Genomic DNA, 72,089 nt, shown 5'->3' with positions numbered 1-72,089 from the left:
TTCAAACACTTTCAGATTGGAAGAAAAGCCACCAAGTACATACCCCATTATGCTTACTCTCCATAACCTCAAGCATGGGTTTAGCTTCATTTAGCCTCCTCAAATCTGTGTGCCTCAGAAGAAAAGAAAGGGCCAAACTCTTGGTTAAATAATGCCAAGTTATTTTTGTTGTTGTTGTTTTTACAGCCCATCACAAGGCCTTAACTGTCCCAGGCTCATCCTACAGTGTCATACATTCATCCTACAGTGGCTCACAGAACAGCCTAGCAATGACGTTATTTAGTTTAACAATCTTATTCTGAAAATAAATGATGTTTTTACTAAGCAGGTAAGACGCATGAGGTGCTTGGCAAAATAGATGGTTTTAAGACTTCCCAGGTTAAAGCATTTTTTTAAAAAAATTTATGACTAACAACATTAGGTTTTCTCTAAAAGGTTTTCTTTTGTCAAGGGGAACTTCTGAAGGTGGGAGATGTGCCCTAACTGCTCTGACAAGAACAGATGAGCTGTGGCTATTTCCACAGATCCAGTGTGCATTTCATGTTTTTTCCACCCAACAAAGCCAGAGGGAACACATGATTTCAGTAACTTGTGGTATAATGCATTGTGGGTTATCCTTTCTTAATCTTTAGGGATACAAGCCCTAAATTCTCTACTTTGAATTGAGCAAACGCAGCACCACTAAATTTAGAAAACAAAACAAAACAAAAAAGCCCCAAACCAAATTAACCAAATAACCAAAGGAAATCTGTGAGGTTTCTTGTTTGTTTTATTTTGTTTTGTTTTTAAAAAGAAATTGAGGTTTCTGGATCATATTCAAATTATTGAACTAACAAATCTTTAATTGGGGGCAATAGGTTTGGTTTTTATCCATTTGGTATTCATGTTTGCCTAAAATGTATCTACCAAAGAGCAGCACATTTACAAAATGCAGTAAATTTGTGGTTTCTTTTGTCTGTTGATGCTGTGGACTGTCCCTGTCCTGGCCATATTAACACTGATGTGGAATCTAATTAGAACCATGTTGTGATTCTTCGGTCAAATCAGGACTGTCTCATCAGGGTAAGAAGGTCGGCGGTGTTGATAAGGGGTGGGGAAACTGGCTGGAAAGCTTCTTTTCTTTGCCTTGGTACTGTAAGGACTAAAACTGACCTGTAAGCTGCCCTTGCCCAAGGACAGATAACTTCCTGGAATACTAGGGGTTGTTGTTCATGTACTATAACAAGTCATGTGTTTTCCCTTCAGTAACCAAATTTGGTTGCCCCACCTGCACAGGATGAGCTTCATCACAGGTAGGTAGGAGGTACATAGGCTGGAAGTATGTCAGGAATGAATTCTTGTGCCCAATTGGACAAAGGTGGGAAGTACCATAGCCTTGTGGGGTTTGCTTTCATGAGCACCTAACTAACCTAATTCAGCAGCCAGTCTCTGGGAATCCCAAATATGGACCTGGCCAGTGTCCATCTTCCTGGCTAGTATTAAGTAAAGTTTGCTTTTATTAGACAATCATGGATTTGGTCTTTCTATTCATAAATTTTCAGTTTAACTGTACTATTCCAAGAGGATTCCAAGCCTCCATGATTCTCTATGGTCTTTTGTCTCTCTCCTTTATCTCCCTAAATCATTGTCAATGTGAAGACATTCATATGTATTTCTGAGTGAATACAGTGCCTCAAATTACAATATTTTATTGAATTGTTTTAGCATTGAAAAATAGCTTTAGAAAACCTTAGTATGACAGGCAAATAGCCAGGTAAGAGAAAATTTAACTAGTGTCAACTAGACTTTACATATGTGTTGACAGAGAAAGAAGAGAAACAAGAGAAATCTTGGGTGTGTTGAGAGATAGAATATGAAGGCTAAAAATTTGGGAAATTTTGTGTCACATGTAAATCATTTCTTGAGCCCCATTCAGAGTCCCATTTCAAGTCCATAGTTTCGTTTTGTCTCCTATTCCTCTTGAATATTTTCTCATATTTATATTTAACATATTTAACATATTTATGTTAAACATCTATTGTTATGAGATGCTCCATTGATGTTCTTATAGCGGCTGTCTTTAGAAACATCTAAAGTTTACAAGAACATGTCCTGAATTAATTAATTTTATCAATGGACTGTTAGAAATAAAACAAGCAGAGTGAACCCTGAACCTGGAGAGACAGGTGTTGAATTACAAGCAGATTCACACAGAAGTGTAGCCACTTTTATGGACATGGCCAAGGAATCTTACAGTGGTTGGTAGCATTAGCCTCAGTGTGGATCAAGCTTCTGAACAGCAGTCACATGTACCATAGCATCAACCCTATAGAAACATACAGTCTGTCAAAACCACCTCAGGCCCTGGGTTTCAGAGAGAGGCTACTCAGCATACCATCTGTTCCATCTTATGTTTATGTAATATTTAACATCTAGGGCATTTTGTTTACAGATAGGCAAAGAACAGGCAATGCGAGAGGAAAATTGGTTGGAGGAAAAAGGATAGAAATTGAAAGCATTAGGATCCTTGTAAATAGTATTTTTGTTTTATTATTATGAGGCCCCTTTTCTTTGACTCTATTTATAAGGATAGCTGGTGTTCAGTGGGTGTGGTGGTTCATGTTTGTGGATCCCAAAAGTTGGAAGACAAAAGCATGAGGATCGGAAATTCAAGGTCATTTTCAGCTAGGTATCAAGTTTGAGGTAATCTGAGTTACATGAGACTTTGCCTCAGAAAACAGAACTAAACTAAACTACATTCACTCTAGTAGATAGTATTCTTAAGAATGGTATCTTTGGATCTAACAGTAGTGCCTATAAAGCAGACTTTAAAGCCATGCTCTTTTAAGTTGCTACATTACCTAAAATATAAATAACAAATAATCTACTTTGAAGTCAAGTTCTGTTTTCCAAATGCCCCCAGAGAATAAAAAAATTTCTTAAAGTCATACATAGAGAAAAAAATGATATTTTTAGATCTTAAATCCCATCGTGTTTGGTGGTGTACTGCTCATTCATCTTCTTATAAAGGAACTTGGCTCTAGGAACAAACAAGGGTCTCTGAGGTGGACAAGACAATTTGAGACTCCTGGTAAACCTGAAAGATACCACCATCACCACCACCACCACCACCACCACCACCACCACCACAGGTCAACCTGCTATCAACACAAAAACACAACTCTCACCTCAAAGAGGGTAAGAGATAGTTTATTCTACTGTCAAAATTGTATAACCATGGCCCAGGATTAGGCTTAGTTTACCTCGCATCTATGTTCCAACGTGGATGCAGTTTCATGAACTTTTAAAAAAAATGCAGAAAGCCATAAATCAAGGTGCTTTTCAAATACATTGGTGGAAATTCGAAGTAGGCACTTACAAGCAAGCAGAGGAATCTCAGCTGTAGGCCTAAAATGCTATCTGAAGACTCCTAGACCTTTGGTTTTGTTATGTTAATACATTACAGAAAGTTTTTATCCGTGAGTCACGGTCAGCACAGAGGTGAGCAAGGAATGTCTATTTAGAAGGCTAAAGACAACCCAAGATAAATTGTAATCAGGCTCTGGACCTGCAACATTTCAGCATCCTATGGCCATTGAAGTTCCAATCAGTCAATCAGACTTTCAGGTTTCAGGTTGAAGATATAACTGCTTTCTGGAAACTTTCACATTGACAACCCAAGTTAGGAACAAGACCCAGCAGAGAAAGTAATAGATATTATCACCGACAGAGTTCCCTGGAGAGCATGGCTGAGGAGGTCTTCCTAGTTTGAGCCCCACTAGTCATGACAAGTCTGTGAGTACTGGCCCACCGGGTTTCCTCTGCAGGCTTCTCAGGGCGATCACACATGGCACCAGGAAGTCAGAGTTCTAGAATGTTCAGAGATCTGTTCATCCCTCACAGAAGTTGCTCTTGCTCTCAACAATTCATGCTCTTATAATCCCTCCTCTTTCTTGACAATTGGACTCCTGGAGCTCCACCTGGGGTCTGGCCAAGAATCTCTGCATCTGCTTCCATCAGTTATTGGATGAGAGTTCTAGCACGACAGTTAGGGTGTTTGGCCATCTGATCACCAGACTAGGTCAGTTCAGGCTTTCTCTCTACCATTGCCAGTAGTCTACAGTGGAGGTATCATTGTGGATTTCTGGGGACCTCTCTAGCACTTTGCTTCTTCCTATTTTCATGTGGTGAGACCAAGATTGGAAAAGCACAGGGACAAATAGCCAAACTAATGGAAACACATGAACTATGAACCAAAAGCTGTGGAGCCCCCAACTGGATCAGGCCCTCTGGATAAGTGAGACAATTGAATAGCTTGAGCTGTTTGGGAGGCACCCAGGCAGTGGGACCTGGACCTGTCCTTAGTGCATGAGCTGGCTGTTTGGAACCTAAGGCATATGCAGGGACACTTTGCTCAGCCTGGAAGGAGGGGACTGGACCTGCCTGTACTGAATCCACCAGGTTGAGCTGAATCCCCAGGGGAGTCTTTGCCCTGGAGGAGATGGGAATGGGGGGGTGCTGGGGGGGAAGGTGGGGTTGGGGGCGGCAGGGGAACCCATGGCTGATGTGTAAAATTAAATTAAATAATAAAAAAAGAAGTTGCTCTTGTGCCTGCTCTGCTCCTGTGTTTGGAACTATGTTCTTACTTTCCCTGCAGAATGGAGTGCATCATCACAGCGTTCTTCAGCTCCGGTGTTCCTGGCATTCTTTCTCTATTTCTTCCCCTGCTTTGCAAGGCTCCATGCCATACTGATCACAGGCAGCCTTTGAACATTTTTTTTTTTCCCCTTGAAAACTTTAGCAAATATTTACCTTTTCTGTTTCCAGCCTTTAAGATAGATGCGACACAGATTTCCTTGTGATAAAGTTGATGCTGAGAGCACGAAAAGGCTAAGCACAAATGTAACCATCCACCATTTTTCTTTCCCTTTCTCTTAATGTTTATTTCAAATAGAGGTAGTGGCCTTAGTGATATAACAGCAATATTGTCTGTAATAATTTGCAAATGCAAAAATGGAAATATATAACTTAACATACTTTAGATCAATATATGAAATGAAAAAAACCTTAATTCTCTTAATTTTCTTAATTATTAATTTTCAGGAGAAAAGAAATACATTTAAATTTAAGTAGAAAACATGAAGTGTACAAAGGCTTTAGTAACATTGCATTTGTTAAAAAAACAACAACAACAACAAAAAACCAAGCAGAATATGTTCACTCATAGATTGAACCTAGAAACTTCTGTTTCCTTAGCATAGTGGTTCTCAACCTTCCTAATGATGCGGCCCTTTAATACAATTCCACATGTTGTGGTGACCCCCGGCCGTAAAATTATTTCATTGCTACTTCACAACTGGGATTTTGCTACTGTGATGAGTCGTAATATAAATATCTGTTACACAGGCTATCTGACATGCGGCCCCTGTGAATGGGTCATTTGACTCCCAAATGGGTCGAGACTCACAGGTTGAGAATCACTTCCCTAAAGGCAGCAGTAGTTGAATAGAAGAGACTCACAGGTTGAGAATCACTTCCCTAAAGGCAGCAGTAGTTGAATAGAACGCCTTTGGTGAGTGGGCTACTGAGATAACTTCCCCCCCTAGCTGGAACTGATTTCTTCTCTGCAGTCGCTTGTTCCCTTTTGCCCCAGCTCACTGTGAACTATGATATGCATTTCTGCTTTCTTCTTAAATACTTCAGGAGCTGCCTTAGTCTACCGCTGGCTTGACCGCATTCTTCAGAGAAAAAGACGTTTTCGAGCAAGATGCATACCAGATGTAGAGCATGACAATCCCGTCTAGCCTCTCATCACAAGTGACATTTTTAGCCACAGGTCGTGCTCACTAAATTGGTGATGTGCCACGGTCTGACAGCATTCCTGGCATTCTACACCGCCCTGGCAGTTATGGTCTCACAGATACTTCTAGCTCCAACTTTTGGACCTAGAAGAGGAATTGTAATGTTCTGCAAAACAGCACGTCCGTGGATGATGTGGAAGTAGGAAAAAAAAAATAAAATGAAAATATGGGCCTATAATTTGGTGAAATAAAATGACAAAACTTGACTTGTGAGTGAAGAATTATCTCAAAGGTATACTTTGAAGCTCTCAGTAGCTTTGTAATATGCCCCTTTAATTATTTTCAATCCATTGGTCTTTGAAAACCTCACCTTTCAATTACCCCCACTTTCAATTACATGCAGAACTTACCTGAAGAAAACAGGCGTGCAGCCTGGTTTGTGGGGCAGTTTTATCCAAATCCTTTGGAAAAGAAATGTGTTTTCTGTACATAATTTTTAAAAAAAAAAAATTTTTTTTTTTTTTGAGATAGGATCTCATGTAGCCCAGGCTGGGCTCAGACTCACTACATAGCTAAGGATGACCTTGAATTTCTGTTCCTCCTTCCTCTACCTCCTGGGGCCTATAGTACAAGTGTGTGCACCACCACCTGTTTTAGGTGGTGCTAAGGATCAACCCCAAGGCCATACTAGGCAAGTACTCTACTAGCTACATTCCAGCTCTCTATGAATTCATTTTTAAGATCCAGGTCAATGCTTGTCTTAGAGCTTGTCTTGGTGCTGTGATAAAATTTCATGACCAAAATCAACTTGGGGAAGAAAGGGTTTATTTCCTCTTACAGCTTACAGTTCGTTATCCAGGGAAGTCAGAGCAGGAACTGAGGACTTAGGAACCTGGAGTCAGTAACTGATACAGAGACCGTGGAGAAATGCTGCTTACTGGCTTGTTCACCACGGCTTGCTTGACCTACTTTTTTATAGCATCCAGGACCACCTGCCCAGGGGTGGTGCTACACTCAGTGAGATGGCACTCCCATACCAATCATCAGTCAAACAAATGCTCCACAGGCTTGCCCACAGGCTAACTCTGGACATTTTCTCAGTTGAAGGTACCTCTTCCAAAATGACTATGGCTGTGTCAAGCTGATATAAAACTAGCCAGCACATTTGAACACTTTTGAGTGGGTTACTCTGGATTCTTCATCTCCAATGGAAACCTCACTGTAATATAAATGACAGCTTGGTTGATCTTCCCTCAACAAAGCTACACAGTTGGCTGGCATACTGGTTTTTCTGCGCTGTAGAGAAAACCTCTTAGAATTCAGGTTTGACAAGAATTTGCACTCTGATTGCTTGTTGTGTTGTTGACCACAATCTAAAACTGCCTACTACTCAGAAGTGAACACTAAGGGCTCAATGCTAAAAAAAAGTTGTAATGAATGGATTATTTTTCCCAGAACAATGATATTTTCTGATACCTTCTTCAGAAATTTTATTCTACTTCATCTCCAAAAGAACTTTGATTGTTTCTTCTGTGTCCTGCTCAGTTTGAGTCTATTAGACACAGCATTGCAGATCTGAATAGCTCGATGCTTTACTGTGTTAATCAACTGTATCATCAGCATACTCGGAAAGGTGAGAATAAATGGTCTCTAAGGGACACTCTCCTCCAAGGCCTTCTCAGGCACCAATACCTATTGTTATTCAAAGCAGATCACATTTTCACATGCAAATTAAGAGTTTTTACTTTTAAAAGTGGGAGAAACAGGAAATCCAATGAGAGAAATGATATTCTTGCAGAATACTTAATTAATATTGTTATTGGTGATTACTAGTGAAATGCTTTAACCCTTGAATCTCTGTCAGATGAAATGAAGAGTTTATAGAAATGTTGAGCTAATCAGATGGCTCAGTGGGTAAAGTTACCTCTTGCCAAGCCCGATGATGAGGATTAAATCCCCAGGACCTAGAGGTAGAAGAGAATCTATTCCCACAAATTGTTCTCTCACCTCCCCATGCCCTTGTGAATACATACACAGAGTAAGTAATTAAAATTTGTCTTAATTATAGAAATTCTTTATTAGGAGAAGCGTGATGTCCCCATGTGGTCATTATGTGTGTTGTTTGCTTACCTTCACCAATTTTTTTTCTCTATCAGGCCAAGAGAAAGGATGGGTAACTTGCTGTATCTACTTCAAAATGACTTATGATGTTGTGGTACACAAATATTCATAGCAGCCTTATTTATAAGAGTTAAAAGTGGAAACAACCAAAAGCTCAACAATCAATAAATAATAAATACACATTTAGATATATTCATACAGGGGAACATCTATCAGCCATAAAAAGGAATGCAGTATTGACATATGCCCAAAGATTCATTGTGCAAAGTGAAAGAAGCCAGGAACAAAGGCTACAGGTTGCATGAATCTCTTTACATAAACAGATGTATGTACATCCAGAATAGACACTTCATACAGTGAAAAAATGTTACCTACCGCCTGTCAAGGGTGCAGGGCTCTGTTTTAGGGTACTGAAAATGTTCTAAAAATAATTGTGGTGATGGTTCACACTTGTGAGTAAGCTTTGAACCACTGAATTTAAAGGATGGGTTTCATAATGTGTAAGTGACACCTCAGTACAGCTATCATTACAACAAATATATCTGAGAAAATCAGCACAGAATGTCCCGTTACTTATGCTAAAGCAGATCAAACCATTCCTCATAAGCACTGGGTCTCGATGAAAGGAGTGCATTTGTTGTCCTTCAGAAGCATGCAGGGCTGAAGTAAGGAGACAAGGACAGGCAAGCGCGTTACAGTAGAAGCAGACTCCTGGTCAAGAGAATAGAATCTCTGGCCTGGGTAAGACCTCATGTTGCAACTGGGCTGGTTCAATTTCCAGGGACCGCCCCCGGAAAGGTGGGCTCACCTTAAGCCATGCTAAAGAGATAGGTGCAATAATTAGTTCTTCGATGGCATGCTGTCCTTTTCTTCCCAGGATCCTCGGCCTTACAGTTTACACAGGCATGAAAGGCCCTTGAGTCAGCCCGCTTTTCAAAGTTACCGAGAAAAGGATAACTTGGCTTTTTCTATCTATCTTCCAAGCATGCCACTTTGGGCTTTCCTTCAACATTTCAGGATTCCTTACTCTTTCTCTGAAGCCCCTCGCCCTGCCATGTGGCTGTCTGTCAGCCTTGTGTTGTCAGCCAAATGGCAGAGCTTGGCCCTTCTCTCCTGCATTGCCCTCCTCCAAGCAGCAGCTGAGCTTTTGCCTCTCGGTTTTCCTGTTAAGTTATCAGAAAGTTGCCCTGTGCTTCCATTTGAGTCCGTTCTTAAATTATTTTCTTAATGAGACTGAGAATCCCAAGAGGGGACCTCAGTTTCCTCTTACCAGCTGGTATGCCTGAGTTTGAATTGTGGCATGAGCTCTTATTGAGTCATGGGGTTGGGGAAAAATTACTTTGTGGCAGAGGTTCCCTGGTTCCTAAACAGATGATAATTGCGGTGCTGTATAACAGGGGTGATGTGATGCTTAAAGCTTTGACAAGTCCTGGTATAAAATAAAGCAGAGTAAGTGATGTATAAATATTTGGCATAAATGTTATTACATGGGTTAGCAAATCGAAAGCATAACTTTCTGGTGTTGACTGAACTCCAACTCCAAATTAGTGAGCAGTCAGTCAACCACTAAAGGAGGAAAAATTTTAATGTAGAAAATGGATGTGTAAGAAAGAGTTTTTAGGAGAATAACCAAACAGCGGAAGAAAGGGTTTGCACTTGCCTCCTTCCCAAGTCATGTCTGTATAACTGATTTGACACGCTTGGGGAAAGAGACAGATGCCTGCCTTTACCTTTGCAGACTTAAGGAGTTGTCAGCTACTAGCTTCACTCTTCAGATGCTAAGGTTGTTAGCATGAGGTGATTGCACTTTTCTGTCCTGAGTTGCAAGACGTACATTTCTTGTGATCGAAGAATGGAAAGGACGACTGAAGGATTGCTAGCCAGAACCAGAAGTGTGAGGCGGTGATGGGAAGAGTGGTGAGCAGAGGATCACCTTGAGGATCAGGGCCTCAATGAAAGGGATCTTAGGGAAAATTCCATGGATGATTAGTGAGATGACTGGCGTTTGGGGCTTAGCAAGGACAGCCAATCAGGATTTCCAGATGGTGCAACTAGCTGGCTGGTGATGGCTGGCACTACACCCTCTTCTGGGAAAGGTCTGTTTGCTTCCGGAGGATCCAGATTAAGGCTTGGGCCATTGGCATTGGCTAATGTATCTTGAGGTTTCTCACCTTGACCTCAGGAACCAACCAATAGTTAATATGATTAGCATTTCCTCTTCAAAGATAAGGGAATATTTTTTTATTTTTTCTATTTTCTTTCTTTCTTTCTTTCTTTCTTTCTTTCTTTCTTTCTTTCTTTCTTTCTTTCTTTCTTTTTTTTTGTTTGTTGGTTGTTTGTTTTTTAAGACTGGGTTTCTCTGTGTAGCCCTGGCTGTCCTGGAACTCACTCTGTAGACCAGGTTGGCCTTGTACTTAGAGATCCACCTGCCTCTGTCTCCCAAATGCTGGGATTAAATGTATGTGCCACCACTGCCAGCCTTTTCCCCCCAGAAATCTATAAATATCTCTTTTCTAGATTAAAATAATCTGGTGGATTTAGTATTGGATATAAGTGCCAACTCTATGGATTCATGTTCTCATTTTCACATATCCACAGATATGTTTCACTTTCAGAATAGTAAATCCAAAGGGCCTGAGAACCAGCTGTTATTGCTTCTTAGTGATTGTTTTGTGGATTTCAAGGTATTCAAGAGATCATTGTTATCATTTTTTTTTTCTAATTTGACTGTCACAGTTAACTGTTTACAGTATAACAATCCCAAACCCCATGTTAGAATTAACTCTAGGCTACTGGCTTTCTTCTCTGTCACTATAAGATAAATCAAAGATAAAATAAGTCCCTTAAATAGTGAGAAGAAAGAGGTAACAAAATGTGTATGTCTATTTAGAGTAAGAGCATGCTAGAGCCTATCTGTAATCTTATTTTGTCAAAGGGTTTCAGATTATTGCAGAGCACTCCTATAACCCCAGCTCTCAAGAAGGTGAGGCAGGTGGATCAGGTAGTCAAGTGCAGCCTTAGCTATACAATCAGTCATGGATCATCCTGGGCTACTTGAGATCCTATCATACACACACACATACACACACACACACACACACACACACCACCACCACCACCACCACCACCAACAACAACAACAACAACAATAACACTAAATGAAGACAGAGAAAGGAAGGAAGGAAGGAAAGAAAGAAAAAGAAAAAGAGAAGCAGTGTAGGAAGGTTTGGGGTTTAGCTGACATTAGGTGTAGGGAAACATGTCTTGGTGTTGCGTGAACCACCAAATGCTTTGTGACTGTTTGGAAACTTGGATAATGTTAAGGAATTGTATAAACAGAGTGTTCTGTATTTGATTTCAGCTACATCTAAGTGGTACATGGTGTTTCCAAGTGTGTAAAAACAACTACTTAGTATTACTTAGCATTCTGAAGCAGAATGGCATAGATAGAACATTAACTGGGATGCATAGTGAACTATCATTGGACTTCATTTGTGGACTTTAATTTCTTTGTGTCTTCTCTTCATGTAGGTATGGAACTTTAGGAAGGGCTGAAACTTTAGGGAGAAGGGTGAGTGACTTAGTTGGTTGAGTTTCATTCTACCAAGATACTAAATGGGGGTGGGGGTTTGTAATATGACCCCTTAGGAAGGTACATTAAGTCTTGAGTGCAACATAATTTTAATACTTAGGCACATTAGTTCTATTATTATGGCTTTTGAAGAAGTGATAGAAATAGACAGGCCTTCCTCTAGTCTTCTTAGATTCCTTTATGATAACTTGTGCTTCCAATTTCTCAGTTAAAAAAAAAAAACACCTCAAAATCATAAGATTTTTTATGAAATTTCAGTAAGATGGAAAGAATTGACTAAGGATAAATGAAAGCTTATTAGTTTGTTTACAAGGATGATTCTCTTCTGTATATATGTGTGTGGTGTTTTATGTGTTCCTGTAGGCATGTGTGTGCAGGTACAATGTGGAGGCCAGAGGTCAATGTCAGCTACCTTTCTCAATTGCTTTTCACTTTATTTTTGAGACAAAGTCTCTCACTAAATCTAGAGCTCACTGACTAGCCTAGACTGGCTGGCCAATGAACTTCAGGGACCTTCCTATCTCTCTACCACAGAACTGGGGTTACAGACAAGGCTGCTGAGCTGGCTCTTTATGTGGCACAAGGGTCGGAACTCAGGTCCTTATGCCTGCACAGCAGGCACTTGCCAACTTAGCAATTACCTCAGCCTTACCAGGGTGATTCTCTAGTCTCCCTTGGGCAGCAGCAGGAGGACCACCTGAAAGCGTCTTAGAAATACAAACCCTCACACCCCAACTCAACCCACCCTTCGGAAAGCCTAAAAGGGGTGCTGCTCAGTCTTGATCTGTCTTCTGAGGTCCTCCAGAGGATCCTGATTCATGCCATGGGTTGAGAGCCACTCCCTTAACACTGCGCTGGCTAATAGGAGGGAAGCTTTTTATTGAAACACTGAGACCTTCCTAAAGTGGAACTCAAAGAAGTTAGTAGGTCTGTATACCATCTTAAGCGGAGGCCATGCTATGTGTCCTTGAGGGACATGAACAATATCAACTCACCTCAGACAGGGAGCTGATAGCAGACTGAAGTATGGCTATCACTAAATTCATATTTAGTGAGCCAATAAGTTTTATTGGATTATTACGGTAATATGGGTGAGTGGTCACTCACAGGAGCAGAAATGACTCAAGACAGCTGCATCACCAAATCCCACCCCAGCATGGGTGACAGTTCACAAAGCTAGGAACCTGGAGCACACGGCACTGCCAGCAATGTGGGAGGGTGTCCTTACCGGCAGTTTAGCTGGTCCGTGTTTCTTTTAGGCAGCGGGGCTTTTCAGGGAACAGGCTTCTGCTGCCATGTGTGCCTCTTGCGACAAGCTCTGCTGCACAGATCACGGGGTGAAAACACTGAAAGTGTGAATCAAACTAACTCCTACTTTTAAGTTATCTCAGGTATTTGTGACTGTGACAGAAAGCAAACGTGTCTGCACTCTACTAGTTATCTTCATATCAGCTCTGCTTATAAAAACACAATTTTCCTCTCCTTTTGGTTTTAATTGATAAAATTGATAAATAAAAACCGTGTATTGGACTTTTTTCTTTATGGCTGTGCTGGTAATAGCACTAGGGATTGAACCTAAGCCCTTCTACGTGTTAAATGTATGCTCTACTGTGAGCTGTATCCTCATATGCAACACTTAAATCTTTAAAAATTTTATTGTATGTGTGCAGGTGCTCTGCCTGCATGTATGTCTGGACACCACCTGTGTGCCTGGTTCCCACATAGGCTGGAAGAGGGCATCTGATCCCCTAGGGCTGGGGTTACCAACAGTTGTGGGAATTGAATCAGGATCCTCTGGAAAAGCAGCCACTGCCCTTAACCATTGAGCCACCACTCCAGCCCTTACAACACACTTCTTAGAGGAAAGATATGGCTAGTCTTATGCACACAAAGCTAGGGTAAGCTTAAAGTTTTTTTCTAGGTACATGAAAAGTTGTTTGCATTAATTAACATTAATTTTGAAAATCACTTAACATTACCTAAATTATTGACAAAACATGACATTGCAACTTGGAAGACAACTAGGAAATTGCCTGGCTCCACGAGGTTGTGGAAGACACTGATGCAGCATCACAGATGTCCAGGTGACCTCACCCTTTGAAGACACACAATGAATATGTCTAGGAGAGTCCTCAGAGAGTCTGGAATCTGATCTCCATAGAATTTTTTTTAAAGCAGTGTGTTAGTACATCAACAATTTGCATGTGCCACATTGACAATTTTTTTTTCTTCAAAACCAAATATATTCCTTAAAACTTTGACTTGTGTTCTTAGTTCTACACTATGAGTTTCAATGCCCATCAGCTATCAAAACAACAACATCAATGAAGCCCACACTCAATTCTCCATGCCCCTTTTTATGCAAACACATGTAGTTAGATCTTGGGCTGATGATTTGGCTTAGGAATGAAGGGGCTTGCTGGGGAGCTGGACAACCTCAGTTTGATCTCTAAGTTCCGTAAGGGAGTACTGACTTCTGTAAGTTGTCCTCGGCTCTCCACATATATGCCATGACATGTTTGAACACACAGGCATGCACACACACACACACACACACACACACACACACACACACGCTTAAATTTTTTGTTTGTTTTTTTTGAGACAGGGTTTCTCTGTGTAGCTTTGTGCCTTTCCTGGAAGTCACTCTGTAGACCAGGCTGGCCTCAAACTCACAGAGATCTGCCTGCATCATCCGGCCACACTTAAAAATTTAAAAATATTTCAGAAGGTGTGAGGAAATGTCTATAGCAAGGAACTATTTTGTTTACAGTCCTAATACAGTCTTAATTTTAGATTGTGTGTGTGCATGCGTGTTCGTGTGTGTGTGTGTGTGTGTGTGTGTGTGTATGTGTGTGTGTGTATGCACGTGCGTAAATGCAGTGCCCCCAGAGGCTAGAAAAACAATTAGATCCCTTGAAGCTGGAGTTAAACACCATTGATGTGGACGCTATGAAACAAATTTGGATCCTCTGGAAGAATAGCAAATGTTCTTAACTGATGAGCCTTCTCTCTAGACCACCAGATTTATACAAAGATTACTGACAGTTAAATAATGCTTAAATAAGGCCATATAAAATAAACTGTAATTGAAACAGATGATTTAGACCCTGTTTTCTCTGGGATATCAGATTTCAGCATTTTTGAATTTTTCTGAATTTTGGGCTTGTTGAAGGTATTTATTTAGGGGATACAGCTCACCTGTTAGTAGAAAATGCTCGTGGTATGGAACTTGTGTTTTCTTTATGACCACACAAACTCTTTTTTTTTTTTTTTTTCAGAATTAACACTTTCTTCTCAAGTTGTTTATCTCTTTAAGACATTTACATTTCAATATTTACAACATTGCATACCAAATTCCATCTGCCATTTCCCTACTGCCTACTTCAAGAGAAGTAGAAGATAGATTGATTATCTGTTGTGTGATACTTTGATTGCATTCTGAAAATAAAGTTTGTTTTGAATCAAAGGGCAGAGCTAGCTACTAGGTGACCAAAATTAATCATAGAGGTTTGGGAGAACTGAGGAAGTAGTAAGGTGGGGCTTAGAGAGCATCTCAAACCTGTTTTTGGAGGAAGGAATAAAAGAGATAGGAAGTCACTGGTGTCTGCTTCTCTGATCTTTCAGGTTCTTACCCTGATATCTGACTCCTGATTTTTTATTGATAAAGAATAATTAGATAAATGCATCACCTGGCGTCCAACTCAGGGCACAAGATAGATGCTTGCCCCTGGCTGTGCAGCCACCACCATTGGCCACACCCACAGCCAACAGAGTCAGCTGGATTTTCCTCCCTTGCCCCAAGCCCTCTGAGCAGTGCTGGGATTTTCCTGTTGCAGCCTTTCTACAACAGCTCCAGCTGCCATCCAAATTCCACAGGCCCCAAACGCCACAGGCAGGGGGGGGGGGGGGGGAGGGGGGGGTGGGGCTGCCTCCAGCTCTGTGCTCTCACTTCCTGCCTGCCACTTGTGCTTCTTCCACACATTCCCCATGTCGCTTCTCAGACAGCTGGCTCCAGGTCTCCTTTTCCCCTAGGTGGAGGGCTTCCACGCCCCTTCAGGCTGCTGCCACTAGGTCAGCTGCCCCAACACCTGCTCAGACTTCAATTGTTGTTGCAACCACTACACACTCTCAGCTCACAGCTACATATGAGCAGCTGCCTCAGCCAGCTTGTACCATCTATGTTCTCTGCCCAACTGTGCTGCACAGTGACAGCCAGCGTCACGCTCTACTGTCATCATCAGTAGATGTGTTGAGATAACTGGGAATTCTTAAAGGGGGAATTATTTAAAAAAACAAACAAAAAAATAAACAACACAAGGAGAGGAGAGAGGTTTCCCCTCCATGTTAAAAATAGGAAACATTATGGTGCACAGTTAGGTCTCTCTATAATTCCACAATGGATGGTTTGAAAATGGAACAATTAAATGTTTGGGATTGACATAATGTCAATTATCATTTTGATAATTCTTGTTTTATCCCTAAAAAAGATGTTTGATATCAATGCCAAATGTGGAAATTTGACTGATAAGATAAAATCCTTAGAAAGATATACTAATGGAACTAAGAAAAATATTCACATGCAGACAGAGGAGTTTAGAACAGAAGTTTACCACACCATTCAATTATGAAACTGAAGAGGAGCAGTCCAAAGTTATTAGAAAACCAACTTTAATCTATCAGTTACTGTTCAAGAATGGCCACCAGATGATAGGTATCCCCAAGGCTATTCAGAAGTTAACTGGGATCCTATAGAAATGTTAGATTTGAAGAAATTTAAGAAAGCAATAGTTTCATATGGTATGCATTCACCTTTTGTGAGGCAGATATTAAGTTCATGGTCCACTTGGAACAGAATTATTCCATAAGACTGGAAAGATTTAGTTACAGCTGTACTGGAAGCTGGTCCTCAGTTACAGTGGTGGTCCTCAGAACCTGGTAGAGAGACAAAGCTAGAGCCATCAAACAGTAAGGTAGGGTTAGGTTATGAAATTTCCCAAGATTGAATCTTTGGTGAGGTCTATTATGTTGCCATGGAAAGACAGGTTAAATTTGACAATTACACCTTGCCCCTATACCATATGACAGCTTTGAATGCTTGGGACTAGTTTGAAGAATCAGGAAAGAGGACTGAGCCATTTATTAAAATTATACAAGGCACTAAAGAAGCCTTCACTGATTTTTTTTTTCTTTTTTACAAATATAGACTTCAGCTGTAAATAGAATATCAGATGCAGAAGATAGATGAATATTAATTGAATCTTTGGCTTTTGAAAATGCTAGTTCAGAAGCTGGGTGGTAGTGGCATATGCCTTTAATCCCAGCACTTGGGAGGCAGAGGCAGTCAGATCTCTGTGAGTTCAAGGTCTGCCTGGCCTACAAAGGGAGTTCAGGACAGCCAGGAATACACAGAGAAAACCTGTCTTGAAAAAAATAAAAACAACAACAAAAACAAAAATCAAATGGCACTGTAGTTGAGGGTTTGATAGACACAGGGGCAGATGTAACAATACTTGCAACAAAATCCTGGCATCCAAATTGGCCTCTCCATGAGGTAAACGTTCAGCTTATAGGGATTGGAACTTTATCTCAGGTAAAACAAAGCACAAGATGGGTCAAATGTATAGGGCCAGAAGGACAGAGAGGAAAATTAAAGCCATATATGGCTAACACAGCAATGAATTTATGGGGATGTGATTTGTTAGAGCAATGGAATACCCAGATTAACATTCCTCCAACCTCACAAACAAACCATAAACTAACGTATGTTTCTGGGAAAAATATTAAGAGGTATTATAAAGAACAGTGACTGTTAAGGATGTACATAAACAGGGCACAAGCTGCTGATCTTTCAAAGGTACCAACAGCCCTACCTTTAAAATGGTTAACTAACAAACCTGTTTGGGTGTAACAATGGCCTTTGACATCAGAAAAATTACAGGCCTTAAAACAGTTGTTACAAGCTGCTTAACATATTAAAGAATTGACCAGTCCTTGAACTCTTCTATATTTGTTATTAAAAAGAAATCTGGAAAATGGAGAATAGTAACAGATCTAAGAGCTCTTAATAAGGTGATTAAGCCAATGGGCTCTTTAGAGCCTGGAATTCTGTTGCCTTCTTTATTATCTAAAGGATGGTCTATTATAGTGATTGATTTAAAAGACTGCTTTTTACTATACCTTTGCAAGAACAGGATAGAGAAAAATTTGCCTTCACAGTGCCTATTCATAATAATTCCCAGTCTGTTAAGAGATATCAGTGGAAAATTCTTCCCCAAGGAATGTTAAACAGCCTTATCTTATGTCAATATTTTATATAAGTCATTAGTAATAATCTGTAATTAGTTTCCTCAATCTACAATTAATTTACTATTATATGGATGATATCTTACTAACTGATTCAGATACAAATACTTTAGAGAAAATGTTTGAAAAAGTAAAGAAAAAATTGCCTTGTTGGGGATTACAAATTGCTCCTGAAAAAATACAAAGAAGAGATTCTAGTAATTATCTAGGATATAAGATATAATTATCTAGGATATAAAAGAGGTTTACAAAAAAAGTTCAACCACAGAAAGTACAAATTGGGAAAGATCAATTATGAACTCTTAATGATTTTCAAAAACTGATGGAAGATAGTAACCGGCTATGGTCCACAATTGGATTGACAACTCAAGAATTACATAATGTATTTCAAACATTACAAGATGATAAGGACTTAAATAGTTCAAGAAAATTATCAGGTGAGGCTGAGAGAGAATTGGCTTTGATAAAAAAGAAATTACAGGATGCACATATGGATTGTTTGGATCCATAGCTTGATTATATTCTGGTTATTTTACCTTCCATGAATTCTCCTACTGGAATTCTATTGCTGATAGAAGATAATATCTTCGAATGGATATTTTTACCACATAAACAGAGTAAAAAATTAAAGACCTATGTAGAAAAGGTTTCTGAATTGATCCTGAAAGGAAAATTAAGATTTTGTCAATTGACAGGAATAGATCCAGCAGAAATTGTGATACCTTTTACTGATGCTGGAATTTCCTCATCATGGACTGAAAATGAACATTGGCAAAGACTTGCAGTAATTTTTTGGGGAGAGGTTGGTAACAAATATCCCAAAAGCAAAAGACTTCATTTTATAAAGAGAACTAATTAGGTCCTTCCTCACATGGTATGGGGAACACCAATTTCTGGCACCCCTACATTATATACTGATGCAAACAAATCAGGAAAGGCAGATTGTAAGTCAGAAAATTTAACTAAAGTGACTCAAAGCCCTTATGATTCTGTTCAAAAGTCAGAATTATATGCTATTCTCATGGTATTAATAGATTTTTCAGAACCTCTTAATATAGTTACTGACTCTCAATATACAGAAAGAGTAATTTTACATATTGAAACTGCTGAACTTATTCCAGATGATTCAGAATTCACTTTGTTATTTATTCAATTATGAGAAATAATCAGAAATAGAAATTATCCCTTGTATATAACACATATCAGATCCCAGAAAGATCTACCAGACACTCTAGCACAAGGTAATGATAAAATTGATCAACTATTGGTAGGAAATGTGCTAAAAGCAGCAGAATTTCATAAGAAGCACCGTGTTGATAGTAAGGGTTTGAAAAAAGATTTTTATATCACTTGACAACAAGCCAAGGAAATTATAAGAAAATGTCCTACTTGTTCTTTGTATAACCAAACTCTACTACCTGTAGGAAGTAACCCAAAGGGTACTCAAAGAAATGAAATTTGTCAAATGTATGTGTTTCACTTTCCAGAGTTTGGAAAATTAAAATATGTATACCACACCATACATACATACATATTCAGGATTTCAATGGGCAACTGCTTTGAGTTCTGAAAAGGCTGAATCTGTAATTACATGTTTATTAGAAGTTATGGCCATCATGGGGATACCTGTACAAATTAAGACTGACAATGCTCCAGTTTAGTGGGTAGCTGTTCCAGCTTTGACCTTGAAACACTGCCCCCAGTGTGGCAGCAAGTAACTGCCAAACCTGCCTATGACCTGGCCTTGGATGTGGCCAAGAGGAGACCACTTAAAACCCAAATGCATACGTGTTCACTCTCTTAGCTCCTCATGGTCTTGGAGGCTGGATTTGCAGACCAAGTCAGAGTTCCCAGAGAACTATGCTGGACTGTAACTCATCTGTCCTGGATCCTGTAATCGACCCTTTATTGGTTATAAGTTATCTCTGAAATAAACCTCTTTTAATTACCAGATAAACTATGTGGAACTGCCTTATTAATTATAGCAATGCTCCAGCATATGTCTTTAGTAAAATGAAAAAGCGTTTTGCATATTATAACATAAAGCTTATTATATGTATACCACTCAGTCCTACAGGGCAAGCAGTTGTAGAAAGACCTAATCACACTCTAAAAGATATGCTTAATAAATAGAAAGAAGTAATAAAGACCCTAGAGATAGATTACACAATGCTCTATTAACTTTAAATTTTTTAAATGCTAACGAGAAAGAAACAACAGCTGTGGAGAGACATTGGATAATAGAAAAAATGCTGAATTAAATTAGCCTGTATACTTTAAAGATGTATTGACTTCAGACTAGAAACCAGGATATGTGTAACATTGAGGAAGAGGTTTTGCTTTGTTTCCACAGAAGAAGAAAAGCTATGGATACCATCAAAATTGATAAAGATTAGATTCAAGAGGGAGAGACCTCTTGATTATAGCATTATCAGCATTACCATTCAATCTAAACTAACATATAAGACTAACTAATATAAATGCCTTTCATTTGATCAGATATAACCTACCAAAAAGGAAGCTCCCCAAAGTTAGGGTTTAGGGCAGGGTTTTATTTTTGTCTTTCAGGAGAATGAAGAAATCCAACTAAGAATCTGAAGAAAATTGGACAAATGAGACATCTGAAAAAAAAAAAAAGGACAAATCATCCAGAGAAAATGTCACAAGAAAAAGAGTAAATTGGCTTAATGGTATAGCACATTTTCAATAGGATAAAATTTCATAAATCTTCCCAAGTGTTTGTTTCTGCTGTTCTCTACAGACATATAAAGCAAATGGGTTTTTTTTGTTTGTTTGTTTTGGTTTTTTGTAGTGCCAGTTAAAGCTGGCTTTGGAGTTGGAGCATGGCTCTTTTCCTATCTAAACCCAAGCATGTTTGTTAAAGGAAAAACCCAAAGCTTCTTTCTCATATCAGAAGAGCCACCTGATATAGGACAGAAGAAAAACCAAAAATAAGAGACTATTCTATTGCCACTAATCTCATAATCCTTTATTTTGACTCTTCAAAACTTTTCCTAAGGTATAAATATTATCTCAAAATTAATAATATATATATATATATATATATATATATATATATATATATATAAAAGCTTTCTGTTGTGATATTAATGGTCACATAGAGTACTAATTCTAGAAAAAAAGCTTATTCTAGATTCTTGTACATAATTTTGGGTTTGAATATCAGGTTACGAGGAATTAAATTTTTGTACTCTGGATGTACTTAACAAATTGTGGTCCTCTCCAAGATCTGCTGCATATGACATTTAAAATGTTTAAGTTTTCTGCAGTGTCTCATGATCATTTCTAACAATGATCTTTGAAGTCCTCAAGAGGATGATGGGGCCCCATAACAATAATTCCACCTGCATTGTGGTAATTCCACTGAGCTGACAGACACCGCCTAAAGATCAGCTTTGGACTACAAACTGCTCAGCACAAGTTCAAGATGGCTGACTGAGTTGGTCCAGCCTCATGCACTACAATAGCCAGGACTTCAGAGAAGCCCTACACTTTCCCATTACACAAGGACTGGCAACAAATGATACAGCTAGCTCGCCCAGGACTCGACCATTATTTCAATTTTATCAGGGTCTCCTAGAGATGCAATCATATCTCCAGTCTGGAGAATGCAATACCCACATTCCCAAGAGGTGGGGTGGATGGTGTTTGGTAATTCAGTGGGTTATGGACCTTTGTCATTGTTTAGGGAAGTTTGGTTACAAGCTATTATTGAGAATAGTCAGGGAAAAGGCTGAACATAGGAGATTAGATTCAGGGATCTCGTTTTGAAAAGAAAAAAGGGGGATATAGAAATGATGAGAAAAAAGCATGGATTATTAAATCTACCTTTTTAAAAAAAGCAACACTAGTCCAATATTTTACATTGATATGGATTTTGTATATTGATACAAATTTGAGGTTATTTTTGCTATATTGTATATATGTTTCTACTTTTGTTTAAAATATTTTTGTATATTGATACAAATTTGTGGTTATTTTTGTTACATACATTTTTTACTCTTGTTTAAGGTATTGTACTTATGCAGTTCATTTAACAATGTAATGTAAATTTCTAGCCCTTGAACGTTATTATTACAAACTATTTAAGATAATAAAGAAATGCAGGCTAGTAGTTAGTCACCTATTACAAATTTGTAGTCATGCTAAGTATGTTTTCAAGGTTAAACAGACATATTTTAGATTGACAGGTGGTCTTCAAACACTTCAGAGATCTATAGAATATGGCACTTAAAATGTTTTATAATATAATGTCATAAAAAATATGACAATCAGACATGTCTGCTCCTGGCAATACTAATCTACTAAAGAGAAGATGATGGGCATCAAAGAACCTCCATATGGAGTTTGCTCTCTTTGTGGCAAAAGTTAGGCACTGGCTAAGAAATCGCCCTTGCCTTGACTGCTGACAGAGTGCTGTTCAGGTTGGACAAGCATGACACAAAAGAAAGCATCTGCTGAAATTTGCCAAGACTAAATTCTGCTTCACAGAAATGTCTGTCAGATGTTCTAGGCCTGCAGGACAAAGATGGACGCCCCAACATTTCAGAGGAATCTTAGGTGACTATTCAGGTTGCCAGCTGTTTCTGTAATTTCTTAGTTTTGGAAGTTGTTTGCTCTGCACTTCCTGTTTACTCAGGTAATATTATATCCTTCTCAGGTCTCTGATGGACCTGAAGAGTAGATAGTTATAGTTTTCCTTGTTACCAAATTCAGAAAAGAAATTCACAAAAGAGGTATAAAGTGTATAAAGTTGAGAGACATAGAGAGATAGTTTTGGATCAGAGTAATGCAAATTAGGATGGAAAGTGAATTAGGTACAATACTTTGGGCTCACCAAGATAGGATAGATAATGGAGTATTTTCTCTGAACTTGCCAAATGCAAATGTACTGGACATTTGTTAATGTAATTCTTATATTTTTATATTCATAATATTTATTATACTTTATATATATATATATATATATATAGTTTTACTATGTTAGAGTTAAAAGCTTCCTTTTATATTTAGACAAAAAGGGGAAACGTGATATTTTGATTTCATTCTGACAATAAAGTTTGTTTGAATCAGAGGGTGGAGCTAGCCACTAGCTGACAAAAATTAACCATAGAGGTTTTGGAGGACTGAGGAAGTGGTAAGGTGGGGCTTAGAGAGGATCTTGACCCTTTTTTGGAGGAAAGAATGGAAGAGGTAGGTAGAAAGTCACTGGCATCTGCTCCATTGCTTCTCCGATCTTTCCTGATAGCTGACTCCTGATTTTCTATTGATAAGGGATAATTAGAAAAATGTATCAATTATCTTCTTTTGAAAATTGTATATGCCATTTAGGAACGTAGAAAGAAAAAAAAGCAATGTACTGGCAGGTGCTGAAGAATAGTTTGTACCCATGAAGAATGTTTAAGAGAAACAATAGAGGGGCTGGAGAGATGGCTCAGTGCTTGGGAGTGATGTCTGCTTTTTCAGACGTGGTTTGGTTCCTAGCACCCACATGGCAGCTCACAGCTGTCTGTAACTCTAGTTTCAGGGGACGTGACACCCATGGCAAAATACACCAAATGCACATAAAAATAAAAAAAAATTAAAGAGAGGGAGAAAGAGAAGGCACAGATTCAACAGATTCAGATAAGTACATACAAGGAAAGAAAATTTATCTCTGGTTTTAGTAAAGACAAATGTGGACTTAAAGAAAAAACTGTGAGTGTCAGGTATGGTGGTGAATGCCTTTGATCCTAACACTTGGGAGGCAGAGCCAGGCAGATCCCTGTGAGTTCAAGGCCAGCCTGGTCTGTATAGTGAGTTCCAGGACAGCCAGAGCTACATAGTAAGACCCTGTTTCCAAAACAGAGAGAGAGAGAGAGAGAGAGAGAGAGAGAGAGAGAGAGAGAGAGAGAGAGAGAGAGAGAGAGAGAGAGAGAGAGAGAGAGAGATTGTGGGAGGATTTGCTGGACGAAGGAATGGCTGACTGAAGCAAAGGAGCACAGACCTTGCGTCAGTTTGGATCATTCAAACACTCGGCTCATTTCTTCCCCTGAAAGATTTGAGATGAATAGAAACCACGTTTAACAACCTATCATGTTCAACATCTACCTTCAAATTGATCACAAATCCCTCCTATATTTTCTTTACCCAGTAAAGCCCCCAAATGTTCGAATGTTGACTGTTTATAAACCTCTCCCCCACCCCGATTTTTGTTTGTGCTTCGTCATTTTTTATTGAAATCATTTATATAACTTTTGGCTCTTTTTTGTATGACACCAAAATAATTGTAAATCAGAAATAATTTATTTATTAATTAAATGGTGCTCTAGCCGCCATCTGTTGTTGATTTCCTATGAAGTGGACACACTTCCTTCTGAAAACATTGAAGTCACAGACTGCTGTTAATGATCATTTTTAGATAAAAATTCCATGAACTCAAGTCAGCCACACTGACATTCATTCCCTAAGTGCCATTGGGCCATGAAGGGGATTAATTCCGTCTCCCACCGTGTGCTCTCGGAAGTAGAGGCCGACTTTCTCTGCCTAATATTGACAGCGGAGAAAGGCTCAATAAATCAGCACTGTTCCAGCGACGTCAGACCGCGTTGTAGGTTTTGCCTCTGCACCCGCTGCAATCCCTCTGCTCAAGGGTTTTCCTCTGAAGGGGCACAGTGGTTGGGCCTCCGCAGGACTTCCCACATACAATGCTGGGAAAGCCAAGGGGGGCAGCCAGGGTGGAAACGGGAGACTTCTGGAAGGCGTAGCTTGTGAGGGATCTGTTTTCTATTTTCTCCTCTGGATTCAACTCATCTGGATGAGAACCATCTTCCTGTTTACTATTATTATTACCTGTGTGGGGTAGTTTGTCTGCACCGTTTATTTCCCGTTAGATGAGCTGGCCTGTGAGAAGAGTTATGTAATAAATGCATTTTTCAGTGAGGAAACGGGGGGTGGGGATGGGGGTGGATCCAAATGCTTTAAAGCAGTCTCCACTCTCATGCTTTAAAAAAGAAAAATTCGCAAGTTCCTATTCAACAGGGCAAAGAAAAACTCGGAGGGAAGGAGGGAAGGAAGGAAGGAGGGAAGGGAATTTCGTTTCTTATTTCTGTGGGTCTATTTGTATCCGTGCACATTGTTTCCCCTTTTGAGGGTCCATTTCTTCACAGTTACTCCAATCACAGACCCCTGGAGTCACTAGCTCTCTCTGGATGGGGCCCCACCACTGCTCTCAGGGGCTGCGGTCTCTGCGATCGGGACATTTAAAGTGACCCTGCTCGCGCCTTCCGGACTCCGGGCAGGCGGAGAGAGTCTCTGGTTTTCATTGAGAAAGTATCTGCAAGGAGAGAATGGCAGAGTGGGTTCCCAGGGCAGGGCCGAGGGGACTCGTCCGTGGGTGCGTTGAGACCGATTCTCCCGTGGGGACCAAGGGTTTTCGTCTCTGGAGCCAGAGTCCGGAGTAGAATGGTGAAGGTTCGCGGCTCCAGTCGGGAGCTGCCTAGGGTTACAGCATCTTCACTGTTAGGCAAGGTCCCACCCATGGGCCAGTCCCCTGAAAACTCACTGCCTTCCGGGAAGGAGGAGCCGGAGGGCAGGGGACCACGGGGTGGAGCTCTTGTCAGCCGAGGTTGGAAGGAGCAGCTACAAGCCAAGACGTGCTGACCTCCCCTGAGCTCCTCCGGCGGCTCGCAGGATCTTCCCGACCCTGCAAGACTTGGCAAACTCCTACCTCTGCTCCCCGTTAGTTCCACCCCCTCCCCAGACTCCTCCCTCCGGGTCTCTCATCCTCCTCGCTTTGCAGAATTCATCGCTTCTTCCAACACCTTTTTGTAACACCCCAGAGCTCCGAGTCCCTTAGCTGAATTCGACTTTTGTTTTTATTTCTCTCTCGCTTCCTTTTTCTGCCTCTCTCATCTGATTGATGTGCGGAGGCTGACGCCTCTGCCAGAGTGAGAGGAATAAATAGATGCTGCCTCGCCCAGAGGCTTAGACGCCTGGGAAGAGCAGCCAGCGCAGCAAGGCACCGGACTCCGCCAAGTGTGTGGACCGGACCGGAGGACTTGGATCCAAGAGAGCTGTGATTGATTGTCGGAAGGGACAGCTCCCAGGTCGTTGTGCTCACGCCCGAAGTGCAGGAGACCGCGGAACGCGCCTCTCGCGTCCGCCGCCCGGCTGCGCCCTATCCCATCCTGCCGGGATCATGGTTTGCAGCGGCCCGGGACCGATGCTGCTGTTACGGGCTGGGCTGCTAATCCTGACTGCGCTCTGCCTGCTCCAGATCCCCGGAGCCCGGGCAGCAGCCTGTGAGCCCGTCCGTATCCCCTTGTGCAAGTCCCTGCCCTGGAACATGACCAAGATGCCCAACCACCTGCACCACAGCACCCAGGCTAACGCCATCCTGGCCATCGAACAATTCGAAGGTCTGCTGGGCACCCATTGCAGCCCGGATCTGCTCTTCTTCCTCTGCGCCATGTATGCACCCATCTGCACCATCGACTTCCAGCACGAGCCCATCAAGCCCTGCAAGTCTGTGTGTGAGCGCGCCCGGCAGGGCTGCGAGCCTATCCTCATCAAGTACCGTCACTCGTGGCCGGAGAGCCTGGCCTGCGAGGAGTTGCCTGTGTACGACCGTGGCGTGTGCATCTCTCCTGAGGCCATCGTCACCGCTGACGGAGCGGGTGAGTCCTGAACTCTGCCCGACCTCTGAGGAGGAGTTAATTATTTGCCTTTATCTTCTAGCTCCTTCTTTGCTCTTCAGATCACTTAATCTCCCCTTTACCATTGAGTCCTGTTGTTTTACTTAAAAAGAAAACAAAAAAATTCACTTTATCATACTTCCAAACAAAGTCTTCCAACAGGTGATCTGATTCATCCATTCGTCCCCTGCTCTTCAACACTGAACCTCCAAAGCTCCCTTTCCTATCCACTCTTCGCATGCGGGAATGTCGAGTCCCTGACACTTAACTTTCTTCTTTGTTTCTTGGTGGATTCTTTTGCAATCTCAGTCATCAAGGTTGCTTTGTCGTTAGTGTTTTCACCGCTTAAAATTGTATGGAGACCTCAGGGGAAGAAAAGGAAACCTTTGTTTTCTCCTAATCGTTAAAAATGCTAAGATAATGCCAATACACTTCTTCTAACACAGAGGTCTGCTAGTGACATGTACTGACTCAAAATCCAACTTCATCAATACTACTTCCTTAAATTTCCCCCTCCTCTCAACGAAATAAATGATAATTCCAGTCAGACACAGCAATGCAATGTTATTGCTGCGCACTGCTAATGAGCGTCTCCTGTGCTTCATTCAGGCAGACAGCCAGGGAACTGAAATAACAGGTCCTTTCCACAGGCCGGCATGCCTTCAAGTCCTTTTGTAAATGGCATATGGACAAATGGAGCTATATTTTAAGCATGTTATCTTCATAGCCTTGTATAACTTTATTTTTAACCTCCCTCTTTATCCCATCCGTACTCTCTCTGTGTATACACTACCCACACATTCACACTTTCCCCACTATAAAACTAAATTAAAGTTCTATGTTTAATGGGTTTAATCACCATTTGTTTCATCACTGGTGTTTGGTCTCATTGTGGCATTCATCATTTTAAGGCCTCCGACTCAGTCTAGTTCAGTATGGTCTACATTCAGTAAACTCTATCTTTCCCTACCAATTAGCTCGAATCTCAGCTTTGCCCCTTCCAGTGCTTTAAAGACAAAGCTTAGGCAAACCAGTGGTCCTTCTCAGAATCTCCTAGGACCAGCTGTTGTCAGATGTGTTCCACTTGGTTGTATCATCTCTGTTCACTCCTTCAACTTCAGCATTTCCTTCTGTTTTTCAGCTGGCTCAGGCTGGGCTCACATCCTCAGTTTGTAGTTAATGAATTCGTTATTAGGGGGCTGATTCAGAAAAAATACGTTCATTAACTAAGAGAGGGTGAAAGGGAAAAGTACAGAGAGCTGAAAATCAAAGACAGAACAGAAAGATCTCACAGCTTTCTGGCGATTACTTTACTTAGCTTAGCACCATGAATATAGGAACTGTCTTGTGAAGGTCAATTAATGATCAGGAGCTAGTCGCATAAGGTAATCCAAAAGAAACATTCTCTTTACTGTTTGGCTAAAGGAGAACTCCTGAGCCCTTGCACTGACCGAAGTCACAGGCTCTGCAGACACTGTTGGAGCTCAGTGCAGTTGCTACCCTGGCTGACAAACACTATTAAAGTCGGTGAAAGGCTAGCACTCTTCTCAGGCCAATTACTAGGAATGATGTAGTTCACTCTGAAATGCATGCTCCCCGGAGAAGACAAACTTTGCTCCGAAGCCTAAGCCTAGAGAAGGACCTGGAAGGAGTGAGGTTTGGCAAGTCTACATGCTCTCAAAGGCCATGGTCAGTGGGGATGAGAAGCAGTTTCACTGAGCGTCCCTGAGTTACTTATCACCAAAGACCAGACATGGCACAATAGCCTCACTGAAGCATTCACATAGGTCATGCATCGGGACAGTTTGTCAGTCCACGAGATTGCTGAAATGCTTTGAAGTTCCATAGTATTTGTTTTACTGACAGCATCTTTGGAAGACCCCCCCCCCCCCCGGGCAGGGGGTACTTAGGATGCTCCCATGCCTCAATTTTCATATGAAACAGTGACCAGGAGCTGAGGACAGGCTTGGAGAGATACATGCTGGCCTGAAGGGGCCTCTGGCTTCCAGTCTGTTGAAAATAATTACACAGTTCCTCTGTTGGGTGAAACTGTCAGATGCCTGGCATTATTTAATACTGCCACATGGAGCTGCAGAGATGGTACCATGATTAAGAGCACTGTGATTAACCAGCTCCTCCAGAAGACCTGGGTTTGATTCCTAGTACCCACATGGTAGCTTAATAGTCTATAACTCTAGTTCTGGGAGACTTAATGCCCTCTTCTGGCCTCCGTGAGTACTGCATACAAATGGTGCATAGACATACATACATACGTACATACATACAAGCTTACAGTGCAGAACCAGGTACTGAAAATGGGCACTGCATACATGTGGTACACATACATACATGCAGGCAAAACACCCATACACATAAAATTAAAAAAAAACTACCACATGTCACCATTTTAATTAATTTATTCTTTGGTTTATTGGGATACAATAGTTTACAATTTTTTTTTTCTTCCTTCTGGTATAAGCAGAATCCCTGTGTCTTAGGACTAGATCCTATCTATGAAAATGAGATCTCTCTTTAAGGAGTGGTACAAACCTTCACATTCCTGTATCAAGAGGATTTTGGTTCATTCATACCATTCTTGATTCTCTGTTCATACCTAACATACTGTGACTCAACAAATAAGCTTAGGGCATTCAACAAAAAACAAAGTCTGAATGGAGCAGATTGATGCTTCAAACTACTTTTTGCTTCCAAAACACTATGAATGAGCATATTTTTATAAAGAAAACAAGACCTGTTGGCCATAGCTAATAATTTCATGTTAAGTTTATTGTATATTTCATATTAACTGTAAAGTAGGTCTTTGAACACTACTATTTGAGAGCTCAGCTCAATTTGGCCATTCTGCTTGTTACTTGAGACATTTAGGCAACTGTTGAAGATGGCACAGTGAGTGAGACTTAGAAACCAGGTCCACGGGCCCATGGCACTCTAGCTATAAGGAAATGATAGGACTTCTTCAACCCTTACATGTCAGTAAAGGTAAATGTGTCTGTTTCCTAAGGGCAAGGTGGGGACTAGACAGCATGTGAACCGTTGAGTCTTGAACCTGGTGCCGAGAGATCACTGAACAAATTGCTGCTGCTGTTTTTCTATTTCTATGGCTGTTGTATCAAGTGGACTCACTTTTCCTTTTCATTGGTTTATTTGAACTTGATCAATGCAGACAGCAGTCTTGAATACTTAGCAGGATTTACCCTGGGGTCCGATTGGAGAAGCAGGTTTTACTTCTTCTGAATATAGAAAATTAATGTTTCCTTTCATACAAATCAAGCTAGGACTCAGGCTAAGGAGTAAATTCCTGTGGGAATAGTAGGAAAAATACAGAGTGAGTTTGACTGATGTCTGTTAACTAGAAATAGTTTATTGGGGGAGAGACTTATACATCTCTGCCCCTCCCTGAGGACCTACAAGCAGTTAACAGTTGCTGGGAGCCGGGGTGGAGGTGAGGGGTGGAAGTCGACCTGGAGGCTCCGCCCCTTCTTGTGTATCTATAGGCAGGTTGTGGTTGCAGGGAAGGGAGAGACATTTTCTTCAGTAGTGTGGCCACTGGTAAGTGGCCCATTCTGATGCAAGTAATGCTCACCCACGCTCCTATAACTAATCCTGATTAAAGTCACTAGTTCACCAAAAAGAAGGAAAGAATGAACTTTTGTAAAAATATATGAATGATAGGGTATTGTACACCTCTTTCTGGACTACCAATAGCTTGCTGTGCCAAGAGCTTCATAATCACCCTTTGCAAACATCTGGTTATTGCTGGCTTCCAGCATGCTCCCCCAGCTCTCACACAATGTGTTCCTCAGGCCCTGGCCTGGCAGAGCCCCACCACCTTTCCCATGTGATGACTGCTATTTAATCATCTCTTCACTTTCCAAGGAACAGGCAGCCTTTTCTTCAGTGTTCGCCCTGGTCTCCAAATATTTGAGGGGCCAAATACCAAGAAGGAAGGATGTGAACAAGAACATGGGATGGAAAGAAGTAAAAATTTTAAGTTAGGACTAGAGAGAAAAACATGATTCGAAGGCTCCTTCAGTGTGTTGATGCCAAAAGGCATTCTGCCTGGCTTGGGGAGAGAGTCTGTGTTGTTAATTTTATTTAGCCATAAGCCAATTGTCAGTGCTAGTGAAATCCGAGATTGTCCCTAATTTTTTTTAATCAGTCACCTTTGTCTCCCTTTTCACCAAACTTAGTTGGAAGAGAAAAACTGACCATGTTATCTTTGGCTTTTGTCTTTCTGCTAGGTGTTTAGAAAGAATGTAAGAGCCACTGTGTAGACGTGTAATTTTGAATAAGGAAGCACTAGCTTCGGTCTAGAAGTTTAGAGACAACCACAGACAGTTTCACAGATGCAAACCCTTAGCTGAGTGTCATTCATTTTCGGCAAGTCACCTGACTGACGTTGGTCAGCATTGGTGTCTAAGAAGGGGAATGAATGATTGGTAAAGCACAGAATGCATGCTGAACGACAACCACACCAGGGAGAGGACCCGCTGTCTCAGGACAAGGATCCTTAGTGGTGACCGAATAAAAGCTGACGACATACTGTGTTCTAGGCATTGTCACAGGCGTGGTGCATATGAGTTTTCCATAACAGCTCCTCCATGTTACCCCTAGTTTACAGGAAAGACTGCAAGGTACGTAGAGAAGTGACTGTCAAGTTAATTGAGTGTATGAGAAAACAAAGGTTCAGACCAGAGGCTGTTCAACACTACCTACCCATCTGCTCTTGCTAAGAAAAACAATTTTGATCTTTTTGGAGAATCTGTGTCTTTTGTTCTTTAGGTTAAAGTTCAAGGAGCAAAGTGTTTTCATTGTGTTGACCTGTGGCTTAAAAGAATAAAAGGGCTCCCAGGACAATGGGTTCCAAGAGATAAAGAATGACTGGCTGCTTTGTTGAGATAGGAGAGAATGTCCATGCCACACTCTTCTAACCCAAGTCCCTCAGACTCAGCGTGCTGCAGAACTCACGCTTCCCTGCCCTCCCCACTTATTCTCCAGCATGTTTTATGCTGTTTTGAGGCTTTAATACTGTGGTCGTTTAGGCTTAGGATTCTGCCTTTCAGTTCAGCAGGTATCAAGTACTACTCCTCTATTCAGAATCAGATCTCTCGCCTTCTCTCCCTGACCTCTCTGGGCTCACCATACCTGACAGGGATTACCATCCTGCACCCATGACCGGCCGGCTCTCTTACCTGCAGCACTCCTCATTCATCTTCTGGCAAGATGATTTTTCTGAAATGTGTATTTATTGCTGAAATCCTTTGGGTCTCCTCCTTAGACTCACTCCCCTCTCCCTCTCTGTTTAGAGTCACTCTTTGCTTGCCCCAGGCTCTCTCTAGCCATGCTGGAGGATATTCGGTCCCGTAATGAGTGCTGGTCCCATAAAGAGTGGTGGATCTACCACCTTTGCCGTACTGTTCTCACACAGGCAGGCTCTTCCGGAAATCTCTGTGACTTCACAGGAACCCCTCAAGATACAAAATCTAGCAATCACACAGTATCGACAATTTCCATTCAGGACGATTTTGATGGTAGAATTTCAAATTTTGACTAGCTGAAAAAAAGGATCAGAAAGTTCTGATTTTCTCTAACAGTTCTAACCGTTGAATCCTTGACATTTTAAAAAGCATAGAAACAACTCTGGCAATGAGAATATGAAATAAGGAAAACATTCGCCTTGGCTTGACCGTTTCAAAGAAGTGCCCCACCCCTAGAAGCTTTATCTTTTCATCTCATATAAACCTTAAATGCTAAATATTTTCAATGTAGACCGATATAATTCATTCATCTACAAGGAGATTATTTTATATAAGCCATATGCATTGTATCTCCTCATTCTTCAGGAATAGAAACATTGGCATATTACCTTAAAATTTGGTATATTATCATGAATAAAATTTGAATAGCATGAAAGTCATCAAGTTAATGGTTTATGTCAAATGCTTGTAGAACTAGTATTTGTTGTTTATTAATCTATCTGGAGACCCCTGTCTTTCCTTTGATACAGCTTTTTGAATGTTAGTTATGGCCATGTGTGTAGCTCAGTGGTAGAGCCCATGTTTAGCATGCATGAAACCCTGGGTTTGATACCCAGCATTAAACCCTTTTCTGTTTATGTTTTATATGACCTGTGAAGAAAAGGGACAGAGGAAGAATGCTGATTTTTCTGGGCTAAGTAGAGTTATTTAGTATTGAGCTTGTTTAGCATTAAGTGTTAATACAAGTATACAGCTCTTGTTTGAAAGTGTGAGCTGAGTGTCAGCATGAATCCATGGTCAGCTACTGTGTCTCTCCACATGGCACTCTGTAGGGGCACACAGCACAAATCATTAGAGGCTGCTCTCCTAATTAGAACACAGAAGGCCATTATCATTACCATTTTCTGGGATTACAACATCATGAAAAGAACCAATGGCGAATCCTAATTATTGCCACATCTATTAATTTTACTGGTTTGAGCATCTACAAGTGCTAGGCTTCCTTTCTGCTGAACTGCTTAGTCTGCATTTAACAAAGGGCCTGGAGTTCTTTCTGGATCCCCATAGACACTGTGCCTGAAGAGTATGACATAACCATTCATTGACACAGTATATTTGGTCCTATCTGTCACAAAGCCACACATGTTGGGTTAGTGCCTAATATTTATGTGAGCTTTACTGAGATAGAACATTCATTTACAGTGTTTATGAAATTCAAGAACACATTATTTATTAAATGCTAAAATGTTATGCACAGGTGATGGGGATTCATGAGGAACAACTTTCAATCACATCCAAGTAAGGACCTCATCCTTATTCAACCCCCAATAGTGGGGCTACTTCACAGCACTAATGAAGGACCATTTCCTGGAGACACTTGGTTCTTACCCAAGTCAAGGTGTCACAGAATTACAGTTTATAGGTGAATTCCTAAAGTAATAACTCTGTTATCATTCTTTCTGTATTCTGTCACTTTTCAGATTTTCCTATGGATTCTAGTACTGGACACTGCAGAGGGGCGAGCAGCGGTGAGTACATTGCTGTCCCTGGCTTTCATTCGTGGGGTAATTTATCTTTGATATGGTCTTAGGACTTACATTTTATTTGCAGATGTTTGTGTCCCCCTTTAAAAATAAACATAAAAATGATTTCCTTATCTATGCTGACTTTATTTTGAGTATTAGTATATTAAAATTGACCTCTTGGCTTACAGTTTGGTATACAAATACGTTAATAAATGTACAGATTCATGTAGCCACAGTTCAGGATAATTCACAGATGATTCACACAGAGAATAATTCTCTCACCCATCACCATACTCTTTCATGATTTTTTAAATAGTGCAAGTTTCACTTGCTTTGAAGCACTAGCTATTCTCTGGCACTCTAATGTCTTTGGGGATTGTCAGATAGATGGGATCTGGGAATGCAGCTTCCATGGTAGGGTATATAATCTTTCAAGATTACTTTTTTTTCACTTAGAATAATGCCTCTGAGAATCACTGAAGTTATTACCTGTATCAACAATTCATCCCTTTTGTTGAGGAATAACTCATTATTTGGGTGTATACAATTTATTTATTGCTGGTCATGAGGTAAGTATTTATTTAACTTGGTTAAAAAGTGCAAAACTGCTTTTAAAATAACTGTTTAGGGGTAGGGGTATAGCTCAGTTTGTAGAGTGTTTGCTTAGCATGTATGAAGCCCTGGCTTTAGTTCCCATTACCATATGCTGGTGCATGCCTATAATCCTAGCACTCAAGAGTCAGAGGAGAAAGATCAGAAGTTTGAGTCCAGCCTGGGCTACATGGAATTCTGTCTCAAGGCAAAACAAAAACACTATTATGACTATTAAGTTTTGTACCACCAGTGGACAAGAACTGTAGGCTTTCTATAGTCTCATCAGCATGCAGTATAATCAGGTTTTTGTTTTGTTGGACTGTTTGGTATCTTGGTTATCTGATTATCTTTTTCATGAATGTTGAGATTTTTCCTCGTTCTTCATGTGGACAGTTATTTAGGACTGGATTCTGGGAATTTTAAAACATAGGTCACTCAAAAAGTCAAGTCAAACCGAACCACACAAACAAAGAGATAGGTGATAGGACTTGAGGTTGCATTCAAAGTCCTTTAGAGAGGTTGGTCCTCTATCTTCCCAGGGGCCAGCTGTGTCAGGTTAGGTTCTGAACGAGTCTTCTGCAGGTGATGATGTCAGCATCCGGTCTCTTTCCAGTCTCTGCACTATTTTTTAGATTCAATGCAGGTGTGCCATCAAGATGATCTATAATCCACAGTTACTTTTTCAGTTTGTAGAACATTGTTTAGTCAAATTCACACATAGCCAGGGGCGAGTCCAGCAGTTTGCAATCACTGATGCAAGGTTGTTTCCCAAGCTCTTTCCACTCTGTAACCTCTTCAGTACTTTTCAGTTCCTTGGAGCAAGCACCCCATTTTGACCCCTGATAGAAAGCCAGGACCTTATCCTTCCCATTTTGCGGTTCATTTCTTGGGATTGCTCTTGCATCTGGGGCCAAGAGGTGGATGGATGTAAACAAAACAACAGGCTCTCCTGATCTCTTAGCACCATTGGTCCCCTAATCAAGGAGCAAGGGTCTCCTCCATCAGGGTTTTAGGCTCATTTGGTACAGCTGATACTGTTACCTCTGAGCTGGGATGGGTTACTGGATCTCCACTTTTGGAGCCAGACCTACAATGCCCACTTCCAGATTGCAGGTTGTAAAAAAACAGATTGGCAGATGATAGACAAAGAAATTCGTTGAACCCACTGTCATGTGATGGGCCTGGTTTCCTTCCCTAATCTTTCTGCTGTTTATGTTTGAGCATTCCTAAGAAGCTGCTTCATGCATTCTGCTCAGGGTATGTTCTGTGAGGGAGAAAGAATGGCCCTTATTATTGCATCTTACCACACAATAAACCTTTTAACAAAGTGCAAAAAAAAGCACAAATAAACCAAATAAGTTAGTGCATTTTTGTAGGCACTGTCTTGTAAGGACCACAAACCAGGATAGTTAATGTTAGCAGTGTTCTAGATGCTTCTGAGGCACCTCTACTTGCACATTCCTTTACAATGGAAGCTTCTAGTCAGCATTCTAATACTGCAGTTTAATTTTGCCTGGTCTCGACTTTTGTATGAATAAAGGTTGCCTTTGGTTGCACAGTGGCTTTCTTTGCTCTTCGTGATGCACACAGTAGTTTTCATTTGCATTGCTGACACTGTCCATCATTAAACATAATTCTTCCTAATGTTATTGGGTATTTGGTTGTTTCCTATTTTTGCTACTGTGTCTAAAGGCTGCTTAGTTTCTACATAGCATTTTTTTTTTTTCTGGTAATTCTCACTGATTTTGGTCAGTATGCTATATTTTGTCATATACCTTGTAAGTGAAAGGGAAACATTTGTCAATTCATGAGTAGGTTTGAAATACAGATTTTCACTCCTCGGTGACATCCATTGAGTATTATCATCAGGTTGGCCTGAGGTACTGTCCAGCCAACGTAGCCCTAACAACCATTTACCCTCTGTAAAAGTAACTGATTCAAAATTATTTCGAATTCTTCGAAATGAAAACTTCATTTTAGTGTAACACAAGGGTGGAGGGAGATGGGAGAGTGTACATGGAGCGGGAAGCCATTACTCTGGTTAGCACTGGGTGCTCATTTCAGTGGCCATGGCTGAGCCAAAGGTACCAACATGATTTCCAGGCCTCACATCAACACCCAGGCCCTCCCCATGATCCTGAGACAGAAAAAGGTGCTGAAAAGTACCCCATCCATACCCACAAAAGACTCCATGACAAAGCTGGTTTTCACCCTGCTGAAGCAGCGAGGCTGCAGATGCCCCGTAGAGACCCACAGTGATCTAAATTCTGCTTTCCAGAGGGTGCTCATCCTGAGCGCTTATTTAAAGTATTTTAAGTTCTGGTGATACAATTTTCAGTCACATAAAGCAGCCAGACCTTGTTGGTGCCTATGCTACTTGGAGGATTGCTCGTTTTGTTGTATTTGTGTAAAACAAACTAGAAAGCTCACTTGTTCAGTGACACAATTGGTCAGTCAGTATTTCCGGCCAAGTGTGTGTGTGTGTGAGCTGTCAATTTATCTGAAAGTTATGGTTAGAGCTTCAGTGTGTCAATGAGCAAAGACATTGATAACACAATATACAACAATGGATCCACTTGGAGTAGGGAGTGGGGGTGCATGCCTTCAATTTCAGCACTCTGGAGGCAGAGACAGGCAGATATCTGAGTTCAAGGAAGCTGGTCTACATACAGAGTGAGTTCCGGGACAGCCAGGGCTACACCGAGAAACCTTGTGTGAATGTAACAACAATAAACCCAAAACAGCCCCAAACAACAACAGCAACAACACAATCAAAACAGATCCACTTAGAAAACTACAGAGTGAAGGCTGTGTGCCTGGGATCAGTGTTTTCTGTCCCGTCCCCTTTTTCAAAATGTTTCCTTTTCTCTGGCAGAACCCAGGCAAGGAAAACAAACGGGAAGCCGAGTGCATTCTGTTTGGTGTGTGTGTGTGTGTGTGTGTGTGTGTGTGTGTGACAACGACGACATTGACATAGTCACGTGTTTTCAAAAGTAAGTGCAGTTTGTTCATGCTCCGTTTTATTCTTTGGAGAAAGGTAGCAGCTGAAAAGGCTCATGATAAAACAGGAAATGAGGAAGGCACAAAACCATTCTAACCTACATCATGACCCTTTCCAAAATGTCAAGCGTTTGTGTCCGGAATTTGGGAAAGAGTTACCTCCCTCCAATTAGTTTATTTGTTGCCTTAACACTTGACATTTTTTCCCTCCTTCTTTGGAGATTGTGACTCTGAATAGCTTCCAATTTGTGAGTGTATTTTACTGCTGTAAATCTACTATCATAAAAGTAATAGATATTCTGTGTTTATATAGTATGGGATGTGGAAAACAATTCAGTTCCATTCCACTGAGTCACTTTGTCAAATTACCATGGAAAATTAAGAAAGGGATGTTTAATTCATTCAGCAAAAGGGTACACCTTTTGTTGGTTTGTATTTTGGTTTAATTTTGTTGGGTTTTTTTTTTTTGAGGTAGGGTCTGTGTAACCCAGGCTGGCCCCGAATTCCCTATGCAGCTGAAGATGAGTATGAACTTCTGATCCTCTTGCCTCCACCTCCCAAGCACTGGGATTGCAGCTGGCACCACCACACTTTGTTTTTAGCATGGCTCCAGAGGAATCCAGGCTTCCTGCAGGCTAGCAAGCACTCTCACAACTGAGCTACAGCCCCAGGCCAAGGTGTCAGCGAAATTGAAATAAACCAAAAATAATTCTAGTTTGGTACGTGTGCTGACAACTTATGAGCATTAACATTAAAAAATACACAAAATTTTCCAGGGAGGCGATAGTTGATGAGTTCTGATGTACTGTGTGTGTGCGACCAAATTACTCCACTGGTCTTTTCCAATATGCTTATCGGGTTGCATTGGCCTCTGCCCTCCTTTCTACAAATGCTTGCTGACTACAGAGGCCGAATTAACCATGCGCAACTGGGGGAAATTAGCATGGGTAAATAGTACTTTTTGTGACTGTACTGTAGTTTACAGTTACAGGTCTTCTTCCCCCAACCCACCCGTTACATATGGAAACTGCAGCTTCGATTTTCTTTCTTTCACGTTCTCTTCCTTGAACTGTTAGCAAAACTGCCTTAGTTCTTCTGGCCCAGACACAGCACTTCCCAAGGCTCTCACGCTTGTGCCCCTTTCCTCTCTGCATAAAGGTTCACTCCTGTCAGAATTCATCTGCTCACAGAGGGTCTTCATTACATCTTTAACCGGGGTTCTGCTCGCTCTCCCAGGAGGAGAAGCGTATTTCGATTTCCTATCTCCCTGTCCTATTTACATTTCAAATACAATGTATTTAACAACAAAACCAATCTCTTAATAAAAAAATTTCCACTTTGAATGATGTGGCATCATCTCCTTCCTAAGCTCTCAGCATGAGAGTTTCAGCGTTGGCTTGAGTCCATCCATCTTCCCATTTTTCAGAATGTAGTGGAAACGGGTTTCTCTCAGTACATCTCCTGTACATCAAGGGCCTATCAGGAGACAGCAGTGGACAGAGTGGCATGTCTCCTCGCTTCTCCCTTTTATGTACGTGGCATTGGGCAGACTGCAAGTAAGACCATTGGGACCCATTTTGTCTCTTTGCTTTTTGACTTTAAGGACACCACAAAACAGTTACAGGGAAAACGAAACTGCGTTGACTCTTAGACTCCAAAACAGTGCAGAGAGCAGTTGATTGAAATATTTCTAAAAATCTAAGCTTGAAGAAATAAATGCAGTTTCCTATTCTTGGTGATGCAATGTTAGTCTTTGCAATCTTAAGCAATTTCCTTGTACAAAGCACAAATCATTATGAATTGAGGCCTTTATTACAAAATTTGAGGTTTATTTTTATAGCTGTGCAGAGTCTATGCTACTTTTCAAAACTTTTTTCTATTACCTAGTTTCACCAGTCAACTTCATATTTTTTCTAACCCAAAATAAAACTTCACACACACACACACACACACACACACACACACACACACTCACACACACACACACACACACAATTTGCCTTATGCAAATATTCAGAAAATAAATATTATTTTTAAATATCCAATGAATAGCTGCTAAGTCACTTCATTTTATGGAAAAAAAAATGAAGGAATGTCTTGTGATTTTTAGGGTAATGGTATTTTACTAAAGTTTAGTTAAGAGTAAAATGAACAAAATCAAGTGAGTGCTGCCTTGAGTTTTGACAAAGTCTGCTGCTCTCACTGAGAGAGTAGGATAAAGAGTATTTTTGTCATCCTTAGAGATTTCCCGGCCTACAGCAGCAGGGTTCTAATTTCCATTAGCATGGATTAGTGCAGTTAAATCTTCAGCTTTGTGCAAACAGATCCACCTTCCAGGGCGTCCTTTGTCGCTGGCAACTTTCTTAGATTTATCTATGTAGTTGTGTTTCATTGGTCTCCGTGTATGCTGGTGCACCTTCAAATGGCCGTAATACCAGTGCCATTATAAACTTCTGGCTTTTTAAATATTGTTCCCAGCTCAAGGGAGTTACTGGTTTCTGATTCTTCAGGAATTGTTATTAGACACCCTCCCCCCCCACTCCCTTCTCCCACTTCCCATTTCATCACTGAGCTCAGACAACTAGGATTCTGATGGCTTTTGTTCTTAACATCCCAGGAACAACAAGACTCTGGAGATTTTCCATAAGGTATCCTTTCGATGACTTTAATGTCAGGGTGAGGGAGGGTGGTTGGCTGTAGGGGTGGACTCTCCAGATGTTTTCCCAGCTTCTTGTTTCTAGAAGGGTAGTGGAACAAACCTTCTGAAATGCGCGTTGTCTTTGGCCATTCTCCATCAGAAAGCTGCCGGAACAAGCCTGGCATCCGCCCTGTTGCAGTTTGGATGCTTTGTGATCCAGCAGATGGACCGACATCTGAACTTCTGCTCACTCACCTGCTGCAGCCTTTCTCTTTCAAGGGCAGGCGAACTTTGCCGCGTCGTGATGGTGCTGGCTTTATAATCTTAATTTCGAGCATCCCACACCGTACCTATGTCTGCTCTTCTTGCCAGATGATTCATTCTGGAACTGTAGCTGATTTTTCTTACTCCTTTAAGACTGCTTGCCCATCAACTGCCATTTACTGTCTGTCCAACCTCTGACTTCTTCATTTATGTGCGATTTTATTGTTTATGGGAATAAGTGGTTTTCTTGAAACTCTCTTTAATTCCCCTTTTTCTCTTTTTTTTTGTGGCAAATTCTTAGCAAGATTCAATGGAGTAAATCACTCAAATGTGTGACTGACACGCTTTGGGAAAGAAACTTTATTAGAGAAGCAATTTGTGTGGCAATTTTATCTGCACCAAGTTTGTCCTTTCATTTACAACATTGGTCTCCTTTCTCTGTACATCGCACAGCTGTGCACCTTATCCTCATGCTTCACAGCGACACCATCACTTCCTCCATCAACGGGAGAGTCAAAGCTGTAGAAGAAATGGCTCTCATCCACCCCCTAACGAATTCATCATCCTGTCAGCGTCAGGACCCTCTGTCCTTATCTCTTGTGCAGTGGATAAGTGTCCTGGCTTTCAAAGCCCCATTCTCCTTGTTTTTTTACAGGGCCCTGTCATCCCCTTGCCAATTAAATTCAATGGACCCTTTTATTTCTTAACCAACTTCAGCTTGGAGGGTCATTTGACACAAAGATTGCCCTTCTTCCCTCTTAGAATTTCCTGTTTTTCCAGCTTTTGTGACTCCGTGCCCTCCTGCGTTTTCTCTGAAGTCTCTGGATGCTCCTCCACAGCCTCCTTTGTGTACTTTTTCTTCTCTAGATTTTTAAAAATCAAGTTAGCAAGAAGTAGTTCTTGACTGGGCAACCATAAGTCACCTTTCCAGAGTCATATTTGAAGAGCACTTCCACAGAGGACTATGAAAGCCGGAGTGGTTTAGACTATCACGTTATACATTGCACACACACAATATGTTTCTTTTTCATAACACACATGGAGTTGCAGATTGGCTGTGTGTCATTAGTTTGTACCCTTTGCTCTGGCCATGTTGTCCATCAGCTGTCCCACAGTCCTGGGACAGAGCCTAGAATGTGGCACATAGCAAGTAAATATCAATTCAGCGAATAAATGAGCACACTGCTAACTGGAAAGCTTCAACAAGTGTTCTCTTTTCCTTTCCCACCTGATATTTAGAGAAGCTTGGCTGTCCCAGGGTTACAAAACAGAGGATGCTATCATGTCTTCTGTAGGAAGACACAGGCGTGGTGTGGAATATATTCACCAGTGTCTAAAACTGCTTAAGGACAGACTTACAAGCACTGCTATTAGGCAGTTGTAAATATGTCAAGGTCAGAGTTGAGGGTGTAGATCTTTACATTGTATGAATTTATTTCATGAATCTTTAAAAGTTTGCCATGGCCTTCTCCTGAGTGTTTTAGAGTGGAAGGGGAAGGAAGGGGACAAAGGGATCTTGGGTCAGATGCAAGGATATGCACTTTTGGCACAAATTACAATGCCCTCTGATCTCATCAGAATGGTCATTCATGAGAGAGCAATGGGAATGTAATACATAGAATTGTATTTTCTCCTTTTCTCCTCACCTTTTGTCCATAGGTCCTAAGTACAGACTGGAGATATTTTCTTAGAAAAATATCTACTCAGTCTTCCAATGTCAAAATTGTGGTCTATGGGATGTTGACATCCAGTGAAGTTAATTATAGTCTTACAGCTGTGAGTGAGATCAAAATAAGTTCAAGGTCAGAACTAGTTGGAAAGTTGTATCACACTTAAGCTTGGTCTCAGACAAGATTGTATTAAACAGCAAGAACCCAGTCAATAACAAATTTTATCATTGTAATCAGGTCTTTAGAATTGTCTCGATCTTTTAAACCTATATAAAAATAATATTCTATGGGTTTCTAATAAACAAGGCTATATCATGATCAAACCTAGGTGTAGAAGAGTGTGATCATTGCCCCAGTGGCTTATGCTTATCAGAAGTCTCACTGTAGAGACAGTAGGCTGTGAATTAGCTCAAATACTGTGGAGTACCTTGGGGATCTCAGGGATGGGACTGCAATCCAAGGCCTTACACATGCTAGCTTTGCAACTGAGCTATGTCCCTGCAGGTCTGGTTCTGGGGGGTGATGGGCATGTTAATTTTCCTCATTTGTGGGAGGGTGATAAACTCTCCTTTATGTTAGCATAATAAACAATATTTCCAGCAGAGTAGCTGAAAGAATTGAGTGAAAAGGTAAGATAACATCAAGAGTAGTCTAAGGTAGAGTTCTAGTCATGACGATCAGGAGATGAGTGCTGCTCTCTGATACACAATCCAGGGTATTGCATTTAATTCTAGACTTTGAAGGGTCAAAATGGTCCACATTTCAAGACTTTTCTCATCACTCCATTAAAAAAAATCAGCTCCTTTAATTAAAAGTTCCCCTAAAGTAAACCGCCAAGGCAAACTCTAATTCTTTTATAGGATTTTATTCTCAATATATGCTCTTATGCAAATGTGAGTAATACATTTCATTTTGCTACCATAGAACCAAACCTTAAAGTCCTTGTCTCACCAGGAAACTGGGAGGAGAAGAATACTAACAATTACACTAGTGATAATGGTAATTCTATAGGCTCAATAAGACATCAAAGCACCAGGAAATCAAACTGCAGGTAGCTTTGTTACAACAGACACACAGATTGCAGTAGATGATGCATGCAACTTCTCTTTCCAGGGCTTTTTATAGTTTCCTAGTTCTTAGTCTTTGTGGACAGTGTGTGTGTGTGTGTGTGTGTGTGTGTGTGTGTGTGTGTGTGTGTGTGACTTAGGGGAGAGATAATGCTTTAGGTTTATCAAGGTAAAGTATATATTTGGATTAAATAATCATGAGTAAGTAGAAGGAAGTTCTACATTTGTATTTAGTGGATATAAAATTCTACTTATACCGTTGCTAATATATTGAACTACTAGATAAACTAGATGGATATTTGCATCTATAGCAAGATCTAAGAATTACGGCAAAAAGGGTCATTTTCTAAAATGATTCTTTGGGAATTTCACATCATGCACCCAATCCCACTCATTACTCAGTCTCTCTGTATCTTCCCTTCACCCCTGTAGGGCCCCACAATAGGAAAAATTTAAAAAAAGGTAAAAAATAAAAAAAAATACAAACAAGAATATTAAAAAAACAAACAACAATAACAAAACAAACAAACAAACACTTTGCTTCTCCATCTTCCCCGCCTCTCCATTTCCTCTTCATCAGTGGCACTGGGAGCTGCAGTGTGGTGTATCATGCAATCTGCTCTTTTGTACAAACAACTTTTCTTGCAAATGTTCGTTGTATAATGACTTGTTAGTCAGGTTCAAGGCCTGTGGTTTCTGGCACATCATCAATATCTCTGGGATATCCTGCTGTTGCCCTGAGTCATGGAGATCCTGCAGCCATGGTTCTGCAGGACCAATTCCTTCACACTCTCCAGCAGGTCATAGATGGCATAGATATTGGGGAGTGCCAACTCAAAGCCCCGGATGTATGTCTGGGTGGTAGCTGAGTTTATCTGACTGGGCCACTTTGACCACCCCCTTAGGTCAGAGGGCCATAACTAGCTCTCCCAAGTGTGGTGAGGAGTGGGGTCAGCTTTCCCGTGTGTGTGTGTGTGTGTGTGTGTGTGTGTGTGTGTGTGTGTGTGTGTGTGTGTAGGGGGCAGCTCTTCTATAAGGGACGGGGATGGGGTCAAGGGGGTCTGCTATCTCAGGGTTAGAAAGGAGCAGGCTCACCTTGCATCTTAACACATGGTCCAATGTGTTAATACATTGAACCACATGGTTCAATAGCTGGTTAACATGGGCCTCTGTGGCAACATGGGCAACAGATATCAGCGCAGCCAAAGGGTCATATTTTTACACAGTGTGACAATATTCCCTTGGTGACTAGTAAGAATAATGAGTACATTACAGGGGAGCAACCTCTGGTCCCAAGATTAGTTCATTAGCTCTTAGGGAATAGTCTATGTAGAGGGGATTGTACGTACCACTATGTAAACACCTTCTTGAAATATTCCTAAATCACTTTATAATATAATTACGAAGAATCTCTGCCTGGGAAGTTTGGTACATTTGTTTATGTTTCAGGCAAAGTTATATGGGTAATAATATCAAATTAGATTCAATTTAGTGCCAGTTGACTAAACTGTTTTTTTACTAAACTTTTTAAATGAAAATATAGGCAATTTCTGAAGATTAGAAATGTACAGCTAATTTACCAACATGTATTATTTTTATTTTATTTTTGCAATGCTGAGGATCAAACCCCAGACCTATCACAGCTTGGTAAGCTCTGTAGCGTTCAGCTAAAATCTTAGTCCTTGAAAGCATTGTGTTGACACATATGTATTTCTAGGTAGAGAAATAACAAAGCTATGTCTTTATGAGGATAGTTTTAAAATTCAATCTATAGCATTTATTTCTTCAGAAATATTCTCATTTTTAGGGTTTCTTTATCAAAATGTATAAAATTACAACACATTAGTACAAAATCAAATAGCTAACAAGGCAAGACCTGGGTAGCTTTCCATTTTCTTTAAAAGGGAATACAAATATTTTAGAAATAGGAACATTTTTGAAGCAGTTCAATTTATAAAATTATATTGTTTGGGGCTGTAGAGGTGGCTCAGTGGTTGAGAGCACTGACTGCTCTTCCAAAGGATCCGGGTTCAATTCCTAGCACCCACATGGCAGCTCACAGCTGTCTGTAACTCCAAGACCTGACACCCTCACTCAGATACACATGCAGGCAAAGCCCCAATGCACAGTAAGTAAATAAATCTTTTTTTTTAAAAAAAATTATATTGTTAGCCAGGTGTGGCAGTGCATGCCTTTAATCCCAGCACTTGAGATGCAGAGGCAGGTGCATCTCTGTGAGTTCAAGGCCAGCCTGGTCGACAGAGTGAGTTTCAGATGAGCCAGGGCTACACAGAGAAACTTTGTCTTGAAAAACCAAAAACAAAAATGATATTGTTGTTTGTGTGTGTGTGTGTGTGTGTGTGTGTGTGTGTGTGTGTGTGTGTATTCATGCACGCATGAGTGTGCACATTATGTGATGTGTGTGAGCGAGGTCAGAGGACAACTTTTGAGAGTTGGTTCTCTCCTTCCACCTTTTTCTGGGTTCCACATCATTGAACTCAGCTCCTTTGCTCTTGTCATCCCTGGAGTGGCCCTCTTCAATGCATCCACAGACACTGATAAATATCCATTGTTTACTGGACTGAGCTCCTACAGAAGTCTGCTGAAATCCCCTTGCAGAACAAAGGAGGAAGATGCTCCATGAGACATTCCCATTACCACCACGGCAGGAACAATTACTTCTGCGATGGACTGACCCAGGAGAGATGCCTATTTCTAAACATGAATGCTGGCAGGCAGAATATGTTGGTCCTTGGGATGGCCACTGCTCATTTACATGTCCAACTAAAGACACATTAATTTTGATTAGAATGTACAAGGGCCTGGCAAGATGGCTTATCAGGCAAAGGCCTCAGCTGCTGAGCATAATGACTTGAGTTCCATGCCTGGCACCCACATAGTAGAGACAACTGATTCCTTCAAGTTTTCCTTTGACTTCCACTCATGCACTGTGGCTGTGTATATGCTCTCCCCCCCCACACATATACACACATACCTGCATATTAAATAAGTAAATATGTAATTAAAAATGTTAAGAAAGGGGGCTGGGAGGAAGGCCCACCATTGAGAACACTGGCTGCTTTCCTAGAGGACTGGGTTTGATTCCCCACACCTATATGGCAACTCACAGGCATTTGTAACTTTGGTTCCAGAGGATCCAATGCCTCCACAGACAATGCACATGCATGGTGCACAGACAGACAGACACTCAAGCAAAATACCCAGGCACATAAAATAATAATATAATAGCAAACGGTCAACATGAGAGTCTGCTTTTTATTGGTCCCCATACTAACACAAAATATTTTTTGTTTTTGTTTTTGCCAGAGCTGAGGACTGAACCCAGGGCCTTGCGCTTGCAAGGCAAGCATTCTACCACTGAGCTAAATCCTCAACCCCCCACAAAACACTTTTTAAACTTCCCATGGAATCAGAGAGAAGAAGCTAATTTTTTTTTTAGTTCTGTTCACAAAACACTTTTTAAACAGGATTAAAAAAAATAGCTTCTTCTCTCTGATTCCTGAGCTCTGTGTCACCATATGGGAAGCACTTATTATTTAATTTTCAGTGGAGCTGTCTCAGGTCTTGAAGATAGCCAAATATCTTCCAAGAAAATTGTGCGTTATATTCTTTTTATATTGACTTAATTGACTACTCACCATGCTTACAGTGTGTGAGTGCATGTATGTGTGTGTGCATGTATGTGTGTGTGCATGTATGTGTGTGTTACTATGGATAGACCTCATGGCCTCATCAATATATACATTATAACTGAGCTACACCACCAACTCCAGTTTCTCAACTAAGTAATCTTGGTAGTATAGCTTTTCCATAACAGGCTTAAAAATAAATTCTCAAAGATGTAAAATTATCTACAGATTAAAAATTTTGAGATAGAGATTTTAAGACACACATTTCTACTAGGTAAAGTGGGTTCAGGTCACTACTCACAGGTATCTTTTATGATCTTTCTATTAATGATTTTGACCTTTTGAAATCAGAATGTAATTACATCATTTTCCTCTTCCCCTTTTCTCTCTCCAACCATTCTCATACACTTTTATACTCCCTTGCTCTTTCTCAAATTCATGGCCTCTTTTTCTTTAATTGTTGTCATATATATGACATATATAACATACATGTCACACACACAAACATAGGAATACAACCTGCTCAGTCTGTATGTTACTTATATGCATTTAGTATATATATATATACATATACATATATATTATTTCAATGCTGACTATTAGCAGATATTTTTAATATATGGGATTTATACTTTCAAAAGATGTGTGTTCTTTCCAACAAGCACAGAAATAGCATTGCATGTAATGGCAGCTATTTTATCTGTGGAAGGTACTCATTGGCTTATTGCAATTTTTGTTTATCTTGAGTGGCTTTCTCATTCAGGACCTAATATGTGGAAGAATGCCATGCAGTCTGTAAAAGGCGTACACACACCAAGAGGTCATCCACTGGGCCACACTAGCTATCTAAACATATGAGAAGATTGCCTTGTGGATGTGCAGACATTCTACTTCTAAGAAGTGCCAACTCTACCTCTTAGCCTGGGTCTGGGAGTCTGGACTCCTGGTTAGCTCAAGCAGGATGATGCACAGTGGTACCTTTAGTAATAGATTGGGAGAGATTGGGAACTTGAGAACCTCCTGCCACTGAGTAACAGGCTGTGTAGACAGAAGGAGCAGCAAGTTAGTTCCAGGAGAAAATGATCGGATGCATAGTGCATGGACTTCTCACCACCAAGTTCACACAGTCTTTCTTAAAGCACACGGGTGAGAGCAAAGACAGTTAATACAGAAGAGTCACTTACCATTACCTGTTTTTCAGAACGCTGCAAATGTAAGCCTGTCAGAGCTACACAGAAGACGTATTTCCGGAACAACTACAACTATGGTAAGGGTACCTTCGCCGTCCACTCAGAGACTGCTGTGCTGGGAAACATATGTGTATATTACATGCACACGCTTGCGTGGCCATAAATGAGTAGTTTAAATGCAAGGCTTAAAAACAGAGAAGGACACTTGCAAGGGTTGTCCCCAGCTTCAGCTAATTAAAATGTTATCATGGTGGCAACATTCTTGTCAAATGCCTGATGCGTCTACAATTTTTTAAAATCTTAAACCATAGCACTGAGTACCCAGAGATCTGTTTCAAAATAGAAATTCTCATCTCTGGGTTGGTACCTGGGTGGTGGCTGTGCTCCACCTGGAGTGAAGTAAAGGACACTGGAAAGCAATACTTAACAGTTCTTGATACCCATCTAAGGGGATGTCTTGCTATTTAACTTGACCAAACATACATTTCAATAAGCTAAATGCTAACTGAAGAGGCCCCTTTACAAATGGAGTTGACCAACTTAATGGGGGGATGCTGTCTATACCAGGAACTACTTTGGGTGCTTTCCATGCATGTACTATCCTATTTAATTTCCCCAACTGTTCATGAACACTCTTCTTAGCCTGGTTTTTTTGAGTGACTACTGAGCCAAAGCTGTCCCTTCTTTCATTGTGCATAATGCACTTTGAGGTACTGTTACCCTTCATGAAACATCACTGCCAGATCAGTAAAACTCTCTGTCGTGTCTAGAAGAGGCAATCAGTAGAAGTTCTTCAGCTGGTAAGATGTAGGTCTGCTCGGTGTTACTGTATTCCACAGGTTTTTACTCGAATGGCTTTTGAGTCGAGGTTGAATAATCCTTATCCAAAATGCTTAGGACCAGAGGTATTTAGGATTTCAGACTTTTCATTATGTATTTTGGAATATTTGTGGATATGTAATAATCTTTGGAATGGGACTGAGTTTAAGCATGAAATTTGTGTTTCATAGACAACATTTCCTGAAGGTAATTATAGATACATCTTCAAATTTGACTATTCTATTTGTAATATTGCACTGGATTTGGCAGTAGGGATGCTCGGCCTGTCAATGGGACTGACCACGTCATGCCACTCTCTGTTCCTGAGTTAATGAGTGAACATGAATTACAGAGACTTCCAAAGTGAACTGTATTATTAAAATAAGAATTTTGTCTTCATGGGACTTATTTTGGAGGATATAGGATATGTAGAGATTTATTTCAACTTCTACAGTTTGGGGACTTGGAAGGAGAGACATGTAAAAGACCATGACAGTAATATCTTTTAAAGAGCGTAGAAGAAACTCCTGGGGCGTAGGAGAATATGGGTGCAACTTCTTCCCAAGTGTTTCTTCAGTGGAGTCAGTTTTTATCTTTTGCTTATAATTTATTTCTTTTTAGACTGGGACTCTGTACTTCAAAGGCTAGCCTAGAGATTGCTGTGTAGCCCAAGCTGCCCCTGAACTTACATTGTCAGCCTCTCTAGAGCTAGAGTTATGGGCATGTGCTACCAGGCCCAGCTGACGGCTTATCTTCAGCAGACTGTTAGTCACTCTTGGTTAGAGAGGAATAGACATCCCAGGGAGGGACAGACATCCCAGGCTGAAGGTTTAGTTAATGTAAATATCAAATGCTGGGCTGCTTATCTGAAGACCCCTGCACTTATGCAAACAGATGTGACTGCAGGGGAAAAGAGACCTTTGTTTTCAGAAAGCTAGCCCTTTAAGATTGATAAAGGCTGTGTGAACTTTTAAATGTAGTTATGATAAAAATAAAAACATAATTTCATACTAGGGCCCAGCAGTGTTGATGAAGTGCTTGCTGGACATGCACTGAACCCTGGATTAGATCATCAGCCCCACATAAACTAGTTATGTAGTTCAGTGTCATCCTCTGCTATGTAGCAAGTTGGAGGCCAGCCTGGGATACATGAGTCTTTTTACACACACACACACACACACACACACACACACACACACACACACACACAAACAGCAGCAGCAGCAACACACACACCAAAAAACATTAGCAACAAAAAATTTATTCCAAAGAGATAGAGTCATTTTTATTTATCTTAACGTACTACTTTTAACTTTATCCAGCTTCCTTGTGACTATAATTGTTGTATTTTAGAAAATGGCAGGAAGGAGTCACACCATACATCAGAGCCCATGTGGGAGGTTTATTGAGGGGAGGGGAGAGAAGGGACAGAGAAGGGAGCAGAGACTGTCCCTGGGGATGAGAGAGAAGGAAGAGAAAGAGAAAGAGACAGGAGGTGGGCAAGGTGGAAACAAAATGAATGCACACAGGAGGTGCTCTTAATGGCCATAGCTAACTATATATCCTGTCAGGACCCTAAGGGCAGGCCTGTACAGATGCCTAAATGCTAACAACAATAGCTGGTGGTACTCTTATCATTAAAAGTTAAAATACTAATCATTAAAAATCACTAAAAAGACAGTTTAGAGAAGGTACCCGAATGAGTATTATGATATAAGATTGGCTGTGGGTCACAATTGATGAAAAGGAGGAACCTTGTATGGTTGCTTACATCTGTAGTCCATCCTAACATTTGGGAATAAAGCCAAGAGGATCAAGAGTTCAAGGCCAGCCTCGACTGCATTGCAAGTTCAAAGCCAACTTAGGTCTTTCCAATCATGACTGGAGGGGGAGAAAAAGGAGGATTTTTTTTTCATAGCCAGATACTAACTAGGCCACCCATGATTTAAAGATTAGCTTTTGGGTCGGACTTAGAGATTCTTAAGGGAAAAGAGGTACTCTAATGCTTGGCTAGAAGGTAAACTAATGGACAGGAAATACTTCTTTTTAAATATATTGATTTTCCCTTTATGTATTTGCATGTATCTATTGAGAAAACAAAGTACAGGCAGGAACAATGGGCAATTCCTATAAAAACCTCTGCCGCATTCTTGACTAATTCAGTAAAAATTTAGCAAAATTACTTAAATAATAAAGTAGGTGTTGCAGAGAGGTATTTTTTTTGGAGTAGGTACATGTGCTAAAAATTTCTAATGAAAATAGTGGGTGCTCTGGGTAAATAAATCATTAGCTTGAGAACATTTGCCCAGCTCACTGGTGGATACTGTGAAGCGCATTCATTTAAATCAGGACTCACACAAATGTCTGCTAGCTAGCTGGCCTTCAGAACTTATCGTCTGGAAGGAAAACTTTATCTCTTGTCAAAATACAGGGCTAAGAAAACAGGAATAGAAAGGGACTCTGCTTGCCAATCGAGCCAGGCAGGGCCAGCTGGGCAGTAAGACCTTGTCAGGCACAAACTCTCATACTTGCATTGCAACAAATTCTCTGAAGACTGAACTATTCATGAAGCAAAAATAAGACTTGGATTTACAAATTTTGGTAATTGAATCTCTGTCCTGTGCATCACTGTACTGGTAGACCATTAAGTTCCTGTGATAAAGTTCGAACATTGGTGGAGAAATGGATTGCCAGCTGGTTGTGTGTTTTTATGGAGGTATTTTATCAATCCTGTGTAGTCCTGAACAGCTAAAATACAAGGGAGGGTCTGCAAGGAGGAGTTTGTACATGCCTACCTACAAAGCCTTTCCAAAGTGGATTCACTTGGAGATAGTGTGTTTCCTCTGTGGACACTGGTCTAATATGACAAAGCTTTCTGAGCAATTACTGTTGACTTTTTATTAATTGAGATTTTCACATCTTTCTTAAAAAAAAATAAAATAAAACTTTTCTGTAAAAATGCTCCTGGACCAGAAGTAGGGAGCAATATAGTGTGGCTCTTCAAAAGGAGAGACTTGGGGAAGACAAGTACTTTCTAGATTCCGAGTCCCACAGAATTGCAATGGGGGGCAATTTGTCTTTGTGTTGAGAAGTGAAGCTGAGTTCTGTAACACAGAGCATCTGCTAGCACTCACATTGTGAGAGGCAGACGGATGCAGTTGGCATGATAGACTTCTCTGTAAGGCACCAGGGACATGGAGAGGCAGAGTAGCAGAGCGCAAAGCAGAGGAGGAGACGGGGTCTAACCGACCTCAAGAAGAAAGTTGAGTATACCTAAAGGACATACAAAGCATGGCATGGCCATGAAAGAGGAAAATGCTGATGTCTGAACGCTGAGCTGAGATAAGAAAGTAAAAACACAGGAACTCATTTGGGAACACTACCAAGCAAGATGGTGCTGTAGCCCTGAGGAGATCCCGCCTTGAGAAAACCGATGAGGTGCAGAATGCTAATGAAGAAACAAAGTATAGAGCTGAGGCTAGACCTTTACATAAGGGTGAAATTAGTGTAAGTAAATTCCTCCTGGCAGCAATCAGTCCTGCACACATGCATATTTATACACCCAAAGTGAAACTTTAGAAGGAAATTATAACAGATTACTTAATCAACTCTGATTATCTAAATGGGCTTTTGAAAATCAAACACTTGTACACACGCATGCATTTATAAACACCAATGTATGCATACACAGATACATATACAAATTGGGAGGGGATTGATCCATGAAGAAGGCAGGTTTTGTGTTTACTTTCACTAAAGAAAAATGTCTGCCTAACTTCTCTGTAGTTGGAATCTTAAAGAGTCTTATTAATAAAACTCAAACCCGAGGCCAGTTATTGGGGTGATTGCTGGAAGATCAGAGACACAGAACAAGCCACAGCTATCTCACCTTGCTAGTTCTCAGGTGATCCTGTTTCCTCAGGCTGGAAGCTTCTGAATCCTCATCCACATGAATCTCAGCTGAACTGTGTTGCTCCAAAGCTTAACTAACTACAAGCTTTTTCCTCCCTAGTTCCTGGTCCTCACGCCTTATATACCTTTTTCTTTCTGCCCCCACTCCCTGGGATTAAAGGCGTGAGTCACCATGCTTAGCTGTTTCTAAAGTGGCCTTGAACTCAGAGATCTGGCTAGCTCTGTCTCCCAAGTGCTGGGATTAAAGGCGTGCACCACCACCACCCAACTTCTGTTATGGCTTACTCTTCCCATTTTCTAGCCACCATTTCTGGCTCTGTTCTAGTGGCTGTCTGTTCTCTGACCCCAGATATGTTTATTTTGGGGAACACACACTATTTCAGGGAACACAATACCCACCACACTTCTCCTTTCTAACCATTGAGTATGAAATTGAGAAGAATTGACTAGAAAAAATCCTCCTGGCTTTTTTGGGCATGGTGTACCTACTATGTGTCATCATATAAATCAGATCGATTTTCTTTTTTCCAGTCATCCGGGCCAAAGTTAAAGAGGTAAAGACCAAGTGCCATGATGTGACCGCTGTTGTGGAGGTGAAAGAGATTGTAAAGTCATCTCTTGTGAGCATCCCAAAGGACACCATCAACCTCTACACCACCTCTGGCTGCCTCTGCCCCCCGCTTCATGTTAATGAGGAATACATCATCATGGGCTACGAAGATGAGGAACGCTCCAGGTAAGTTCCTCTAAGAATTCAGGGTAGTGTGTTTCCTTCCTAGCCATTATGTTTCAATTTATACATCTTGGTGTGATGTTCTTGTCTTCTCTACTTTTTGGGAACTGTGGCTGTCTGCTAATTTTATATATTGGATAAAAAAATATGGAAGCATAATTTATGGAAAGGGGGATCATAGTGTCATTTATTTCCAAAAGGAGTCTATGACTCCTAAATAGTTAAGACCCTTTTCAACTCTCTGGCTTCCCTAATTCTAGAATAAACATATTTAGCCTTCCTTGCCACCGATTCCTTGACTTTTCCAATGATATAATTTGGGTTTTCAATAGTGGTCATTTGATTTTTAAAATGCAGGTTACTCTTGGTGGAAGGCTCTATAGCTGAAAAGTGGAAGGACCGTCTTGGGAAGAAAGTCAAGGTAAGATCAGACTTTTTTTAATTAAGAAATTTTTATTCATTTTACGTACCAATCACAGATCCCCCTCTTCCCTCCTCCTGCCCCTCCAGCCTACCCACCCACCCCCGTTCCCTCCTACAGGAAGGTAAGTCCTCCTATGGGTAGTCAACAGAGCCTGGTACATTCAGTTAAGGCAGGTCCAAGCCCCTTCCCCTGCCTCAAGGCATGTAGTGCCTCCAAAAAGCCAGCTCATGCACCAGCGATGTATCCTGAGCCTATTGCCAGAGGGCCCCTTAAACAGATCAAGCTACACAACTGTCTCGCTTATGAGAAAAAAATTAGATTTTATGTTCAAAGTAGTAAAGTATTGGGGCTGGAGACTTAGCTCTGTGGTAAAATGCTTACCTAGAAAGCACAGTCCAGGTTTAGTCCCCAGTACCAGAAAAAAAAAGTCCTATCTGCTAATAAAGTCCATAGAAAATCATCTCTTTATATATAATAAAGTATAATTTAAATACTTTCCCTCAACTACATGAGAATATTAAGACCTAATATACATACATATACATATACCAGTCCAGCCTGTGCTAAATTGAAAGTATCAATCCAGTTAGGGATATAGAGGAAGACACTGTTGAAAAAAAAATTATTCAAGTTACTGGTTTACTGTTTCTCATTAGTGGGGGGTCTGAGAACATCAGTGATCTCATAAAAACTGTGAGTTCCCTGTAGGAAAAATGGGAAGAAGGTCATGAGAATATTAAGTGCTGTAGATGATTGATTGATAAATAAAACACTGATTGGCCAGTAGCCAGGCAGGAAGTATAGGCAGGACTAACAGAGAGGAGAATTGAGAGAACAGGTAGGCAGAGAGGAGAAGATGCCAGCCTGCCATCCAGGAAGCATCATGTAAAGGCAGCAGATAAAACCATGAAACATGTGGCAACATATAGATTAACAGAAATGGGCTGAGTATAAGAGTAAAAGCTAGACAATGGTAGGCCTGAGCTAATGGCCGAGCAGTTTAAATAATATAAGTGTCTGTATGTTTATTTTATGAGTGGGCTACAGGACTGCCTGGGCTTGATGGGACCCAGAGAGTAAAACTCTAGCTACAATTAAGACCTGATATACATACATATACATATGCATAGACTTACACACATATATTGAATATTCTAGGAACTGAAATTGGCTTTAATATCTATTCATTTAAGGAATAAATTCTCTGTATATGTATCAGAGCTATAACTAAACTTTCTTGTGAGACTGCCTGTAGTTAGCCAACCACTACAGGCTGGCTTCACACTCACATTTGAACACCAGTCTCCTGCCAGCTTATTATTCTGCCATTGGTAGGGTATCACTTCCATTTTCATGGTCTATAGAAGTCACAGAGGACTGTTCTAATGCCAAATCATCCTTCATTTCAGGCAGGAAGAAAGGAGGAGGTAAACACGGCTTTCCAAGAATTCTATCCAGAAACCTTATCTTAGAACTTTTGATCAGGACCGTGCTGTGTCGATCTCTAGTTGGAAGAGTAGGGAATAGAGGGTTTTCTTGCTTCTAAACAAATTGCTCTTCTCCAGGAAGGGGAAAATCAATGATGAATGGAAAAATACCACAGTTTCTAATGTACAGACATCAACTCCTAAGAACAAGGTGCTGCCACCGTCACCAGTAGAGAAGGGAGCTGACAAAACTAGGTCTTGAGAACTGTAATGTGGCCTTGATATTGTATATTAAGATCCCAGAACTTATATATCAAAAAATCAAGGAGTGAATTATTTAGTAGGGAAAAAAGGCTTTTGTTTCCTATTATTGAATTATCACATCTTCTTCAAAGAAAAGAATGAGTGGGGGAAATTGCATAGGAGGCCAAAGAATCTCCTAGGATGGGTGCTGGGGTGGGGATGGGGAGTGGGATGTATACCAAACATAATACATCCTGCTCTTCCTGAGGGCTGGAAGGCTTGGGAAGCATTCACAGGGTAAGCTAAAAACCCTTAGGCAGTTGATCTTACACATCTGGCACTCAGCACGGCAGACACATGTGAATCGAAGTGACCTACAAAACTGTGGAGGGCATGATCTCATAGAAACTACCACTACCAAGTCCCTTTTGTCCTGGGTGTTTTTGTCAGAAGTGGGGTGCATTTCAAATGCAGACTGTGAGGGCTCCCTGTTTTCATCTCTCATCAATTAACCTGGGGTTTAATTATTAGTAGAGAAATGGCTCTTCTTCAGAATGCTGGGGTCTCTTTCATCCTTTCCAGTCTGTTTTCTGCTTCCTAGTGCAGAACAAGAATTTGTCCTGAATTCCTGTACCAGTTGGAAGAGCTTCAGCACCTCTGCTGGCATATGTATCAAATCTTGCTGGTTATGTTTTCATTGGGATGCATGGCTTGTCCTGTTTTATAGCATGGTGGATTTACTCCCCATTGCTTCCTACCGAGAACTCACAGTTTTTATGAGATCATTGATGTTCTCAGACTGAATTTAAACACACTAATGGAAAACAATAAACCAGTAACTTAAATCTTTTTTTTTTTTTTTTTTTTTTTGAGATAATGGCTTGCTCTATAGCCGTAGTTGGACTGATACTTCCAATTTAGCACAGGCTGTACTGGTACCTGTGATGTAGCACAGGCTGAACTGGTACTTGTAATATAGTGCAGGCTAGCTTCGAACTCTCTGTAATTCTCCTGCATTGGCACTTGTATTATAGTAGTGTATCATTGCACCAAGCTCTCTTCCATTGTTTTTCTTTCTTTTAAAGACTTTTAATTTTTTATTTCATATGTCTGAGAGTTTGTGTGTATGTCTATACCTCAGTTCCTGGTGCCCAAGAAGGCCAGAAGAGGGTGTGGGATCCCCTGGAACTGGAGTTATAGACGTTTGGGAGCTGTCTCGGGTGCTAGGAACCTTTGGGTGGCAAGCACTCTTAACCACTGAGCTGTCCCTTCAGACCCAGTGGGCCAATTTCTAATTTATGTTTCTGTTTTGAGCCAGAAGTTTGGGGTAGAAAAAACTCTTCCAGATAGAATTATTAGGATACTTATTATAGGCTTCCAGGTAAGTCAGGAATATAAAAAAGACTTTTTTGGAGGACATTATTTTTTTAATTCAATCAAAGTTGCTCTTTACAGCTGATTTTTCTTTAAGAAGAAGACCATTTGAAAAGATCTTTTACCATCCTCCTACATACATGATTCTTTGCTGAGTTCCTCAACAGCAAGTAGCCCAAATCAAGATATTTGGATTACCTGGGAGAGAGCTAAGGATCAGATTATATTTTAAACATGAAAGCAATAATATTGTGGAATAAAGTCAGCCAAGACAAAGCTCTAACTTAATAGAAAAATAGTAATAACCGACTTACTGTTTGCCATTCACTTGGTACGTAATTCAATCTTCAGAATATTCCTATTATTAATGTTATTAATCTCCATATAGAAATGATAAAAATGCCATCAATTAAGTTAAAAAGCTTTGCATGCTAAGTAGTGATTTAGAATCAGAATTTGGGTCAACTAGCATTATTAACTTTTTGCTACTTAAAGTGAGGTCACTGAATCTGCAGCTCAAGGGTCACTGGAGAGCTCCTGGTGTGGACATCATGGACCCCATTTCAGAGCTGCTAACCAAAAACCTGTTCTCAGCAGGACCCTCTGATGATTTCTGTGTTACCTGAAGTTTGTCAAGTACAGATGTTCTTAGTGCTTCCTGTACTTTCAAAATGTAGCCCCCGTTCAACTCCTTGTATCATAAGTAAACACTACTGACATTGTTCATATGAAATACAAGTAAATGTGACTTTTCTTATTAAAAACAATGCATACAGCAACAACCACAAACAAAAATCCTACAACACGTGTGTTGTAAAACTTGAGGCAGAGGCAGGATCTTGTGGTTTTGCTGTAATTGGTGAATATTAGAAAATCATTCTAGCAACATTGCATGTTTTCACTATGTGTGTACATGTTCGTGTACATGCACATGGTGACTGGAGGTCACTGTGAGGTGTCTTCCTTAGTTGCCCCCTACCTTACTTTTTGACACAAGGTCTTTCCCTGATCCTGATGCTCAACTGATTAAGCTAGACACCCTGACCATGAAGCTCCAGGGCCCCCCACCTGTCTCTGCCCCCCACCCTCGCTGCTCCCTCAGCACTGAGATGACAGACTTGCACCACTCCACTTGGCTTTTCCCCAGATGTTGGGTACCAAACAGTAGGTTTTTACACTTGTACCATCTCCCCAACCACTCAATTAGCTTTTAAGATGTTACGTTGCTTTGGTCTTAAGAGGATGAAAAATAACCCCCCTTTTCAAACTTATCAACATAAATCTCCCACTCGAATATAAGTTTGGAAAGTACAGAGACTGCTGACACTTGCATCACTTACAGACATGGAAATTTCAGCCCTAACTTTTGGTATGATGGCCTGACTGAACGTCTTATTAGGTGAGATGGTCTCTGTTGTGTTTTGTGAAATCAGAGCGTTGAGTCGATGCAACATCAGTTTCATCGTTATCCTGGGATAGAGGTTTTGGAAAAGTAGTAAACCACTCTAGAGATCAGACTTTGCAATCTCCCCCAGCTGCTAACGTCATAGAAATGGTGCCCCGTGTGCTGTGTCCGCGTGACTGTTTTCTCTTTTACGTTTCACAGCGCTGGGATATAAAACTCCGTCATCTTGGACTGGGTAAAACGGATGCCAGTGATGCCACTCAGAGTCAGAAGTCTGGCAGGAACTCTAATCCCCGGGCAGCGCGAAGCTGAGTCCTGAAACGCAAAAGGCCACACCCACGGGCTCCCTGCTAAGACTTGCATTGCTGGACTAGCAAAGGCAAATTGCACCACTGCACTCACGACCTGTTGTTTACTACAGATGCTGTGTGGCAACTGACGTTACTTCTGCGTCCTCTGCTCCCGCTTCTTAATGGCCTGGGTTAGAGCCTCAACTATGTCATACATTCTATTTTACTAACCACGAGGAAAGTGCTCTTTCACAAGAGCCGCAATACATTCGACATGTGGATGCTAAGGTCTCTGTACCAGGGTCCCGGGCTACTAACTTTGTCTTCTGTACCCAGATTGAGAACGCAATATTGGAAGTAAAGAGACATTTCTAGTAATATCTCGAAAACTAGATACTGCTGTAAAAGAGACCCTGCTGGTGTACTTCCAGCCTTGTTTTTGTATGCCCTTTGGGCATTTTCCTCATGCTATGAAAGTTCTAAATGTTTATTAAAGGTAGAATGGCAGTCTGGAATTAGATACTGCACATGCAGAGCAATGCAGCACCAGGAAGCATTCATGAGGAAATGCCACACAGCATGAATAATTTTCAAGATTGGTGGGAAGCAAAATAAATAGTGGTAGGGGCCGAGAAAAGAATATTTTGCCCGACTAAGGAGCATACTGGAACCAGCAGCCCTTGAGCCATTAACAGCAGTGTTCCTCTGACAATGTATTTGATTTATTCATAAAGATATTAATGGGCATTAGAGAAAGTCTTACAGCTAGACATCACTATAGCTCTGCTTCCTTATAAATAAAACCCACCATAAGATGCCCCCTACTTCCATTCATAATACTTGCTTGCTGTATTGACCAGAAAAAGAAAGTATTAAAGCAGCATGCATGTGTACCAGGGTGTTATTTTAAAGAGGTATGCAACTCTATAAAGTATTGTAGTTTACAGGACAGTGAAATGTGCAAATTTGTTTTTATTATTATTTTTTTGCTTTGGGCTTGTGATTTTGTTTTTTTTTTGGTGTGTGTATGTCTGTATTTGTGCGGGGGGTGGGTCTCAACCATCACACACCCAAGTTGGACTAGATTGTAGGTCTGCTCATTGGCCTAGACGGTTTCATTTGCGTTTAATGCTCAGTCAAAATACCTAATAAAAGGAAGCATGGTTGTCCCGAGAGGGATTATTCTAACTTTTAAACAACAACAACAAAAACATGCTTTTATTATTCAAGCTGCAGTGAGACCCCTATAGGTCATGGGAAACCTGTGATGTCAATTCTTTCTTCCTGCAGCAGGGATCTTTAGAGCATGTGCCAGTCACTTGAAAGCCTCGTTCTCTGCAGTTTACACATGTCATAGTAGTAGATCCAGATATCTAAGCTATGGTGTGCTGAAAATAAAACATATATGAAGCAAATGATTCTGTGTGTCCTTCTGTAAGAAGAACCATGCAAGGATGAAATTCATTCCTGAGTGGACATTTCCTATGTAGATAAATAATAACTTATCCGATTTCCTTCTTTTAGAAGCAAAAAAGCATCCTTGCCTTCCAGTGAACCCTAAACACCACAATTTCCCCCAATTCCAGAAGCAGAGTTCCATGTTTGCCTATAGGTGGACAGCCCAGGCTTGGATCTACCACGTGGCTGCTTTCAGGTATCTTGTACTGTATTCTCTGATGCTGGGGTAGAGGCATCTCTTCCTAGATGCTGTTGTTATCCCTTTAAGATGAATTTCGTGTCACTAAGTAGGGGCGGAGTGCTGTGCTAGGGATGCTGGCCTCGAACATCTCCTCAGGGAATCTGTCATGGCTTTGGGTTCCCAGGCTGAATGCACCCATCCTGGTCTGTTTTTCTCAGGGCTTCCACAGCAGCCTTGGGGAAAGGGGAGGACTTGGTTGCAGGAGATTTGGAAGATCTGGCATCTGTAATCTCTAACATGCCATCAGTATTTTGAGGGCATAGTTGACACTATTTTTAGTGATGGAAATTCTACTGTTTATTTATTTACTTCTTTTTATGGTTCTGAAGATGAACCAGGCCCTAGGAAGGCTAAACAGGCTTTCTACCACCAAGCTACATCCCCAGCCAGTGAGGAAATATTTTGATATGAATGAAAACCTGCAGTTGTTTCATTTAGGTGCATAGACTGGAAAACATAATGGTTTTCAGTGGAGGACCTTCACATATCATGGATTTAATTCATATGCAATTGCATTTATAGACAAAAGGAGGCAATCTCTCAGATTAAGCTAGTGTTTTTGCTACCTTCCATTTTAGTCATCTATGGTAATGTTTGGTCTCGTTTGTCTGCATGAGACTTGTCATTTCTGTGGACATTTTTAATGTGACAACACCCGTGAACAACGTCTGTGCCATTTTCAGTTTGTTAGCTGCAACATCTTCACTAACAAACTGGGCAGACATCTTGGAGGACATCATGATTTCATCATGACCGTCAGGTTTCCAAGCAGACTGCAAAGCCATATCTACTCCACTGTGGTCATCTATGTCTCACATATACCTCTCTACAGGCCCTTTATGCTCACCTTGAAAGCCACTAAAAGCCAGGCAGTGGTGGCACATGCCTTTAATACCAGCACCCGGGAGGCAGAGGCAGGCAGATCTCTGAGTTCAAGGCCAACCAGGTCTTTTCCAGGGCCAACCAGAGAGAGTTCTAGGACAGCCAGGGCTATAAAGTATCTTGAAAGACAAACAAACAAAAGCTGCTAAAAATTTAACACACATGCCTGCTTCTTAGTAAATCTCGAGGCCTTTAAAGTCAACTGAAATTTTCTTCAGAAAAATTTGCTTACCTTTGTAGTGTAACTGTCTTGTTAAATAAGAAACACAGAACAATTGCAGAGTTAAAAGCCACGAGGTCAGAGCAAGAGCTAAAAGCTAAAAACCTTACCCTTCACTGCTGTTGCTGTCTTTCCTCTCCGCAAGAGACCTACTTCCTGGGTGCCTGTCTTTTTATAGACTTTATGTTCTGCTTTCTCATTGGTTGTAAACCCAGCCACATGACCTCCTTGTCACCGCCTGTCTGTACAGACCTCCAGGTCTTCTATGGTTGGTATTGAGATTAAAGGCATGTGTTGCCATGCTGGCTGTATCCTTGAACACACAGAGATCCTCCTAGCTCTGCCTACCAAGTGCTGGGATTAAAGGCGTGCACCACCACCACCCAGCTTCTGTTATGGCTTGCTCTGACCCCAAGGCAACTTTATTAACATACAAATAAAATCACATTTTACAAATATAGTATCACCACACATCTTCAGGGTTTCAGTTTTCATAGCCAGACAACAGCAAAACAGTCATGCGCACGCTCAAAGAACCAGTGACAACTGAGGAGGAACTTGTCTTCCTTTTCCCATGGATCCCTAAGTATTTTACTGTGTTGTGTATGGTGTAATCTGACTCTCTGCCATCTGGTCCACCGCGCCTTGGGGGTGGGGTGGGACAAGTCTGTGTCTGTCCACATCTGTTGCCTATTAGGAAGTCAAATACAAAAGTTACAATCACTGTGAGTAAATAGCCCTACTTACTGCCTTCTGCAAGAGATTATTTGGTATTACATTTCAACAGTAAAATGACTTTTTAAAAAGCATTTCAAGATTGGTAATTGTTTAGCCCTATGGATTTTAACATTTTAGTACAGAAAAAGCATTAAGGAAGAGGGTTAAAAAAATGAAGCAGAGATTTTTAGTAGCATGTCACTGAAATGCAACCTGGAGAATTCAAATATATGGTTCCCAGCTGCATTCATGTTAACAAAAATAGTGCACTCAGACCTTGGATGGGGATCTCTTTGGGGTTCTGTCTAGCAGTGTCAAGAAGTTATATAAAACACTTACACATGTCTTAAAAGTTGCCTTAAAAGTTGATGGTGTGATTCCCACTTTATAGATGAGTTGAGGATTTAGGACTTCAGACATCCTAAGTGGCAGAGAGGGGCTTTAGAATCTCTTAGTGTTATATTTCCCAAGTTGTATGTTTTCTATTCTAACTTCTAATAAAAATATAAATGCACCTTGATATTGTTTTCAAAAAGCACAGTGTAAAGCAAATAGATGATCTACTGGCAGTGTCTACACCATGTTGTCCAACACTACCCCCAAATACTGTCATTTTACCCATCCGGTTGTCCCCCCACCCTGAAGTCAAAATTTCAGGGGAATTGTTCTAGTTCTGGATACTTGGATAAATAAGCCAAGTGATTCTTTTCACATTGGTAGCTTAAAGATACATGATTTTGAAATGGAAAATGGTTATTTTTCTGTCTTCCGTTGAATTTGGAAAAGGTCTGAAGTTCCTAGTGTTTGTCAAGGCTTGGATGAAGGTGTAGTCAAAGGTTGATGGCTGCTACACAGAAAACTCAGTGGCTGTTTTCCAAAAAGGAGGGACTGTCATGTTGTAGGGAGATCATTACCTTTAACCCTTGAAATGTCAGGGGTATCATAATCTAAAAAGAAACTGTTCCACATGGCCCATTTTCCCAGCTTGTCATTCTTGAAGTATTTTTATTATGACAGATTCAACATGTCATTGTAAGACAAGTTTTTCTCTGGATAAAATGCAAACATTAAGTCTCTGCTTGGTGGATGTTACAAACTTGAACTGTTGGCCCACAAAGAAGGAAAGGGTGTGATACTTCAGGTCAGTTTGTCTTAAAGAAAAGGAAGTGTGGACTGCTGAGGAGGCTGATGCAGAAATGAAGGGAATTGTGGATAAGTTCTTTTCAATAACCGCAGGGTAAGGGTGAGACAGCACCCACTACAGTGGCACTCTAGTCACATGTTTGCATGGAGACGTGGCGTAGCAGGAATCTTAAAGGTCTTATTAACAAAGTCAAACCTGAGGCCAGTTATTGGGGTGAATGCTGGAAGATCAGAGAAGCAGAACAAGCCACAGTTTCCTCACCTTGCCAGCTCCTCAGCTGGTCTTGTTTCCTCAGACTGCAAGCTTCTGAGTCCTCATCCCAATGGCTCTCAGCTGAACTGTGCTGCTCCAAAGTAACCAGTCAAATGCTTAACTAACTCTGATCTTCAAACCTTATAAGTTTTTCTCTTTCTGCCATCACTCCTGGGATTAAAGTCGTGTGTCTCCACGCTGGCTGTATCCTTGAACACACAGATATCTGCCTAGCTCTGCCTCCCAAGTGCTGGGATTAAAGGCATGCACTACCACCACCCAACTTCTGCTATGGCTTACTCTTCCCATTTTCTAGCCACTATTTGTGGCTCTGTATCTAGTGGCTGTCTGTTCTCTGACCCCAGATAAGTTTATTAGGGTACACAATATTGTGGGGAACACAATACCACCACATTGTGGGATGGATGCTATCACTGTAGGCCAGGCTAGGTGCTTCTGAGGGTGAGGGAGGTGGGAAGCATGAGATAGCTCCGAGATGTTAGTCTATGAGATGTGAGAGCAGAGTATTTCATCATACTGAATGGTAGATAAAGCTCATAAGTAAAGCCCATTGGATTCATTCTAATGTCTATTTCTACATCATTTGGCTGTTTCTATGGAAACCATAGCTCCTTGGAGGGTGCACCCCTGTGTATTGGTGTAACTGTGACCAAAATTTCCGAGGGAACAATTGAAAAGGCGCAAAGATTTACTTTCGCTTCTTTTCAGATATTTGGTCCCTGTTCTTGGCTTCGCTAACTTTGGGCCCATTGTGAGGCAGAACATCACGGTGGGTTCACGTGAGGGAGGAAGCTGTTCCCTTCATGGTAAACAGGAAGCACAGGGGATAACCATCAAAGGCACACCTCTAATGATCCACCTCCTCCAGCTAGCCCCAACCTCCTACAGTCTTCAGAATTTCTCAAAATGGTGTCATCAACTAGGGGCATGGACCACACAAACATGTGGGAGAAATTTTATAGTCAAGCCATAGCTGAAAAGCAATATCTGAGGTTGTAAAAAAAATTCTAGAAGAACTCACCAAAAGAAGAAATGAGCACAAACAAAATCTCAGCTGAAAACCTTTCCCTAGGACATAGAATTTGAGAGAAATGTCAAAACCTTAATGTGGACCATGAAGATCAGAGGACGGCATGCCAGCCGAGGTCACATTGTCCCGTCAGGGTGCTCATCTCTCCCTGCCAGGCCACCTGTACCTCTTCTGCTTTTCTACCTACTACTTGGTTGATAAAATCAAACAAATGGCTACAGCTATATTAAGAACTGCTAGAAGGTGGATCATGAAGCAAATATTAAAAACTAAATTCATTGATCAATATTCATCTAGCTCATTTAAACTTCTTTCAGATCCCCAGATGAAGCAGTCTGGGTCTATCTACACAGTTCGAGAACTGAACACTGCCAACCCTCTTCTTTCCTTGGAGACAGCACTTGATATTTAATCAAGACCTTTATACTACAACCTGAGAAAGTTTTAGGGTCAGGTACCTAGAGTTAAGCTCCTAGCTTGCTACTGCCCGGCTATAGCCTCCTTGTGAATTATGATCAGGAAAGAAAGGCTGACCAGAGTAGGAACATGGTAGATAGACACTTAGTTAAGTATTGAGATCATTCTATCTGTGACTCCCAAATACTGAGATGTTCACAGTTCCCAAACAGACTCCAGCAAATGCCGGAAGAAAATTAAATTCCCCAAAGATGTTACCCCGTAGCCCAGAGCGCTCTCCTACATCTTTAGATGCCAGACTAAAATAAAATCCTCAGCTCACCCTCAAGCTGATTACTGGCAGTCTTTTCCTTTTCTTGAAGCCAGGAAGATGTGATTAAAAAAGCAGCAACAAGAGCTGTGGCGGTGGCATACTTGCACCTTTAATCCCAGCACTCGGGAGGCAGCGGCAGATGGATCTCCGAGTTCAAGGCCAGCCTGGTCTACAGAGTGAGTTCCAGGACAGCCTGTGCTATACAGAGAAACCTTGTCTGGAACACCAAACCAAAAAGCAGCAACAGGAGAGTGCTGCGTATCTATGCAAGGGGCTGAAGAGGTAGTTCAGTGGGAATGCTTACAGACCTTACAGGGGACCCAGGTTCAGTCCTTGACAGCTCACAATCTCCTGGAACTCCAGTTCCAGGGAGCCTGACTTCCTCTTCTGGCCTCAGGAGGCTTCTGTTCGTACAGGGTGCTCAGAAACTCACAAAAACACACAAGCATAAACATAAAAAACAACCTTAAAAAGGAGAAAAACAAGTGTCCTGGCTAGTTTGCTGTAGTCAACTCCACAGAAGTCATAGTCATCCGAGGAGAGGGATCCTCAATTGAGAAAATGCCTCCATAATATCTGGCAAGCCTGTAGGGCATTTTCTTAATTAGTAATGTGGTCGGGGGCCCATTGCATGTAGTACCTCCTTGAGCAGATGGTCCTGGGTTCCATAAGAAAGCAGGCCCGAGCAAGACCTTAAGTAGCACTCCTCCATGGCCTCTCCATCAGTTCCTGCCTCCAAGTTTGAGTTCCTGCCTTGGTTTCCCTCAAGATATATATATTCAAATAAACTCTTTCCTCTCCAAGTTGCTTTTGGTGGTGGTGTTTCACTACAGCAGAAGAAATCCTAATAAGACAACAAACAAAACCACTTTGTCAAAGTCATTGTTAAAAGTTTGACTTTCTCTGAGAGTCACTGTGTGTACCCCGAGGCAGCAACCAGAGACCACTTAGAAAGATACACGTTCCCAACAAGAGCTGAATTTTTGTGGAGTTCCTTCTAGATGTTTTTCATTTCCTAGGGAGTTGCAGGAGTACTAAAGTATATCGACACAAAGTGTTTATGTTCAAAAAAGTACAGGCTCTGCATTCCAGGCTGCCCACAGAAGAAAGGTCTCGAGGAGACACAGACTGCTTTTACTGCGTTGGGAAATAAAACTAACTCATAAAGGGCTTGAGTTAGTCTATATTGGAAAAACAGATGATCGCTGAAGATTGAAGCCGAAAAGGGGATGACCTAATCCATAGGTGGCAAATTTTTCTATATAGAGTCCCCTGGAAAATATTGAAGGTTTTGTAGTTCTGTTGTTGAAACCATCAGCTCTGCCATGGCTCAAAGCCAGACACTGGTAACAAAAGCAGGGCTGTATTCCAATAAAAGTTATTTTCAAAACTGTCAGGGGCCAGGATTTAGCAGACAAGCTTTGGTTTGTTTACTTTGTGGGTCTTTTGCATTATTTTTTATCATTCTTTGCATTTAATGAAATTAAGGGTTTGGATGGCATTAAAAAAATCGCTACTGGGGGAAAAGTCGCTACTGTGTGTAAGTGAGGCTTTACCTAAAGTTTTAGCATTATCGACCCAGTCTTTTGGGTTAAACTTTGTTCACTTCATAGATCTGCTGAAAATGGAGGGCTCGGGGAATGTATCAAGTCATTGTTTCTTTTGTATCTATTGTCTTACTAAATAAAGGAGCTGAAGGACTAGAAGGTCCCCTAGAGTAGGCAGTTCCTGGAAGAGAAAAATGAGATTGAAGAAAATAGAATGGGAAGTGTTTAGTCCCCCACCTGCTTAAGAAATTATTCATAGTAACCATTTGCCACACAATTATATTTTCTTGGGGGGGGGGGGGTTGTTTCTTTGTTTTTGTTCGTTTTGGGTGCTTGGGGATGGAACCAGCTAGGCTAGTTGCAAAGCCAGGGAAGACTTGTCACAGAGCCACACCCTAGGCAGAAAATACTTTCTTTCTTTCCTTTTTTTTTTGGTTTTTCCAGACAGGGTTTCTCTGCTTAGTTTTGGTGCCTGTCCAGGATCTTACTCTGTAGACCAGGCTTGCCTCAAACTCACAGAGATCCACCTGGCTCTGCCTCCCAAGTGCTAAAAAATAGTACTTTCTTTAGGGATAAAGTTTTATAGCAACAAGACTCATGTCCTGAGTACCACACAGTCTACCAGATGATGGAGTCTACACACACACACACACACACACACACACACACACACCAGGAACAAGGCTTATTGGGTTTTTTGTTGTTGTTGTTGTTGTTTTTTGTTTTTCCAAAACCCTAAAGTTCCTGGTCTCCTTTCATTCATGTGGTCCCTTTCATTCTCTCTACTTTGATTTAGGTCTGGCACCCATTGTCTTATACTGATGTACTGGTGTCTGTGTATCCAGATGTGTGCATCAGTGCTCACAGAAGCCAGAGGAGGACATTAGGCAATCTGTGCTGTCTCTGTCTACTCTATTCCCTTAAGACAGGGTCTCTCACTGAGCCAGAAGCTAGGCTATTGGTCTGCACACTTAGAGATCTTCTTGTCTCTTTCCCCATGGCCTCAGTGTTACAATCACGTGTGTGGCCAGAGGATCCTGTACTCTGACCCACCGAACCATCTGGCTAGCCCCCCCACCACTCATTTTTAAAGCTGGCATGTCGGGGGTATTTAAAAAAAAATGATAATTATGTCAGTTATCATTTTCATTATTTGTTTGTGCAGTGCTAGGGAATCAAACCCAGGTCCCTATGCATGCTGGGAGTTGTCAGTTTTAAAAATTTCTTTCGCTCTCTGCCCTTCTGTAAGTTGCTGAAGTTTAAAAGAGAACTCAGGACATCCCTGGAACACTCCACCACTCTGTGTTTAACCCATTCACTGTGAGCTTGATTTACAACTGCCTTTCTTGCTTGATGGATCCCACATGCCCTGTAATTTAAACATCTTAATTTGCTCTCACTGGAGTGCCCTTTTATTTGGATGTAAATTGATCCTGAAACAGCTCCCAATCAGAAGTTTGTGTTTGATATATTGTAGCTTGGAGTTAAGTATGGTCATTCCATGGTTCACTCTGTCAGGGGTAGAACTGAAGTTCCGTTCCTGCTCTAATTCACCTAGCTCGGGTTAATTTAACCATAAAATATACATTTTGACTGAATGTTTAAACTTCTCACAAATAAATAAATGGTAGAAAACCTGAACTACTCAGTAGTGAGATGCAGTCTGTATGTGCAAATACAGAAGGATCTGAGTTTATAACTATTAATTTGTTAAGAATTTTAACATAATTTCAATGAAAAATAAACAAGATTTTTGTAGCGTGCTAGGCCTAAAATACCACTAATGTCTTTTCTTTCAAGTTAGCCAGACACACAGCACATAGAACCAGAGTTTACTTATCTCACTGAGAAAGAATATGATGGGAGATAATTACCATTTGTAGATAATTCTAGAATTTAATAATAACCCCTCTTATAAGCGATACACACTGCAAATTGTAGCACACGAAAAAGTCAAATTACATGAAAAATTGCTGAAGTTATAAAAGTTAAATTTTTCTGTTGCTTTTGTTTTGTTTTATTTTGTGTTTTGAGACAGATGCACACTATGTAGCCCAGGCTATACTCAAACTTGTGATCCCCTGTCTCAACTTCCTAAGTGCTGGGAGAAAAAAATGTGTTATTATTGTTTGGTTTCTGTCTATCTGTTTTATCTACCATCTATCTATCTATCTATCTATCTATCTATCTATCTATCTATCTATCCATCCATTCATTCATTTATTTTGAGGTCTCATGAGCCTGGCCTCAAACTCAGGATTGACTTTGGACTTCCACTCTTTCTCTACTGAGAGAATTTGCACTCATGTGAGAGGGCATGTGAGAGTCAGTGTTTGGAACCAGGCTCTCAGTCCTGATGGGACTGCTAAGAAGTTAGTATAGTAGGGACTCAGGACTGGTATGAGCCATTGGTTGTGGTGAGCCACAAGAATATGTTATAGGGATTCAGCTGTGTATTAAAGCTATGCTTTGACCGGCCAAGAGTCTGTCAAAAGGCAAGCCATTTATTATGAATATCTGGTGTTTTCCAGCCTTTAATATTTCAGCATGAAATTCTTGCATGCCCAAACATTCCCGACCATTTGGCAAACAGGTAACTAACTCCCTCACAGAGCTTAGGCGCTGTCTGCTTTGTGTCTTGTGCAAATGATGCCTTGAGGCCTAGTGGCTCTCCAGAGCAACTGACTGAGTACAAAAGAGGTTTTTACACATTGAGGTGGAAGGTAGAGCAACATTTCTGAGGAGGCAGAGAACCACATGGCCAGGGAAAGAAAGACGGGCATTTTTCTGTAGAGTGGACAGAAGGGCATGACCACAGAAAAGAGAAGAACACAGAGGTGATACAGATGGTAAGGCAGAACTCCTGAGCCAGGAGTAGAGAGCAAGTGGAGCTGGACGGAACTGAAGCTATGTAGACAGGATTTCACACCAGAGAAATAAAGTAGACGGACAAAGAGCTTGGCGCATCTAGACTTATTCCTGCCCTGAATGCCTGACAGAGCTGTAGCTGAATTGATAGAATTTTGTCTTAGAGGAATAAAGTTAACTGACATAAGAACATAGTGTATGTAGATTTTTTTCCCCCTCAGATATCCCATGCCGGACTTAGCAAAATCCCAGGGACCCTTGGGTAAGCCATGTTTAGTGGCTTTGCTGAGTATTGTGGTGAGGCATGGAAGTGTATTGGAGGCTGAGATTGCCTGCAGAAGGTGTGGCCACAGGACTGGCTTGGAACCTGTCAGAACCAAGAAACCAATTTGAACAGTGGGAATGTAAGCGACCCCAAACTGTTATCTCTGAAGTGGCCTGAGCAGCGTAAGCTGGGCCCACCAAGCCTGTCAAGGGTGTGAAAACAGACAGCTAATGGCCCCAGAGCAGTACCCCAAGGAAGCAGGATGGATCATAGGGAGTGACTACGGATTACAAAAGGCTGGGTATGGAGGCACATGTACTGATGCCACTGTACCCAATATTGCTTTTGTGACGGAACAACTGATACAAGTGATGAGCTCTTTCGGCACAATATTGGACTTCGTTAACTTTTGAAGAGAAATATTCCTGTTACATTATTTACCCTACCTGCTATGCTACCCATATGCTTGGCAAAGTGTGCCTGCTGAGACAATAGTGTAATAATTACTGTGAGTACGGCCATTTGCTTTCTGATTGACTTTAAAACTTGCTCCACAGGAGGGAACTCCATGTTTGGTGCTGTAAGCCAGGGCAGAGACCTATGGCTGGGAGGGTCAGAGGCCCTAGAGGAGGAGCCGTTATTTTCATTTTGCTAAGCGGAACACACGTTTACATTGGTAACAATGTAACACATTGCCTTCTAAACACCCATAGATGCTACAGAAGGGAGCCTGCGGAGATCTAAGGAGCTCCAAAACTTATGGCTCATCAGGCCCCTCCCCAGGGTGTTGTAAGCTGAGAACAATGATCAGGAGACTCCTGGGTAAAACTGTATGAAGTTGTTCAGGGGATTCCAGTGAGCTGTCTGTTATGCTGGCGTGGGCTTTAATGATGCCGCTGCATTTGCGTTATCCATGCTCCAAGAGGATACTGGTCTCCAATTGTATTAGTTACTTTTTAAATCCTGTGACAGCTACCTGATATAAAGCAATTTAGGGGAGGAGAGATTACTTTGTTTCCCAGTTTCAAGAGGGTAGAATCCCTTCTAGCAGCGAAAGTGTGTGGTGGGGATGTGAGGTGACTGACTGTGAGGAATTAGAGGGAGGTGAATCTGGGTGCCTATTGACTCTCTTCCTTTTCCTCTTTTTAGTCCAAGATCTTAGCCAATGGGCTTGTGCCAATAAAAGTGCAATCTGCGTCTAATTTCTTTCATTGCTAACAGAAAATTCTGGTTTGGTTGTGGTAAATTTGAGAGGCTTAGTAGGCAGAGGGAAATGGTGGATTAGAGTAGCCAAGCAGCAGTTTGTGTGACGGGAGCTAGACATATTTAGGGTAGACCTTCTCTCCTCAGTCCCAGCTCTCTGCAAATGCCTTCGAGGTATGTCTCTTTGAGGACTCTAAACCTAGTAAGACAACAATGAAGATAATCCTCAGACCCATGCCCATGTTAAGTAGCCTAATGGTTTTGCCAAACTTGACTTAAATGAAACAGTTTCTTTGGTCTGTCTGGTGCCCTGTCTTGGTTGAAAAGACATTTTATTCATGTCTCCCCAAGAAAAGTCATGCTAGAGTTAGCTACTTGGGGGAGCTGTAGATGCAGTAGATGGGACTGGGGGAGAGAGATGGGAGATAAAAGGACAGGCATAAAGGGCCATGCTGTTCGGGAGTTGCTTTTTATGTCAAAATAGGGTAGAGTGAGCTCAGCAGCAGAGTGATAGGATTAGGTTTATGTTTTTGCAAGTTTATCTAGTCTCCACAGGGGGTGAAGGCAGGATTAGATAAAGGAGGCTGCTGTGGTATTTCAAGGGAGAGGTGGTGGTGGTGGTGGGGTTGCTGAGCTTGTGGAGGGAGATGGACAGAAATAAGCCAGATAGTAGACTGTGATTAGAGGACTAGTTGATGGGTGGTGTAACCTACTGAGAAGAGAAAAGAGTGAGCCACCTTTTACAGATGGAGCTACCACCATCTGTTAGTGAGAAAGACCTAGGGAAAGAAAAAAACTTGAGCTCCAAGGAAAAAACTTAATCTGCCTTCCTGGTTTCCTTCAAGTTTAACTGAAAATTCTAATGCAGTTGTGATAACTTTGAAAGACCTAGTTGTTCTGCAGGATTAGGGGTGGGCAGTCAGATATACAAATATGTAACTTGGAAACTGCAAAAATTCAGAAACCAGCAACTAGCATTTCTAAAATATACACAGTTTTTGCTGATCTTACTCTTGGAGTCTGAGTCTGTAGTCTGAGTCTGAACAACACCTGTAAACAGAGGAAGTAGCAGACTGAACTAGAGGAACTGCAGGGACTCCTGAAAAATGATGGGGGTTGGGCAAAGCTACACTGGGAACATGTAGGAGGGCGTTTACCAATATTATGTTGATCTGGATTTACATCAGTGACATGTCTTTGAAGGTGATCCAGGACAGGACTATGGGTTTAGACATGACTCAGCATCATTTAATCCCACTTGAGTGTGCAGGAATGAATTAGGTATGTGAGAT

The 72,089-nt window shown here is 41.1% G+C and overlaps 1 protein-coding gene across 1 annotated transcript; it reads left to right on the top strand.

Moving 5' to 3' along the window:
- The first annotated feature begins 25,394 nt into the window (after positions 1-25,394).
- On the top strand, positions 25,395-59,625 carry Frzb (frizzled related protein). Its single transcript, XM_036184664.1, has 6 exons — positions 25,395-26,477; positions 33,475-33,522; positions 47,604-47,669; positions 52,855-53,059; positions 53,414-53,477; positions 58,131-59,625. Exons 1-6 carry the CDS (start codon positions 26,000-26,002, stop codon positions 58,239-58,241), a joined length of 972 nt encoding a protein of 323 aa, XP_036040557.1. The 5' UTR covers positions 25,395-25,999; the 3' UTR covers positions 58,242-59,625.
- Positions 59,626-72,089: the final 12,464 nt, after the last annotated feature.

This window comes from Onychomys torridus, chromosome 4 (genome assembly GCF_903995425.1).
Source record: "Onychomys torridus chromosome 4, mOncTor1.1, whole genome shotgun sequence".
Taxonomy (NCBI): domain Eukaryota; kingdom Metazoa; phylum Chordata; class Mammalia; order Rodentia; family Cricetidae; genus Onychomys; species Onychomys torridus.
This window is presented reverse-complemented; position numbering and strand designations above follow the sequence as displayed.

Coding starts and splice junctions, on each gene's coding strand:
- Frzb (XM_036184664.1), top strand. CDS start 26,000: ATGGTTTGCAGCGGCCCGGGACCGATGCTGCTGTTACGGGCTGGGCTG. Junction 47,670..52,854: donor CCGGAACAACTACAACTATG/GTAAGGGTACCT, acceptor TCTTTTTTCCAG/TCATCCGGGCCAAAGTTAAA. Junction 53,478..58,130: donor GTCTTGGGAAGAAAGTCAAG/GTAAGATCAGAC, acceptor TACGTTTCACAG/CGCTGGGATATAAAACTCCG.